General features: G+C 39.6%; 1 protein-coding gene and 2 long non-coding RNA genes across 3 annotated transcripts; 2 read left to right on the forward strand and 1 right to left on the reverse strand.

Annotated features, from left to right (window-relative positions):
- Positions 1-41,873: 41,873 nt before the first annotated feature.
- LOC145806686 (uncharacterized) lies at positions 41,874-42,570 on the reverse strand. The gene is made up of 3 exons (XR_014350112.1): positions 42,346-42,570; positions 42,091-42,230; positions 41,874-42,010 (listed from the first exon to the last, which is right to left on the reverse strand). It is a non-coding gene; the product is annotated as an uncharacterized LOC145806686 (long non-coding RNA).
- A 16,233-nt stretch (positions 42,571-58,803) lies between these two features.
- Positions 58,804-61,616, forward strand: LOC145807374 (uncharacterized). The gene is made up of 4 exons (XR_014350413.1): positions 58,804-59,260; positions 60,817-60,930; positions 61,348-61,413; positions 61,509-61,616. It is a non-coding gene; the product is annotated as an uncharacterized LOC145807374 (long non-coding RNA).
- Positions 61,617-61,749: 133 nt separating this feature from the next.
- On the forward strand, positions 61,750-64,733 carry LOC145806841 (ATP phosphoribosyltransferase 2, chloroplastic-like). The gene is made up of 6 exons (XM_082904677.1): positions 61,750-61,827; positions 62,933-63,034; positions 63,150-63,263; positions 63,337-63,417; positions 63,622-63,741; positions 64,719-64,733. Exons 1-6 carry the CDS (start codon positions 61,759-61,761, stop codon positions 64,731-64,733), a joined length of 501 nt encoding a protein of 166 aa, XP_082760803.1. The 5' UTR covers positions 61,750-61,758.
- Positions 64,734-72,089: the final 7,356 nt, after the last annotated feature.

Raw genomic sequence — 72,089 nt, forward strand, 5'->3', positions numbered from 1 at the left:
TGGACAGCAGAATTCGAAAAGGCTTTTTAGCAGTTGAAGCAGTGCACGGCCAACCCCCTCTACTTTCTCAGGCAATCACGGGTGAACCCCTTTTTCTCTACTTAACCGTATCAAACACCGTAGTCAGTGCAGCACTCATCAGGGAAGACAGCTCTATCCAATGGCCGGTCTACTACATCAGTTGGGCTCTCAGGGGAGCAGAACAAAACTACCCCTTGCTTGAAAAAATGGCCTTAGCCTTGGTCATAGCCTCAAGGCGACTCCAACCTTACTTCCAAGCCCACCCCATTGTCGTCCTCACTAACCAACTGTTGAAGAAAATAATGCAACAACCAGAGTTGTTCGGCCGACTTATGCAATGGTCAGTCGAGCTCAGCCAGTTTCACATCTCTTACAAACCTCGAACGGTGATCAAAGGGCAGGCTATCACCAATTTTATCCTAGAATTCACTAATCCCACTCCGGCCATGGCCCCACCACCTTCGCGCCCCCCAGATTGAGGCCGACGACCTCCACTCTTAGACCCTCAACATCGACGGATCATCCCGCAAAGAAGGCAGTGGGGCTGGTCTTATCCTCACCGCCCCCGAGGGTGGTTACTTCCAATGTGCTCTCCGTTTCTTGTTCGATGCAAGCAATAATGAGGCCGAATATGAGGCATTAATAGCAGGTGTTAGCCATATCCAAGTGTGGGAGCCGAATAAAGGGCAGAGTCAGAAGCGTACGCTTCGAAGGATGGACATTTGTTCGGCTCTAATCTGCACGGTTAGAAGGCCGATTACAATTAACAGGCCGAATAAACAAGCGGTTTGAGAGCAAAAAGTGGACCAGGCCCTGAGGCCTTGTAAACGAGTATAAATAGAGAAACAACAGTCAAAGAACGGTACGTGAGAACTATGGATCTTAACTTAGAACATAAGTAATCTTGAGTGTAGAGACTGACTTGCCTCCTTTTCAGGTGACCAGAAGAGGATCAATAGTGTCTCCCAAGATTAGAAGAGTATTTCCAAACCATATCCCCATAATTGGTGCCGTCTGTAGGAACACTCAAACACATCCATGGCGGGCGTAACGGAAGACCCTCCGATAGTCACTAATAAAAACACGCAGAGAGACGACCTCACTCCAACAAACATGCTTGGACCGAAGACTATCCCTGCAACACGTGCTTTGAACTTCGCCTCACCCTCGACCCCAGAGCATGAGGCAATGCAGGCGATCATGGAACAAGCAAAGCAAAATGAACAAAGGTTGGAGAACAAGATTGCAAAGAACGAACGTCTCCGTCAGGATTTGGCCTTGGAAGTGGCAAAGTCCAAACAAGCTATACGCCAAGATTCGGAACGAGCGGTGAGGGCAGGTGGTCGACGATCTCGAGCCCGACAACAAGACACTGATAGCGACTCCGACTCATTATGGCTGGAACCCAAGAAGAAGGGACGATCTGAAATTTCCAATGTGGTTATGTCAAAAACCCAACACCTTCCGTTTTTCAAGTGGCCATCAAAAATGTTAAGACCTCCTGACATGAGAAGACGGGACAGACGGTGTGAGTATCACAAGGACCATGGCCATGATATTGAGAGTCGTTATGCACTGAAGGATCACCTGGAGGAATTCGTACAAGATGGCCGCCTACAACAGTACGTCTGAAAAAGCAACCCAACCAAAGCAATGGCCTTAAGTCAAGATTCACCTCCGCTCGGCATGATTCACATGATATACAGCCTACCAATGTCATCGGCGGTGCATACGATTTAGTCGAAGCCCGTCCTTCAAAGTCAACTCACTCCGGCTAAACGGCCCCATAAAGCTGCAAGCATTTCTTTTGATGATTCAGATTTGGCTAGAGTGACGCTCCCTCACATCGATCCCTTGGTAATTGAGTTACGCATAAACCAATTCACCGTTGAGCGCATACTCATTGATTCGGGGAGCACATCAGAGGTTATGTATTACAAGACATTCACCAAACTCGGCATCTCAGAATCAGATCTCTCTCCGGCTCCTTATCCATTATTCGGCTTTAACGCCAATCCAGAATACCCGTTGGGGAAAATCACACTACCAGTCTGAGCCGGCTCCAGAACAATAGACATGGAATTCTTGGTGGTCAAGCTGCCATTGTCGTACGATCTCATTATGGGGCGAACTTGGTTGCACACTATGCAAGCTGTACCGAGTACACATCATCAACTGTTACGCTTCCTGATGAAGCGCGACATTGAGCAAATCTATGGCTCCCAGAAATCGACACAAGCATGTTATCTCCTTACTGAAAAAACACCAAAGGAGCTACAGGTGAATTCTATTGAGGTGCCAGATCGAGGGAGCCTCGATGATTTTGGGCAGCTCCCAAATGAAAAGGCCACGGAAGACTTAGACCGAGTTGAAATCGATGGCAGCCCAGACAAATTCTTCATGGTCGACGCATCCCTGAATCAGGTCGACAGACAGCAGCTAATCTCTTTCCTGCTCAGCAATATCGATATATTTACGTGGACTCCATATGAGATGCCAGGTATAGATTCGTCCATTTCACAGCACCATTTGAATGTTGTCCCTAAGTGCAAGCCGATCATTCAGCAAAGCCAACGGTCATCCGCAGAGCACACTGTCGCCGTCGTTGAAGAGGTTAACAAGCTGCTTAAAGCCGGGGCAATCAGGGAAGTGACCTACCCTACATGGCTCTCTAATACAGTGGTGGTGAAGAAGAAAAATGGGACTTGGCGAGTGTGCGTCGATTTTACGGACCTGAACGAAGCCTGTCCCAAGGATTGTTTTCCCTCTACCCATAATTGACCAACTTGTAGATGTGACGGCACGCCATTAGCGTATGAGCTTCCTTGATGCTTATAGAGGCTACTATCAGATCGTCATGCATATTGAGAACCAAGAAAAAACTGCATTCCTCACCCCAAGAGGAACATACTACTATAAGGTTATGCCTTTTGGGCTCAAGAATGCAGGGGGAACTTACCAGAGACTGGTCACGGCTATGTTCAAGGAGCAACTCGGCCGCACTATGGAAGTGTACATTGATGACATGGTGGTCAAGTCCAGAGAAGAGCAAACCCATCTAGCCGATCTAGAAGAGACGTTCGGCATCTTACGCAAGTACAAAATGAAGCTGAATGCTTCCAAATGTGCGTTTGGGATCGGCTTTGGCAAATTCTTGGGGTACATTGTCAACCACCGAGGAATTGAAGCCAACCCAAGGCAAATCATAGCAATCCTAGAACTCAGCTCCCCTCGATCGGTTAAGGAAGTTTAGAAGTTAATGGGAATGGCCGCCACACTCAACAGGTTCATCAGTCGGTCCACAGATCGCTGTCAACAATTCTTTCATACACTACGGCAGGGCAAGGCTTTTGAATGGACCGCCGAATGCGAAGCCGCTTTCAACGGCCTCAAGACCTACCTCCGCTCAGAACCACTCTTGACAACACCTGCTGCTGGTGACCTACTCATTTTGTATCTAACAGTTTCAGACCTAGCCGTCAGCGCCATACTAATAAAGAAAGAGCTGGGGAAGTAGTGGCCAGTGTATTATGTGAGCAAGGCAATGGTGGACGCCGAAACACGCTACCTTTCGCTGGAAAAACTCATCCTAGCCCTAGTCATGGCGGCAAGAAAACGGATGCATTACTTCCAGGGACATAGCATTAGGGTGCTAACAAATTATCCTCTTCGATCAGTACTACGAAGTGCATAAGCATTAGGACGTGTTTCAAAGTGGGCACTTGAACTTGGCCAATACGACATTCAGTTTCTACCTAGAACCTCAATCAAGGGACAGGTGTTTGCCGACTTCGTTGCGGAATTCACTCGGGGTCTTGTCGATTTCAAGTCCGATGAGATTCGACCGAAGTCGAATTGGAGAATTTATGTTGGGGACATTTGGTAGTTATACTGTGATGGATCATCCAATCAGCGGGGCAGCAGAGCCGGAGTTGTAATCATGGCCCCCAACGGCGCAATAATTGAGCAGGCCGTCAAGCTCGGTTTCGAAGCATCAAATAATGAGGCCGAATACGAAACCCTTCTAGCCAGTTTACAGAATGCACATCTTCTTGGTGCTCGGCCTTTTGCTTGTATTTTGCGATTCAAAACTGGTGATCAATCAGCTCAAGGAGGAGTACGCGGCAAGAAATGACCGTATGGCGGCTTACATGAAAACAGCCAACACATTGCTGGCAAAATTTGAGCATCATGAATTGAACCAAATAACGCATGATCAAAACACACATGCAGATGCCCTTGCTTTCCTAGCCTCCGCCATTAATTCAGAGATTAAACGGACCATCGAAGTAGGTTTCATCCCGGAACCGAGCATCGGCCCTTCGGAGGAAGTTCAGGTCAATGTTATAGAATCTGGACCGATTTGGATGGATCCCATTGCTGTATTTATGTCTTCTGAACAGCTCCTAGAGGACAAGAAAGAAACGCACAAGCTGCGAAACAAAGCCCTGCGATACTACTTGGATCCGCAAGAAAGGCTTTATAAAAAATCCCTCTCTAGTCCATATTTGGAATGTGTGCACCCTGATAAAGACGAAGAGCTTCTTGCTGAAATACATGAGGGCAGTTGTGGTGCCCATTCTGGCGGGCGCTCTTTGGCCCATAAAGCTATAACACAGAAGTATTATTGGCCGACAATGAGATCTGATGCCGAATGCTATGTGAAAAAATGTGAACAGTGGCAGAAATTCTCCCTGTTAACCCATCTTCCTGCTGAAGAGTTGAGCTCTATCACCAGCCCCTGGCCGTTTGCCCAGTGGGGGCTTGATATCGTAGGACCGTTGCCGAGGGCCCCAGGGAACAAGCGATACTTGATCGTTGCCACAGACTACTTCACAAAATCGGTCGAAGCGGAGGCATTAACGCATATTCGAGATTCTGATGTCAAGCGCTTTGTGTGGAGAAATATCATAACGCGATTCGGCATTCCAAGAGCCCATATCTCAGATAACGGCACCCAGTTTGATTGTGGTGTCTACCGAGGGCTGTGCAGCAAATATGGTATCAGGCCTTACTTTTCCACGCCGGCTTACCCACAAAGCAATGGTCAAGCCGAAGCGTCTAATAAATCTATCTTGGACAGCATCAAGAAGAGGCTGGAGAAAGCTAAAGGCAAATGGGTCGAAGAATTGCCATGTATATTGTGGGCTCATCGAACTACGCCGAGGCGATCTACTGGAGAAACGTCGTTCGCTCTGTGCTTTGGAACCCAGGCGATCATACCCTTAGAGATCGGCCACCCAACCCTGAAATCTCAAGTTTTTGATATGGGCCGAAACGACATGATGCTGGCACTGGATTTGATTCTAATCGAAGAACAAAGAGACCGTGCACTTGCGTCAATGGCACGGTACCAGCAGCAGCTCGCCAAGTCATATAATCAACGTGTTCAGCTGCGCCAGTACACACCAGGAGAGTTAGTCCTGAAGAAGGTACTTCCAGCTGACAAGAAACCGGCTGATAGAAAATTGGGTCCTAACTGGGACGGCCCCTATTAGATTGATTCGATCGTAGGAGTAGGGGCATATCGGCTCAGAGATATGTCAGGGAGGAGTCTGCTACAGCCTTGGAATTCCACACATTTACACAAATTTTATCATTGACCCGACTTGTGGGGCATGACACTTGTTCTGAACGGTTCGCCATGTACATCTCATTTTCTGTAATACAAAGATCGCTACTTACTCACTTCAAAATCGAGTTCAAGGGTGTTCCAATAAAAGCCTCCGGATTCGGAGCGCTTCGTGGATATCACAATTGGCCAAAAAAACATCCGGATTCGGAGCCCCATCGGTGCACGACGTCCTTGGGCCGAAAAGCCTCTGGATTCGGAGCGCCCTTTGTGGATATCACGATTGGCCGAAAAAAGCCTCCAGATTCGGAGCGCCCTTCGTGGATATCATGATTGGCCAAAAAAGCCTCCGGATTCGGAGCGCCCTTCGTGGATATCACGATTGGCCAAATAAGTCTCCAGATTCGGAGCCCCATCGGTGCACGACGTCCTTGGGCCGAAAAGCCTCCAGATTCGGAGCGCCCTTCGTGGATATCACGATTGGCCGAAAAAAGCCTCCGGATTTAAAGCGCCCTTCGTGGATATCACGATTGGCCAAAGAAGTCTCCGGATTCGGAGCGCCCTTCGTGGATATCACGATTGGCCAAATAAGTCTCCGGATTCGGAGCCCCATCGGCGCACGACATCCTTGGGCCGAAAAGCCTCCGTATTCGGAGCGCCCTTCGTGGATATCACGCTTGGCCAAAAAAAGCCTCCAGATTTGGAGCACCCTTCATGGATCTCATGATTCGCCAAAGAAGCCTCCGGATTCGGAGCGCCCTTCGGCCAAATAAGTCTCTGGATTCAAAGCCTCATCGGCATACGACGCCCTTGGGCCGAAAAGCCTCCCGATTCGGAGCCCCATCGGCGCATAACGTCTTTGGGCCGATTAAGCCTCTAGATTCAGAGCGCCCTTCATGGATATCACGATTAGCCAAAAAAGCCTCCAGATTCAGAGCGCCCTTTGTGGATGTCACTATTGGCCAAAAAAGCCTCCGGATTCGGAGCCCCATCGGCGCATGACATCTTTGGGCTGATTAAGCCTCCGGATTCGGAGCGGCCTTCGTGGATATCACGATTGGCCAAATAAGTCTCCGGATTCGGGGCCCCATTGGTGCACGACGTCCTTGGGCCGAACAAGTCTCCGGAATCGGAGCCCCACCGGCCAAATAAGCCACCGGATTCGGAGCGCCCTTCGTGGATTTTCGATCCGTGCGTAACATAATGATGCCCATTAAATGCTTAATGTAGAATGCTCTCATTTCGATCTGGCTAAACCCGTTTATACTTCGAAACATATAAACGTTCGAAATGATGTTTGTACAATAAAACACGTGTGTGCCGAATAAAAGTCATGAAAGTTACAATAAAACACGTGCAAACACATACAAACATTTTATTCAATCAGGCAATGATTACATGATTTTGAACGCGATTTTTGTTTAAGGATTACAATGAGTATTTTTATACGACGTCGCCCTCATCCTCACTCTGCTCAACCTCAAAGGCAGAAAACTGAAAATGCTTTCGTCGGTAGAGTGGCGATGCTGAATCAATGCCCGACGCTCAGAGAATACCCACGGTTTCAGATGCCTTGATCCAACTGTGCTTAAAACCACGATTTTGACATCGACAAACCTCTTCGGCGAGTTTCTCCTTGGTCTTCTGAATTCCAATCTTTCGGCCGTCATGAAAACCTTTTTCATAGGCCGCGGCCCTCGCAGTCCCAATCGCGAACATACTAGCTGTGTTTCGATCGGCAATAGCATCACTTATCAGCCTTTGAGTCACCCTCTCTTCCACAACTAGGTTGGGTTGGCTGGCTGATTGAGACTCGGCAAACTTGATTTTCCTTAGCTCATGCTCGACCTTCTCCATACGAGCTTCTAACTTCCGAATGCGTTCTTATCTTTGCTCTATATCGCGCCGAGCGGCGCGGAGACGCATGCCGATTTCATAAGCTATGTATAGCCCCATCACCGCCCTGTGAACGCCTTTGCGAAACACATCAAAGTCTTGCCGACCTGCCATCGACTGCTGGACTTCGGGTGGAAAAATCTGTCGGGCGAACTCGACTGCCACGTTTGGATCTCGAACGATCGAGTCTGCCTCTGTCATTGGTCTATTCCCCACGAAGACTGCAAAACTCAATGGGCACGGAGTCGCGTCAGATTTCCTTCCGGAACTGGTTGAGGAGCTTTGCCTTAAGGCTGCTTATCCCTCCTGGGCTACCTACTTCGACAACGAGGAGATTGGTGTCTCTCCCGATCCCTCAAAGTCCTACTTCCTGTGTGTGACGGATCACCACCTCGATTCATGGCTCCTCCCAGCTCAGCTAGTGTCTTCGTTTTGCCTCTACTGTTGAAGAAAAGTCTTTGTGACATTTGCACTTGTTTAATCTTCCTCAAAGGGCTGGACTGAGTTACTGACTGAGCATATAAATAGGACCCTCGTTCACAAAGTACACGCCCATTTATTCCCTACGTGGGCAGCACCTCCGAGGCAATCTCATTAATATTGAAATGTCAACAGCCCGGTGTCGACTGGGTCATATGCCCCGATCACCCTGTCAGCCGCTGTCATTCGACATTTAATGTTCGTGAACCAGCTGGGGCAAGGGCAGATTCATAAATCTATTCGACTTGAGTGCCCCAGCCGTTCCACGAATCGATTCATCACGACAAGATTCATAACGTGTTATTCGGCATTTAAAGTTCGTGAACCAGCTGGGGCAAGGGCAGATTCATTAATCTATTCGGCTTGAGTGCGCTAGCCGCTCCACGAATCGATTCATCAGTACAAAATTCATAAGTTCATGTTGTTTGGCGTTTAGTGTTCTTGAACCAGCTGGGGCAAGGGCAGATTCATCAATCTAGTCGGCTTGAGTGCCCCAGCCGTTCCACGAATCGATTCATCACTATGAGATTCATAACGTGTTATTCGGCGTTTAAAGTTCGTGAACCAGCTGGGGCAAGGGCAGATTCATCAATCTATTCGGCTTGAGTGCCCCAGCCGTTCCACGAATCGATTCATCAGTACAAAATTCATAAGTTCATGTTGTTCGGCGTTTAATGTTCTTGAACCAGCTAGGGCAAGGGCAGATTCATCAATCTAGTCGGCTTTAGTGCCCTAGCCGTTCCACAAATCGATTTATCACTACGAGATTCATAACGTGCTATTCGGCGTTTAAAGTTCGTAAACCAGGTGGGGCAAGGGCAGATTCATCAATCTATTCGGCTTGAGTGCCCCAGCCATTCCACGAATCGATTCATCAGTACAAAATTCATAAGTTCATGTTGTTCGGCGTTTAATGTTCGTGAACCAGCTGGTGCAAGGGCAGATTCATCAATCTAGTCAGCTTGAGTGCCCCAGTCGTTCCACGAATCGATTCATCACTACAAAATTCATAAGTTCGTGTTATTCGGCACCTCATGAATTCATTTTGTTGATTAAATCAGACCCATAAATTTAATCGGCTTCTATGTTTGCCGTCTCACGTAATCATGACATTTTGTTCTAATTGCTGATTCTCCTAATTACGTACTCATACAACAAACAATACAAGCAGTAACTTGAGTACAATATTAAATTTTCATTCATAAATTGGGCGCTAGCAGCGAACATTTTACATATGAAAATCCAAAAATGATGAAAATCTACTAGACAAAAACATACATTGAAATTGAAAATATTTAATAAAACTAGTGTCTCCTAAATCAATCCTCAGGATCAGACTCAAGTGGCTCAACGTCCACTTGCTCGTATGGAATTGGCATGGCCAATGTAACTCCAATAGCAGCAAGGGCCTTGAGCCACCCATGTTTGAATCCCCAATTCTCGAATTTGGGGACTTCTTCTACGTAGTCCTTAAGGGCGGCGCTCTTTCTAGCCTTGAGTGCCGTAGAAGCGTCAGAGTCGGCTTTTTCCATGGCCTTCCTCAACTCTTCCAACTTGGCCTCCACCTTAGCAAGCGCCTCCTTGGCTAACTTGAGCGATTCCTCGCTCGCGTTCGCTCTCTCTTCGGCATCGAATCTAAGCCGGTTAGCAATCTGAGCCCTCTGTTTCTCAGCTTCGGCTCGAGCACTTTCCATCGCGGCTCTCATCACCTCGAACTCGGCCCTGCTCCTCTCACCTTCAGCTTCCAACTTCAGGCGGCCAATTCTTTCAATGGCTTCATGCTGGCGGCGGCCTAGTTCGGCTATCCTTCCAACCGTTTGCAAAGCAAGGAGTCAGGATCATCACATACCAAGAACTATCGTATGCAAACCAAACCAAACAAGGAGTAAAAAAGATCAAGTCGCATACCAAAAGGGCCGATTGGGCAGCTAACGCTATAGCTACCAAATCTGACTCTGCTCGAATGGTGGCCTTGTCAGCCGGCAACGAAGTTGAGGCGGCCAAGCTCAACACTACAGCTGGATCCTTCAAGGCAGACGCGTCAGAGGAGATCGGCGTGTTTTTGATCTTCGATTGAATAACGAAAGGAACAACCACATCCGATTCTTCTAGACGAGGCTGTTTGTCAGCAGGGCTCTCCTCTGAGTCGGCCTCGCCATCGACGGTCCGTTTTTCGCCCCGCTCTTCTTGAATCGGCCTTTCTTTTAGGATCTGCTGTTCGGCCACCTTATTCGACTCGGCCGAAACAACTTCAGTCGTCTCTTTCACTATAGCAGGTTATGAAGATTCAATTGGGGCAGGCCCAGAATGGCTGGCCTCAACTTTCCGTCCCACGGCCATGCGTTCAGCATTTCTCTTTCGTGCCATCTGCATTAGATTTTCCGCAGCCATGCCTTTAGAAAAATCGCCAGGTAGATCTCCCAAATCTGTAAAAATATCTCCGAAGGAAAACTCCGCCCGACCCAAAGTGGATGGTGAGTCAAGCTGGTTAAGACCGGCTGTCTCAAACGCCAAGTTTAGAGCCTCGTCAACCTCTTCAGCCTCCGCAGCAAACTCTCTCGTTTGTCCGGCAACTACCTCGACCACCGTCTCTGCGCCTTGCTCTGAATCATAAGCTTCGAAACCAATTTGTCTGAGGGACTTGAAGCTGGCGAAGATAAGAGCCGTAAGGTGGTGTTCGCCGGATGGGATCGGGATGTCGTCTGCAGCTAAAAATGTGGTATAAGTAGGCTCGTACCGCAGAAGTATATTGGCGGCTCTCCCTTGCTTTTGTACGTTTGGACGGCCAAAATACTTGTGTGCAGTCTTAATCTCCGCAAGGACTGCTTTGTCAGCCGAAGTCTGAATCTTCTTCAACTTATTGCCTGCAAAAACGAAGGATTAGACTTGAAGAGAAAGCCGAGTAAAAGAAAGATCAATAAACATAAGGAGTTACTTGGCCACCTGGTTCACCCCTCTTTCTAGGAACGGGGTCTAGGAGATCTTCGTTCTCGCCGAATTCCCAGTTACCGCGGACATTGACCATGACATCGTCAACTCGTTTGCCATAACTGGCAAGCATGGTTACCAAGTGATGGTCGGTGTCCTTGGCCCTGAGAAAGTAGCGCTCAAGCCGACCGGAGGATTTGGCCAGAGCGTAGCAGTGCCGAATTGCCGGAATGCCAAGGTTGATCCTAAGGCGCCGATTCAGTTCTACGATTCCTATTATGATTCGAAAGAAATTCACATTGGGTTGAGAAGGAATCAGACCCCAATGGCGAAGGACGACCCTAAGAAATGGGTGCAAGGGAAAGCGAACCCCGCCCTCCGCAATGGATTGGAGAGGAAAGATGATGGTATTTTGGTCCCCTCTCTCCATATCAAGGGTATTGTCCATCACTAGAGATATATGGACATCATCAGGGATAGAGAAATGTTTCCGAAACCCAGAGATACAACCCTTGGAAAGGTGGTCTTTCAAATGCTTAGCCATTCTAGTAAGGATTCGGGTATTCTAAATAAAAAATGAACACGGAAAATAGGATTACAAAGAGGAGAAGAAAACTTACGAGAGGTAAAGGAGACACAGAGAGGCGGGAAGAAGTTGCAGAAGACGCGAGATAGAGGAGGAATTTCAACTGGCAATCCAGGAGGCCCTAATATTCAAAAAGTGTGCATTCGAAGAGATTAGAGTTTCAAATCGTAATAAATGCAAAAGATGCACGAATGAGGCGGGAACGTATAATGATTACCAAAAGGCCTGTGTTCTGACATACACATTGGGATAGGTGAAGCTACCTAATTTATGTTTCACTTGACTTTTCGAATTCGAAACCAAACACACCAATTAACTGCCGTCAATGGGGAGTTTGGGGGGTAATTGTGGGAGCCGAATAAAGGGCAGAGTCAAAAGCGTACGCTTCGAAGGATGGACATTTGTTCAGCTCTAATCTGCACGGTTAGGAAGCCAATTACAATTAACAGGCTGAATAAGCGGTTTGAGAGTGGAAAGTGGACCAGGCCCTGAGGCCCTGTAAACAAGTATAAATAGAGGAACAACAGTTAAAGAAAGGTACGTGAGAACTATGGAGTTTAACTTAGAACATAAATAATCTTGAGTGTAGAGACTGACTTGCCCGTCGGATTGCTAATTCCGGCACCCCCGACCGGAGTGTTTATTCCTTTTCAGGTGACCAGAAGAGGATCAATAGCATCCCCCAGGATCAAAAGAGTATTTTCAAACCACATCCCCACACCAAGTGTTCAGCGATTCCCAGCTCATTGTCGGACAAATCACGGGGCAATTCGATGCCAAGGAAGGCACAATGTGGGCTTACAGGGATATTGCTCTCCCCCTTGCTCGTCTCTTCAACACTTTCCACATTAAGCACATCCCGCGGGAAGAAAACTCCAAGGCAGATGAGATGGCTCAATTAGCTTCTGCCGACCAATCAGCCCTCAGCCACGATGTCCGCCTTGAGAACCTGGCCCACCCCGTCATTTCCCCAAACCAGCAGCAAGTCCACTTCCTCCAAAATGAACCCATTCCATGGGCGGCCGACATCTTTTTATTTCTGACAACGGGGGAACTACCAGACGACAAACAGCAGGCAGCCAAAGTCAGGGCTCGGTCGTCCAACTACATTCTTATCAGTGGTCTTTTGTACAAACGTGGTTTTTCACGCCCATACCTGAGATGCCTCAATCCTGCTCAAGCGACCTACGTGATGAGAGAAGTCCATGAGGGTGTATGTGGTAAGCATTCGGGTGCCAGGTCACTAGCCCACAAAATACTCCGCACCGGTTACTTCTGGCCCACTCTCAACCAAGATGCCGCTGAATTCGTGCTTAAATGTGATAAGTGCCAACGCTTCGCCAACATCCCTCATGCTCCTCCTACAGAGTTGATCACACTCTGCAGCCCTTACCCATTTGCAAATGGGGGAACGACCTAGTTGGCCCATTAACCCACCGGTCGAGGCCAAACCAAATTCGCAATTGTCACCATTGATTACTTCACTAAATGGGTGGAGGCGGAACCCCTTGTTACAATTACCGAGCGAAACACAACCAGATTCATCTGGTAATCGATCGTGTGCCGATTTGGCATCCCTCAAGCGATCGTCTCCGACAACGGAAAACAATTTGACAATGCCAAATTCTGGAAATTCTGTGCAGAACTTCAAATCCCAACCATGTTTCTCTTCCCCAGGTCATCCCCAAGCCAATGGCCAAGTTGAGGTTACCAACTGTTCTCTTCTGAAGATCATTAAAACTAAGCTCGAAGCTGCTAAGGGACTCTGGACGGAGGAATTACCAAATGTACTCTAGGCGTACCGCACTACAGCCCGAACCCCTACTAGGGAGACCCTCTTTCGCTTAACATACGGCGCTGAGGCGGTCATCCCAGTGGAAATCAGTCTGCCTACCCCGAGGATTCTGCACCCAAATCCAGAACTCACTGAAGAACTGCATCGAGCCGACCTAGACCTAATTGAAGAGCTCCGAGAGACCACTGTTGTCAAACAGGCCTCATATCAACAGAAAATGAGAACTCACTACAACTGCAAAGTCCGACCAAGGGAGTTCGCCGTAGAAGACCTTGTTTTGCGCGAAACAACTCTTGCCACCAAAAATTCGGCTGAGGGCAAGTTGGCAGCCAAGTGGGAGGGACCTTACGTCGTTAAGGCCAGACCTCGTCCGGGCACTTACCGACTTCAGAACATGGAAGGTCGAGATCTCCCCCCATCCGTGGAACGCCAAGCACTTGAAGTGTTATTTTCAATGAAGCCCTATTTTGTATTAATCAGTTGCTATATTTTTTCTTTTGACAATCTACGCACTCGAATGTTCTTATTCTCTTCTCATATGCTGTAAATTCATGATCAAATGGGCTACACTTTACATGACAACAATCTTATATCTCAGTTATCTGTGTGGTTTTCCAATAACGCCCTGATTGCAGCCTCAGCTAGACTGAGCACGAAGAGCATAGCCAGACCGAGTTACTTAAAGCCTCAGCCAGACTGAGCACCAACGGCTCAGCCAGACTGAGTTACTCAAAGCCTCAACCAGACTGAGCACAAAGGGCTCAGCCAGACTGAGTTACTTAAACCCTCAGCAAGACTGAACACGAAGGGCTCGGCTAGACTGAGTTACTTAAAGCCTCAACCAGACTGAGCACGAAGAGCTTAGCCAGACTGGGTTACTTAAAGTCTCAGCCAAACTAAGCACGAAGGGCTCAGCCAAACTGAGTTACTTAAAGCCTCAGCCAGACTGAGCACCAAGGGCTTAGCCAGACTGAGTTACTCAAAGCCTCAGCCAAACTGAGCACGAAGGGCTCAGCCAGACTGAGTTACTTAAAGCCTCAGCCAGACTGAGCACGAAGGGCTCAGTCAGACTGAGTTACTTAAAGCCTCAGCCAGACTGAGCACGAAGGGCTCAGTCAGACTGAGTTACTTAAAGCCTCAGCCAGACTAAGCACGAAGGGCTCAGCCAGACTGAGTTACTTAAAGCCTCAGCCAAACTGAGCACGAAGAGCTCAGCCAGACTGAGTTACTCAAAGCCTCAGCCAGTCTGAGCACGAAGAGCTCAGCCAGACTGAGTTAATTACGGCTCAAACGTCCTTACGACTTCATGTTGGTAGCATAGTTGCCATACTTGGTCAAATTCCAGGTCCATGATTTCACACATTTGAACATTCTTTACATTTTTTAACTTTTTTTTCCCAACCTAGTCCTTCATTTCTCAACACTCTTACAATACGCATTAAAACTTCACATTTTAAGACCTTTACATTGCAACGTTCTTATTGATAACGCCCTTTGCATCATAATTTTCTCACAAGCTAACTTGGCTCCCTACTTCTCAATTTTCACTACAATTTATACACCAGCCTTATTTGCACAACCATTCCCATTCTTTTCAAATTTACAAAAATAAAGGCCACAGAGTGACAAACACAACTCAGAATTTTATTTCTTCACAGACTTATACACAAGTTTACCACAGAAGTTACACACCCAACAAAAAAGAGAGAGAAAGAAAAACAACCACAAACAACGAAACAACAAAATTTTTATTTATTTATTTACAAACGAAGTACAAAAATTTTACATTCTTCATTCCTCCTCACTCGAAACAAGATCTTCTTCGTCAACTCCTTCATCTAAGGGGGTCTGGGCCACATCATCTTCCTCTACTCTAACATTGTTGAAGTTCAAGTCTGGGAACAGCTCTTCAGTCTTTTGCTTGAACGTTTTCCAGCCGCTGTCCTAGAACTCTGCCATCTCATGTTTGTAGAAGTCCGACCATTGGAAGCTCTAAATCACTTCTTTTTCACTCCTACTCCCAGCGGTCGCTCCCGATGGGCTAGCCACCCCAGACCCCTCTCTTGCCAAGCTCTGGGCGATTGCGACATCAATAGCCATCTGAAAGTCAGCGGACCCCTTGAACTGTTCTACCGCTGCAACGCACAAGTCAGGGTACGTCGCCCTCTCAAATGCTAGCTTGCTCCTTTCTTCCTCCAAGGCCCTCTCCAGCCTTGCCTTCTCCACCGTCGCCTTGGCGCTCGTCTGCCAACTCCTTCTCTAACCCAGCGATCTTCGAATATGCTTATTCTTTTTCCTTGATCGACTAGGCCCGCAGATCCTCGTTGCAAGTCATGGCCTCATCCCACCATTTGTTGGTGACGGTGCAGGCCTTCTGCGCCTCTTCCAGCTTCTTCTGCTCGCTCCCTAATTGGAACTCGAGCGATTCTGCCTTACGGCATTCTGTCTCCAGCTCTAACTTGGTTACGAGCAGCTCAGCATTGGCTCGGTCGGCTGAATAGCCCTGCACCATCGCCAACACTTCCATCTTTTTGGCTTTTTGGGCCTCTTCCAACCCCCTAGCACACACGCTCCGTGCGGTCCTCCTCCACCCCTCAATTTTCCTCCTCAAACTTTCCAGTTTAGCCTTCGCCTCCTCCAACTTTACCTTCAGTGGCCCCACTTCACCTTTGGCAGCCGCAGCCTTTCTCAGTAGGGCTCCTGTTAGGGCAATTGCCTTTATCTAAGCAGAGCACAACCCCTTTAGCAGTTCGGCCTCAGTGAAACTAGCCATCAAACGCATTGCCGCCTCCTCCACCACGCCCAAGAGCCGGTCGGCAGCAGTCCTGGCTGGGCCTCCTTCTCCCTCCAGTCACCCAGAATCTGCTGGAGCGTGGTAGATAGCAGTTTTCAATTTGACCCCCTCTCCCTCTCCTTGGGGGGTAACCCCTCCCTCTGGCTGTTGCTCTACCCTCTCTTCAGACCCAGCCGCCCTATCTTCAACTTGTTTTTCAGGGCCAATCGCCCCACTCATCATCTCTTTTGATGCCTCCTCCAACCCCACTTCCGGGGCCTTCTCCACCATCACCTCCTTCCTCCTCTTCAAGGCGGGCTCCTCCTCACTCTCCCTCACTCTCTTCTTCTTCTTCTTTAACAACACCTCCATCTCCTTCTTATTTCTCTCATTCAGAGGATCCACTGGCGGCGGTCGTGGCTCAAAGCTGCCCAGATCTTTCTCCCCTAGCGGCTTCGAGCGTGGTCAGATTCGCTCCCTCACGATCGGCTTTGGAGCAGGTCCCAATTGTGTCTCCTTATACTTGTTTGCTCGGGCGAACAGTCTCCTCTCCTCCTCCTCCTCTTCCTTCCTCTGCGCCTCTAGCTCCTCCCTTTCTGGGTCCTTCCCCAACGGTTGCGGCCCCAAGTTCAAGGCAAACAACATTGAAGGCAGGACCAGCTCGTCCCACTTCACCCCTTTCTCTTCCCTCTATTCCCTCACCCTCTTCACTCGGTCTTCGGCTGCCCCGTCCAACTTCGGCTCGACTGATTTGGTAGGGACCTTCCACGTTGTACGCACCCTAGCCCCACCATTCGCCATTACAAAGAACTATCTCGATCTCCATCCCTTCACCGACAATGGAAGACCCACCACCAGACCCCACCCTACCACTGCTTCCAGCGTCACCCAGGTCTCCTGCTGACCGGAGGCCATGTAGTAGGAGAAGAACTCCTCTACTGTCATCGTCGTCCCTCCGATCGCCTGCGGCCAGGTACTCGCGCACGCTATTACTATCTTCCAGGCGTTCAACATCAGTTGCCCTGGTGCCGCTTCTAGCTTGTTTAGCACATCCACCACTACTTGGGGAAGAGGTAGCCTCAAACCCCCTCGCAACGCCTCCTCGTACAAGCTAAATTCACCCGGCCGCACATCTGATGCCCTTTCCTTGGTTACGGGCAATCTTAGCCCTATCTCCGAGGGAATTTGATACTTCTTCCTTATTCCCTCCAACTCCTCTGCTGTCAGTACGGATCTGTCCGGTTTGGTGTGCCAATGGCCCGGCTCCACTTGGCTAATAGGTCTCGCAACCGAGATTATTCTCTTAGGGCAAGCCCACATAGCTTGACTTGCTCCCTCCCCCTCGCTACGCTCCGTACGGTATTGTTCCGCCTAATCTACCGCATCGTCGTTGCCTAATGGATCAACCCTTGCGGTTGTTGCTTCCTCTTGGGCCATCTCTCTCGTGTGTCTGCGAATAGCTTCAGATGCTGGTGCGAGATAGTTCACAAAATGTTTCAACGGTGTATCACTCGACACGAAGGAGTTTACACTTGGAATATTTCGGTTGTTTGCAAAGAGATACGTAAAACAGATAATACCAAAAGCTCAAGGTTTGCCTATATTCTAAGGGTCACAATTAAATTTTACCAGTTTGAAAATTTTAAAAAATCCACCAAAACTGTTTTTTCAACACCCTACATTGACCTATCGTTTCATTTCTTTCTCAATGCCTAACCTTCCCCATCACGAGATTTCGCCACGTGTACGCCCACGATCCACTGCCCCCTTTCCCCTTCCATGTCTTTTCCATTTCACTTCACCACACGACTTGCCGCCCCTCGAGCCCCACACCACACCACCTACCATTCGTGGTCGGTCCTCCTCATGGTCGATTCCACCACTCAGTCACCCTTCGCGGTCGGCCTTCCTCATGGTCGGTACCACCACTCGGCCACCCTTCGCGGTCGGCCCTCCTCATGGTCGATCCCACCACTCGGCCACCCTTCGCGGTCAGCCCTCCTCATGGTCGGTCCCACCACTCGGCCACCCTTCGCAATCGGTCCTCCTCATGGTCGGTTCCACCACTCGGTCACCCTTAGCGGTAGGCCCTTCTCATGGTCGGTACCACCACTCGGCCACCCTTCGCAGTTGATCCTCCTCATGGTCGGTCCCACCACTCGGTCACCCTTCGCGGTTGGCCCTCCTCATGGTCGGTCCCACCACTTGGCTACCCTTCGCAATCGGCCCTCCTCAGGGTCGACCCCTCACCTGGCCCTCCTCCGCGGCCACACCGCCTTCGACCCACCTCTCGGTCGGTCCTCACCCCGCCAGTCTTTCACAACCATCGTCTTCTTTCTTATTTCCTTCGTTGGACTAAAGCTGCACTCGGGAATGGGAAGACTACTGACATGGGTAAGCCCATCACTTAGGCCCCAATACATAATTCAACTAATGAGGCCCAACATGGCTGGAACTCAACATGGCATTAAGAACCATTGACACTTAGACACGTGGCAGGTGAAGGACAAGCCACATAAGCAGGCAAAGATCCTGCAAAGTTATTACACTACACATCAGCCATTAATGAAGCCCCTTACAGCATTTATTGCAATAATCCCTCCCCGTCGACACAGAACGGCCTCACCATGAACAAGGCAAGCTAGAGCATAAACTTTCGGCCAAGATGGCAGGTCGGAAGGGACAACGAAATGATTACCAAAGGATATAAGCAGACGTCGAAGACAAGAAGAAGGTTAAGCTTTCTATCTCTAATCTATCTCTACGCTCCACTTCTCTTTCTAACTTGCTCGTCGGAGGGTTCGCTGGGGGACTCCCCGTTCCTCGTTGAACTCTTGTTCAGGACCTCTGGTGGGCTTGGTCATTCGGACACTAGTTTGAGGAGCGTGGATCAGTCCGACCCGTTCCACCTGGAACACGCTGTATCATCAGGGACAATGATAGGTTTTCTAAGTATAAATGAAAAAACCATAAGGCGCCTCATTATACAAAAATTCTAATTCTATATTATTATTCTACTTTTGTTTTTAAAAAAACATGGAAGGCCATAGCGTGAGGAGAGAAAAATCTTACATGAGACAATACTCAAATTCTTAACCTCTTATATGTAATAAGATATAGAGATTTTGATTATCTGATTAACAAAACTAGCTAGTTCGCTTTTGTGGATAAAATTCTCATCATACCAATCTAAGCAAGATATGATCTTTGATTAACATAGCTAGGACTTAAAAGAATTTATTTTCTTACATCTAATTTTTTTCAATTGATAGGCGATAATTACAAAGAATCTAAATTCTCACCCGTTGGATACGTGGGCTAACTAGAGTTCATGCTCTGATGATTATGTTGTCAAATTGGGCTGAGCTATTTGGAAACCGTCTTCAAGAGTTGGGCCGCGTAGTGGGCCAAGCTATGTCTTGGAGATAGCATGGTTGTGGGCTGAGCAGAGGACAGGCCAGTCAAAGATGTTTGACCGGACTATCAAAAGCCCACATCATTGGACCTAGCTACTTCCTAATAGTGGTCAACACTTTGACCTAGCTACAACGGAAGGCGGTCAAACAGACTGAGAATAGAGGTGTGGCCGAGCTAGGAAAAGAGTTGCGCAATGTTAGCATGGTGGCGCGCCATGCAATCTTGGCACGGTACTGCATGTTGCACAGTTAGGGCAATGACAGATAGAGCAAAGTTGGCTTAGCTGATTGATAGGAAGCTGAGTAAAGAGTTGTACCATCTTACTTGGCTTACAGTGTGGGGGGTGTTTATCCTTTAGGAATGTAATTCCTAGGAGGACTCTACAAAAAAGAGTTCGAATCCTACTAGGATTATGCCATGCAGAACCTATAAAAGCTCAAACCAAACCATATCTCAAGTATTGCAATTTCGACTCTCGAATTCACAGAGCTTTGGCTTCCTTAGTCTACTTGCTGACTTTGGCATCGGAGGAGTTTCCGGCACACACCCATTGGCTAGCTCACATTTGTGATTTTAGGTGTTACGACAATGTTTGGAGGAGTGTAAGTGTCACAACCCAAACCCACCCCTATAGGTTTAATTTTGTAACCGGCCAGTAATCTTGAGATAAGCCAAGGCCTCTGAACAGAATAAACAAAATACAGGGTCTAGCGGAAGCAAATACAAACATACAACGTCTATAGAGTTGTGTAGACATACATGGGACAGAAAAATTAAAAATTATATTTACAACATATGTGACACCATTAAAGTGTCAGTCCTATATCACCATAAATACAGATAAACCCAAAGAAACTAACCCAAAAAAAAAACTTAAACTTGTATTATGCTCACAAGACTTGATCACAAAACATTTCGGAACCTCCTCGGGAGACACACCGGTTGGCTGACTCAAAGGATCTCCAGGTGAACCTCACTAAGCCTGGTCCTGAGCCTGATCACCTACATACATAAATAATACAGCGAGCTGGAGCCCAATGAATAACAACCGAGTAAAGGGTTATGAATGATGTCCAATACAGAATCAGAAATCAAAGTTCATATCAAAAACAGATTCAGATTCACATACTTATACAAATTTCATAAGCAGTTATATGTGGTACATCCATTGGCTATCAGATCAAATTAGTCATAAGACCCACATGCATAGTCGGTACCGACGACCATAAAGGTCAATATCTTGTGCACAAATAGTTGTGGTATTGTTACCCCCAAGCGAGGGTCCCATGGACATAGGCCTCGGTATTGTTACCCCAAGGCAAGGATCACATGAACATAAGCCACGATATTGTTACCTCCCGGCAAGGGCCACGTGCACATTGACCATGGTATTGTTACACTTGGGCGAGGGCCACGTGAACAAAGGATGCCAAAAGTATATTTCAGAAAAAAATGGACATTCATTAATAATTCACAAAATAGCATTTCATAAAACAATTCATATTTTATCCTTCGGAAAACACTTATAATCAACATATCTTTACAAAACTATTACTCACAGATAGCTCCAATAGTAGAAGAGTCAAAACAAGCAAATCAACGATCTATGGCGCGTGACCTACACAAACACATAACGAATACACATTGAAACACAAGCTCGCAAAACACTTAACTTATTTAATTTTTATCTTGATTTTTTCGCTCGACGGGCTCTCGACTGTCACTTGAGCATAAGACAGGGTAAACAGGGCCTTCACTCAAGCACAACTTCCCATGCTCAAGCGGTCTACAAAAGTCTATAAAACTTCTAGAAGCTCTCATTTTACGCTCGAGCGCAACTTCTGTCGCTAGAGTGGAGGTTCGAAAACAAGAGTGGTCGCTCGAGCGCAAGTTTTGCCGCTCAAGCTAACCCTCAAACTCTACAAAAGTACTGGGAGCTCACATTATCCACTTGAGCGTAGACTCCACCGCTCAAATGGAGAGCGCAAATTCTGAAATTTCTAGATTGGTGATACAAGTTAAAAATCCATTTTCAAAGCATCAAAACACATCCTTTTGGGCCAAAAACTTGAGAAAACATATGTAAACTTTTAAAACTTTGTGAATTCAAAATCATTTCACAAAATCATGCCCCAAAAGCAAGTGAATTATAGTAAATTCAAGCTCAATACTCATGATACAAACATATATGTAATTTCTTTGAACTTAAACCCTTCAAATCATGCTCAAACAAGGTAAATTGATGGAAAACAAGATGAAGTCTCAAAACTAAGTTGAAAGCATGACATGCATGGAAAAATTACTTGAAATCAACTTTAAAATACTATGAAATGCACATGCATGCTTTAATCTTCTTCTTTCCTACTTCATTAGTTCATTCATGCATTAATCTTTCATTATCTTTTGAATCCACAATTTCAATGAGTCAACTACATAACTTAAGGGTTGGATTTCTTACCTACAAATCTTAATTTCTCAAATTCTAACTAAGTTCAAGCCAATTCCTTCAAATTCTCTAGCAACCTCCCTAGTTGAGCTTGATTTCTTTTTCCTCTCTCTCTCTCTCTCTCTCTCTCTAACGGTTGTAGGCTCAAAGATGAGGGACTGAAGAAGTCTAAAATGAACTAGTGGAGTCCAATTATCCTTATATAGGCTAGTTAAATCAAATATTATTAAAGATAGATAATTAAGCTTAAGTCTAATTGAATATATTCTAATTATTTCGTTCTGAATCGAATTCTAATTCAACATACCATAAAATTCTAAAAATGTTGATTAACATGTATTCTCAATCAATTTCACATTTTGTGGTTGATAAAGCCTTCAATTCGCAAAAAGAAACAGAAACACAGACAGATCTTTCTACGACAAACAAATATAAATGCAAATAACATATAACACATGCAATTAACGTTAAGTTTTCATCTTAATTACGTATTAGCAGTCTTAATCAAGAATCATGGGCTAATCACATATCAAGGTTGTTACAACAAGCTTGATCAACAGGATTATACGAGTAAAGATTATTTTGTGCTCGTATAATTGGCGCCATCTGTGGAAAAATCTCAGAGAACTTACCTTTTGATCAAGTTTTCCTTCAGTAAGCCTTAATGGCGCACAATGAAGATCTACTGCATTCTGCCATCGATGGCCAAACGCTGGAAACAAACAGGTGGCGGGAGGATTTGCGTCTTGCTCTGCGCATGGTGGACTTAGACCCTCAACGACGGAACCCTCACAAGGGTACATGAGAAAAGCGGGGTTTGAGCCCTCGCCACTCCTGAAGCCCAGACAAGGGAACGAACAGATACCCAAGTTCTGGAGGATCACATGAGGGAACATGATGAGTAGATAAGAAGGATAGCGGTAGACATGGAGGCTTTGAAGCACCAAGTAAGAGGTAAAGGTATGGCTAGGGTAGAAATCCATGAAAATCGGACGTGATCTCATCATTCTGGAGATCATGATAAATACGCCGCACCTACACACTCTGGGAGTAGAAGCCTCAAGACAGGCAGCTCCTAGTCAAGGACTTCCAAAACTCGTTACTCCAAGTCTGAAAGGACGAGGTCTGAAAGATCATACACCGAGGGAAGCATCGACCGTCGCACTCTCATCAGACATCTTGGCGATACACAGAGATGCCCAGATAAGAAGATTTATACATTGTCTTGGAGGAAAGGGCATGAAGGAGAGAAGTTGCCTAAGCGCAGGACCACCAAAGGGTATCTGCTTTGCATCAATTGGCTCTGAGGACACATGGAAGTGTCGAGATTACCATACCAATATCGCACTTTGCTTATAAGCTAGTGGGCAGAGCGCTGGCCAGATTGCAGAGTTCGTCGTTCATACCAACAATTGAGAACGCGTGTGAGAACTTGTAGTTTTGCATATTAAATCATTTTGGTAATTATATTTAGCAATTTAAATTTTGTAATCAACATCTATAATCCAATCTCATAACAATATTTTGTGACCAAATTCTGTAATTAACTTTTAATTATATTATTATTGTTGTTGTCGTCGTCGTTGTCATCGTCGTCGTCGTTGTCGTTGTCGTTGTCGTCGTCACTTTTATGACTGTACAAATCTAATTCTTAATATATATTATTATGTATAAAGTTTTGCATTAATAATTTGTGCACATAAAAATTAACCGATAGAGATTAATTAGTTTAAACTCATGTCTTTTAGTTACATAAAATAATATTATAATATTAAAGTGACTCAAAATCATATATACACACACACACACAAAAGGAAATTGAGAGAATGGCCGGTTGCCTCTTCCCAAGGTCTTTCCTTGGGCTTTGTTGTGCATGCCTATGCAAGAGCATGCTTCTCCAACAGCACACACAACCTCATTAGGTGGACAAGCATGCCTATAGATGGCAATTCAAACCAATAAGAAATTTTGCTAAAGATAAAATAAAGTAAAATAAAAAAATAAACAAATACAATTTAAACACACATTTCTCTTCCACAATGCCTACATAAGGACCCCATCTTCAGCCACCTTCAGATGTACACGACTGAGCAAAGAGAAAAAGAGAGAGAAAGAGTAGAAAAGAAAAGAAAAAAGAGAGGAAGAGGAGAGGGTGCTTGGTGGTCACCATTTCAAAACTAATCTTGAGGATAGTTTGTAAAAACTCTTGAGGTAGGAATACTCAACCTCTATCCTCCCTTAGATATATATTTTTTTTAACTAAATCTATATATTAAAAATATGCAAGAGTGTGCATTGTTAATACACACATAGCAAGAATAGCTCAATGCATGTTTATATTTTGATAGAATAATAATTTCATGATTATATGATTTCTATTCCTTCTTGCAAGCATAGATTAGATGGTTTAGCTACTAATTTTATCTTCTTATGTGTTCAAATATTCTCCATTGTTTGAAATAATCTTGCATGGGGTTAAAATGAGATAAGGTTGGTTCACTTTTACTCGAAACTTATACTTTCTTCACTGTTTCAGATTTTATCGGAGGTAAAATGCTTTAATAAATTGAAAATAAATTGTGTCAAAAATCTGTTGGCACTGGGAGTATATATAGGTGCTTTATACACATGTAAATTTTTATAAAATCATTGGACACCATTTTCTTACCGAAATAAATATTTTTCATAAGTGTTGTTCACAACACAGCAGAAACAGTGACTTCAAACAGGTCCCATTTTCTCTTCAAATGGTATTTTTCTGCACGACCACTTGGGATAGTTAGATATAAGAGTTATCTTTCATTTTCCGTTGATTTCACAAAAAATTAATAAGCCCAAGAGGAGAAATTTCAATTTTACTAAAATGCGACAGAATCTATCCAAGTTTCTTAGTAAAATTATTTGACCATCTTCCATTGGTTTTCAGTCTTCAAGATCTTCTATAAATATGTTCTAAACTCAAATATATAGCAAAAATTCTAATCTTACCTTTTTTTAGCATCGTTTGAGGCCCTTTTTTATTTTCCAAACACAGAACACTTGTGCTGGAAGTTGCTGTAACTCACTGTCCCAGAAACCAGTTTTCTTTCAAATTTTATTTCTCCACTTTAAAATCATTCGTAGCCCTAGTGTTCTTCTCAAAATATTTTCTTAACTCAATGAACTAGTACCAGTTAAAATATCGTAATAATTGAATTCGTTTGGTATAGGTTTCAATATTTTTAGTCTGACCCTACATTGCTGAAAAGAAGAAGTGTGAGAAATTCGTTGAAATTTTGTGATGACTCCTAAGACATTCTATAATATTTATTTTGGTTGCCATACATGATTATGTGCTTATGTCACTGGGGTTTGCAAACTAAAACTCGTACATGCATCAAAATGTGAATTCGATGAAGTAAAAAAACATGAAATTGAACCGATGCATTAAAGTTTAAAAGTGATGGGGTGAGCCTGATTTAAAGTCTCACACAAGTGAGTTAAGAACCCTAACATGGCACGAGAAGGTATTTTGGTTCTTATCGGTATAGGCAATATAAGGTTGGTGGTGTGGGTGTCACAACATAGACCGTTCCCTTGGGGCAGACCGTGATGTCATGACTCGGGTACGTAACCCTGGTGCGTGGGCATCATTGGCAGTTACCGCAAGTAACATTTGAATATTTGACCAAGGGGGAGTCAGAATTGCCCGTGGCCATTGCTTAGCGGTTGAGTGGAAATAGTGCTCCACAAAGAGTTACTTAAACTTATCTAATAAACTAAATATATGTGAATTTAAAAGAAAAGTTGGCATTTTGCTTATGATGAAATACTGCTTCCACTTGCCATTGTTCTTATTATCTATTATTATTATCTCAACTAATAGTATTCATATTATGCTTATTAAATGCTGCTTGTTATTCTGTTACTACAAAGTATTCATTAATTGTGAGTATTACTATCGGGGTGGGTATTTTCGAGGTTGTAGTATCTTATTGAGCTCGTCTCTCATTAGTATTCCCATTGTCCTGGCATTTTATGGCAGGTACTGAAGAAACCAAAGGAAACACCGAGGTCTTCGGAGGCAACGTTCAGCCTTGGTTAACTTGAAGTGTGCCTAAGTCCCATGAACCCTTTTTCTAATTTTTCTAGTTTTTCTCTAGTTTGTTTTTATATTTGTGTTTTTCTTTCATGAATGTACTAAGACTAAGCTTTAAGTTTGATTGAAGTTGTAATTTAAGAACTTTTAAATTTTTGATTTGTTAATTAATGGATGATGGCAAACTTTGTGGCAACAATGATTAGAAGTTCTTAATTAAGAAAATTAATTTTAAGTTTTAAACCCTATTATGATGTCCTCAAATTTTGGGGCGTCACAATGCGTCTTTGCTGGTGGGCTTTAACCAGCCCAAGTTCACAATCTACGACGGGAAATCGGTTCCTTACAAGCACCTTAACCACTTTCAACAAGAGATGGCTATACATAGGCGGAATGAGGCCTTGATGTGCATAATGTTTTCGTCAAGCCTTAGCAACCTAGGCTTGACTTGGTTTGAGAGATTACCAGAGGGCAGCATTGCCTCCTGGACACAACTCACAGAGGTGTTTAACAAACACCAAGACACCTATAAAGATTGACCAATTGCTCGCCATTGACATGAGCGAGAATGAGACACTAAAGTATTACAACAACAGGTATTGAGAGACATTCAACCAAATAAAAGAGTGTCCCACCAACCTAGTTATTGCCCAATACAAGTGCAGACTTCCAGTTGGGCACAGATTGAGAGATTCCATGACCAAGACTCCACCCTTACCATAGAAGCTTTGATGGAAAGAGTGCAACAACACAGCAAGGTGAAGGAGGATGACACCCGCGCAAAGGCAAAGTCTAGCACAACAGTGATGTCAGACAAAAAAACTTCGGCCAAAGTTAACACGATTGGAAAGAAAGGAAGGTTAAACTATGGTAATCATAGTGACTCTCCCTAGAATAGCAAAGAAAACAAGGCCAGAAAGCTGAAAGTCAGCACGATTATTATGACGGTTTTCAAGAAGCCCATCTACCGCATCCTTAACGAGATACACGATGAACCCTTTGTTTAGTGGCCAGCCAAATTAGGTGAAGCGCAATTTTGGCATTGAATTGAAGATTGCACGCCGTTGAAACAGCATCTGGAGGAACTAGTGATGGCAAGCCACCTAGACCGTTATATTGAAGAGAGAGCTCGGTCAGCCCCTCAAAACAGAAATATACCAAACGGAGTGCCAGTAGATGGTTTACCTCAAGGTGAGATCAACGTGATCCATAGGATCATTGAGCATAAACAAGTCTACGAGCTTCGTGGGATAATAAAAAAGGCGGAACACATGAGGGAAGTACTAAGTATTCAGCCAACCTTGAAGAAAGGGAAGATAGAAATAATGTAATCTCTTTCTCTGACAGAGACTTAACAAGGTTGCAAAACCCCTATAATGACGCGCTAGTGGTTACTTTGTGCATCAAGAATTTTGATATCAAGAGGATATTGATTGATTGAGGGAGTTCGTGTGAGATTATGTTCTACAAGACCTTCAAGCAATTGAGGTTGGATGATATGGACTTGGTGCTAGCCACGTCACCTTTGATGGGTTGTAATTCAATACATGAATGGCCGATTAGCAAGATAATTCTTCCGAACAAAGTAGGCTCAATGGTCAAACAAGTGGAGTTTTGGGTTTTGAAAGTCCCTTCCACTTACAACTTCATCCTTAGGAGAGCTGGTTACATGCCATGCAAGTGGTAGCATCAACCTACCATCAAGTAATCTGGTTCCCAAATGAAGCCGAGGTAATTGAAGACGTTTTGGGAGACCAAATCATGTCTAAGCAATGCTTCGTGACAGTGAATGGCAGCCGCACTTTCTAGCTCAGCTCAGCTTAGCTTTATCCAGCATTAAGAGAAAGGAGATCAGTTATTTTTTTATCTTCAATCTCGAACTGTTTACCTGGACGCCATATGACATGCTTAGCATTGATTCAAACTTTATCTGCCACCAACTCAATGTCAAGCTTACTACCAGACTGGTCATACAAAGAACTCGCAGATCAGCTTTACACCACGTCGATGTAATGGCCGAAGAAGTGGGGAACCTGCTAGAAACAGGTGCAATCAAAAAAGTGTATCATCCTAACTGGATTTCAAACATAGTGGTCATGCCAAAAAAGAACGGCAAGTGGCACGTTTATGTCGACTATAAGACAATCAACAAGGCGTGCCTAAAGGACAGTTTTTCTTTGCCAAGGATTGATCAATTAATGGACCTAATAGCAGGCCACAACTAACTCAACTTCCTGGATGCATATCGTGGATATCACCAAATCGCTATGTACAAGCCATACTAAGAGATCACTTCCTTCACAACCCCAAGGGGGTTGTATTACTACAAGGTCATGCCCTTTAGCTTGAAAAATACAGGGACAATATTTCAATGAATGGTCACCGAGATGTTTGTGCCACTGTTAGGAAGAACAATAGAGGCTTACATCGATGATATAGTAATCAAGAGAAAGGATGAGTCAAACCATCTCAGCGACCTAGCAGAGATGCTCCAGATTTTGAAGACTCACAAGCTACAGCTAAATGCATCCAAGTGTGCATTTGGCATGAGATTGGGCAAATTTCTGGGCTTTTTGGTGGCCAACCATGGAATAGAGGCAGATCCTTCCCAAATCAACCCCATTCAAGAACTTGAAAGGCCAAACACTATTAAGGAATTATAACATCTAACGGGGTTAGCTGCAACACTAAACAGGTTCATAAGTCGGTTGTTAGACCGATGCAGACCATTCTTTCTAGTGCTTAAGTCGATGTTCGAGTGGGACTGAGCTCTGGAAAGGTTGAGGGAGTACTTGTCTTTTCCACTACTTTTAGTGACCCCAGTACCTAGAAAAGAGTTATACCTATACCTTGCAATCTCTCAACACACCGTTAATGTAGTGTTGGTGCGCATAGAAGGAATACAACATTTGTCCATCTTCTATGTGAGCAAGACAATGCTACTTGCCGCTAGAGAAGCTTGCCTTAGCTCTAATGATGACATCAAGGAATTTTCTGCACTACTCCCACAAGCACACTATTGTGGTGTTGATCACATTTCCTTTAAAGGCCCTATTTGAAAAGGCGAATTTTTCTAAAAGGATATTAAAGTGGCAGTGGAGTTAGGACAGCTCGACATCAAGCTTCAACCTAGAACGGAAATAAAGGCCAAAGCATTGGCAGGCTTTTTGATGGAGTTTGCTCCAAGAAGTCATTCCATTTGCCCAGTTGACATAACTGAGGAAACTAAACAAATGAGGGGGAGTGTCGCGGGAATAGCGTAAACTCCTACAACCCAGCAACAAGTTGAATTACCACTTCAAGCAAAGGAACTGCACAATGTGCCATTGAACCTGGCAGTGGTTGCACCACCTACTAAGGTCAATGATACATTACTAGGGGGTGATGAGGTAAGTCGTGCAACGACAAGTGCGATTTCCTATGACGTGCCTAAAAAGGAAATGGTAAGGCAATCGAGCAAAGAGATTGACGAACAAACGGTGGACAAAGACTTGGAAGAAATAATTGAAGTACCAAACCCCAAAACATCTTTAGACCCTTCTAATTGTTGGAAGTTGTTCACAGGAAAGATATGGAATTCTTTCATGGATAGAGTTCTAATAGGCATGGAGCTAAACTAGGAATAGTCCTCATCTCACCAAACGGCCTGACTATTAAACAGGCAATCAAACTTGGATTTCCAGCATCCAATATGAAACAAAGTACGAAGCACTTTTGGCCGATTTGAAGTCTACCTTCTAGATGAAGGCTACCGAGCTAATGATGTACAACGACTCCTAATTGGTGGTTAACCAAATATCCGGTGAGTACGAAACAAAGGACAACAAGATGGCTATGTATCAGGAGTTGGTCAGAACAGAAATCAAGAAATTTGAAGTTGTCAAGATAAAAACAAATCGGCCGGGATAAAACAAATCGACCGAGATAAAAATAGTAAGGCGGACAAGTTGGTCAGCTTCGCATCTATATCAGACACTTCTATTCCAAACCCTTTGCTAATTGACTTCCTGCCAAGGCCAAGCATTGAAGAACTTGAAACAACAGAGGTATTGTGCGCCGAGCTAGGTCATTCTTGTATAGGCCCATCATTAGCTTCTTAAAGGATAGGATTTTTCCAGAAGACAAGAAGGAGGCGAACAAAATTCAAGCAAAGTCACAGCGGTTTTGGCTTTTTCCATCTCTGGCACTGTATAAAAAAGTCTTTCACCGGGCCATACTAGAAATGTGTCCACCCTAGCAAGTTTGAGGCCTTTTTGTTTGAAATTCGTGAAGGAATACGTGGAAGTCATCAAGGAGGGAGGCCATTAGCTTACTGAGCTATCTCACAAGGATATTGGTGGCCATGCATGCAAGCAGACGTAGAGAAATATGTCAAGAAGTGTGAAAAGTACCAAAAGTTCGTGCATCAAATCCACCAATTGGAAAGAGAACTCTTACCTTTGGCCAGCCCTTAGCCTTTTGCAATGTGGGGTTTAAACATAGTGGGACCACTCCCAATCGCGCCGGGCAATAGGAAGTTCTTTATTGCAGTGACTGATTACTTCACAAAGTGGGTAGAAGCAGAAGCGCTTGCTTCCATCAAGGGGAAACAGGTCAAAAAGTTTGTCAAACAGAACATCATAACTCGGTTTAGAATTCCCAAGGCTTTGATATCAGACAATAGCACTCAATTTAACGAAAGAATCTTCAGAGGATTTTGTGAAGAGCACAAGATAGAGTTCTACAACTCCACACCGTCATACCCTCAAGCCAATGGCCAACCCGAAGCCTTGAACAAAGTGATCTTGGACGGCTTAAAGAAACGATTGGAGAAAACAAAAGGAAAGTAGGTTGATGAGTCCCCCCATGTCTTGTGGGCCTATCGAACTATCCCTAGGCGGTCAACCAGGGAAAGCCCTTTGCCTTGGCCTACGGTATGGAAGCGGTCATCCCATTAGAAGTTGGCCTTCCCACTATCAGAAGCAAGAACTGTGACCCAAATTTGAATGGAGAAGAAATAACCTTGGAACTCAACCTTGCAAAAGAGTAAAGAGAGACGGCACTAATTCCCATTGCATCATTTCAGCAAGAATTATCTAGAAAGTATAACAATGCAATGCATCCAAGGCAATTCAAGATGGAAGATTGGGTTTTACGCAAAGTCATGGAGAACACTTTGGTGTATGGTGATGGCAAATTGGGACCCAACTAGGAAGGATCATATAAAGTAGTGGAGCTAGAAGAAAAATAAGCTTACCACTTGGAAGATATGGATTGCTGAGCTATTCTAAGACCATGGAACAAAGCCAACTTGAAGTTATTTTATTTTTGGCTTCAACACTTGTGACTTTTTCATTCATTTTGCTCAACATTAATAAAATAAGTAGACAGTTTTCTTTTCAGACTTTGCCTTGTTGTCGTTCACTATATGCTTATATTAAACTTTGAAAAATCTCTGCCTGACCAGTTAGCTCGGCAAAGTAAGTTAGCAGGATTGACCAACTTTTTGAAATCTTTGACCAAGCTAATAACTCGGCAAAGTGGGTTAGCAAGATTGACCAACTCTGGAAAATCTTTGCCCAACTGGTTAGCTCGGCAAAGGAGGTTGGCAAGATTGACCAACTTTTCAAAATCTTTAACCGAGCTGTAAAATGGGTTGGCAAGATTGACCAACTTTGAAAAATCTTTGCCTAACTAGTTAACTTGGCAAAGTAGGTTGGGAGGATTGACTAACTTTTGCAAAATCTTTGTCCAGCAGGTTAGCTTGACAAAGTAGATTGGCAAGATTGACCAACTTTTTTGAAAAATCTTTGCCCAGCTGGCTAGCTCGACAAAGTAGGTCAGCAGGATTGACTAACTTTTTGAAAAATCTTTGCCGAACTGGTTAGCTCGGCAAAGTATGTTGGCAGGATTTACCAAGTTTTCGGAAATCTTTGTCGAGCTGTATAGCGCAATGAAGTATGCATTGAAACTTGATTAAAACATCAAAACAAATTGGGCGAGAAAAAAGTTAGAGAATTTTCATTGATGCAAAAGCTAGTTACAAAAAAAAGGACAAACAGTACAAAAAGAACAAAGCGAAAAAACAAAAAAAAAAACAAAAAAGCTAAAGTCATATCACAAGATCTTCATGTTCAGTCGAGTCATCAGGTTTGCCTTGAGTCAGCACGACACTAACACCATCTTCAACAATCCAATCAGCGATATCCTCTTTAGTAGCGGTGCTCTGCTAAGTCTGGTTGGCATTGCCGAGCTGAAACATCAGGCTGCCGCGCTGGGACAATGGTTGGCAAGGCTGGAGCGGCGTTAGTCATCGGGCTATCCTCTTCATCCACCTCAAGTAATTTTTGTTGCACAGCGTTAGCATACACCGCTATATAACTTGGAATAAATAGAAAGGGGGATTTAGAAAGACCTTTGAATCAGTGGCCTAGCCAAGCTTTTCTGTCACTGCCTTCCAACCACATTTGAAGAAGATATCCTTGGCAGTCTCGCATTGCTGGGCGTAAGCCTTCTCGCCATCCGCATAACCTCGATCCTCAGCATCCTCCATTTTTTTCTCTAGTGCCTTGATCTCATCATCTTTGAGCTTCTTCAGCTCACACAAGTATCTGTTCTTTTTATTAACTAAGGCATTCTCTTTGTCCGCAACAACCATACGAACTTGTTTGGCCAACTGGTCCCGCTCAATACTTATCTCGGCCAGCTGCACTCTCAGTTCCCTTAACTCAACATCCTTTCCATTGTTATCCGCAATGGTCGTTTTGGTAGTCTTTCTCAACTCCAGTATACGCTGATACACCACTTGACTTTTTTGCATGGCCTGTGAAACACATTGGATGTTAAATAACCGAGAAAATAATTAAAAGAATAAAGGACAACAACTAAAGACTTATAACTCACCAGAACCAAACATTTCATGGCCGACCTGATGGCTCTTCAGGTTTGTGAGTTCTCATGCCTTTCCACGTCAGCAAGAAGGCAGAGACTCTTGGCCATGTTGAAGGCCAATTGGTGGTCCTTGTCAGCGTAGATAGAGTCTGATGTGGTCATAGTTCGGCCCTTGTAAGTCAAGACTGGTGCCCATACTGAGGAGGGGAGGGGCTAGCCTGCTCAATTTGGCTACCCTCCAGCGGAGTGTCCAAATCAAATAACTCGGCAGTTCGCTGTTCGGTCTCTTCTTCGTCCACCAAGTGCTACTCGGGGGGTGCAGTTTAGGCCCTTTTACTAGGCCGAGATAAAGAAGCCTTGGCCATTGAAAGGGCAACAAAGACTACATTTATTTGCTTGGTGGGACGCTACTTGGTTTGGGCATCAGCAGGCGTTGAAGAAGTTTGTTCGGTGATGAAGGCCTGGAGTGCTCTCTTCTTAGCCATATCTTGTTCTTTGGTTAAAGGAATAAGGTTGATTTCAGGCAAAGTTAGAACAAGTTCTCCCGGAGGCTCTAAGAGGAAGTTTGTAACCTTATTTTTTCGTTTGCTGATGTATTAATAGGTCAGCTTGAAGTTGAGTAGATCGGTCTAATCTCTTTGTTTGTATCTCAACACGGAGCGGAGAGCATCCTGGTTTGCATAGGCATACGTCTCTTTTAGAGCGTTCAAATATGTCAAGGAAAATGCAAGTGTCAGCTCGGTGCATTCAATATAAGTTATGTGCATAAGGAAAGAAAATCGCGCTATCAAGCAAAGAGAAGACCGTGTTATGCATACCGACTGATCCCTTCTTACGGTTTATATTCCAACCCAGTACTGGAGTCTCAACATCTTTATAGTTGCCAGAGACCTACAATAAGTCGTCATCATGCAAGTCTTTGTTCGGTTTTCTTTTGACCATCTTCTCACAGCTTCTTTTTATTTTTAAGTAATAGCACCTGCCATTGTCTTTCTGGCCAAGTGTGTATTGATGGAATAGCTCGGCTAAGCCTAAATTGAGGCCTAGGCAATAGTTTAGCTCAGCTATACTGTTTATTATTTTGTATGTATTTGTGGGCAATTGTGTTGGGCAAAGTCTGGTTTTCCTTAGGAATTTATATAGCAAGGGTTAGACCGAGAAGTGTTGTCTGCCCTCAACTATGGATATCAAGGTAAAGAGGCAAAACCCTATTTGGTCCCAAGGCAGTATGTCTTGTTTGGCCAATTCGAATTGAACATCGTCTGGAATATTGTAATCCTCGCGGAATTCAACTATGGCACTTAGGGAGCTCACCATGCAGCAGTACTTGCCTATGGGAATAGTTCTTAAGTTAATAACTTAACAGGTTTGCTCGGTTTCACAGCGCGGCCGCAAATTGGTGTCTGTTTGCTCGATCGAATGGCGTCGCCAAGGGGCAATTGTGAAGGTGTGCGTAACAAAGCCTAGTTGAGTCTGCATAGTCGAAAATGAATTGTGTTATGCTCAAATGATTGACCAAGCTAAAACAACAGTGTAGATTAAGTATAGAGTGTAACGAAGCGTCAAGCAGGTTGCTTGGCTAAGAGAATGTGCGAACATTGTTTTTAGCTCGGTCATTGAGATGTGTATGTTGAGCTATGGTAGCTTGATTTAGGATATGAATGTATAAGAATTCAATTTGTTTCCAATTTTGAGCAAGGTTTTATCTCGACTCTAAAATACAAGCAAGGACTTAGCTCGGTGAGAAAAAAAACTAGCAAGTTTTTAGCTTGGCTAGTCTAAGGAGCAAGGTCTTAGCCCAGTTCAGGCTTTAGGCAATGTTTTTAGCCTAGTTACACCACAGTTAGCTCAGTTAGCTATCTGGTGATACAACAAACATGAAGCTCGCTCGGTTCTAGTGTGATTTTGGATCAAATTCATGGTTATTAACTGATTTTCCCTAGATCAGTGTGTTCATTACAGAGAATAGAAACTGAGGGTCGTTTGAAGGCCGAGTTTAATCCCAAGACTAATTTTACTGAGATTCTAGTAATTATGAATGTTTTAGCATGCTTTATGGGCATGGGTAGCGAAATAACACTCAAAACATGAAGAACTCAACAGTAAGATACCAAAAAAAGTGAAACTTACTGATTTGGGCTCGAAATCAAATTCCCACCAGTAGAAAAGTGTCTTCATGTGATTGTGAGCTTACAATTGCGGTGGATGTGTTTCAATCTGAGGTAGAAATGCAAGAATATGAAGGGATGGAGCTCTAGTTTTAGGATTAGTGCAATGGAAGAAGATGAACAGTAGTGGGAGCCCATTCAAGTGTATGAAGTATATATACACAAAAGGCAAAAAGGACACAATTATAAATTTTGAGAGATGTGCGTGACGACTAGAACAGGTGTACAAGCACAATGGGGACTAGCCACATGTCCTAGAAAGGACAACGTGTCAAAATGGTTGGTGAATTGTACAACTGATGAGACCATCTTGAACTGAGTGGACTATGCGACCGAGCAATTTTAGTTAGATCGGCATGAATGAGTATTTTTGCTTGGCTATAAAGGGTAATCCCAATCATGCACTGTAGATGGAATTAAGGGGCAATTAAAAGGGTAATTTGTGTAGCCAAATTGGGCTGAGCTAGCTAAAACTGTCTTCAAGAGTTGGGTCGTAGTGGGCCGAGCTATGTCTTGGAGATAACATTGTTTTGGGCTAAGCAGAGGAGAGGTCGGTCAAAGATGTTTGATCGGACTATCAAAAGCCCACATCCTTGGACCTAGCTACTTCCTAATGGCGGTCAACACTTTGACCAAGCTACAAGGAAAGGTGGTCAAACGAACCAAGAATGGAGGTGTAACTGAGCTAGAAAAAGAGTCGAGCATTGTTAGCATGGTGGCACACCGTGCAATCTTGGCACGACGCTACGTGTTGCACAGCTACGACAGTGAGAAAAGTTAGCTCAGTTGATTGGCGAGAAACCTGGTAAAGAGTTATGCCATCTCACTTGACTTGCAATGAGGGGGTATTAAAGGATAAGCATTATTTTTTAGGAATGTGATTCCTAGGAGGACTCTATAAAAGGGAGTTAAAATCATACTAAGATTGTGCCATGCAGAACCTACAAGAGCTCAAACCAAACCCTAATCTCAGATATTACAATTCTAACTCCCGAATTCACAGAGCTATGGCTTCTTTAGTCTACTTACTGACTTAGGCATTGAATGGGGTTTTTAGCACACACTCGCTAGCCAACTCATGTTTGTGATTTCAAGTTTTACGATGATGTTTGAAGGAGTGCAAGCTTGATTAACAGGATTATACGAGTGAAAATTATTTCATGCTCGTACAATCATCCATAAATAAAATCATGTTATTCTAATAATCATATCTGTGAGTTCATCATATTTGTCTTTTAATTTAAAATTAATAAGTATTATATTTCTATTTAAATAAAAATAGACGTATTGTTTTGAAATGGTTCATATTTTTCAAGATAAATATGATAAAATTATATGGATATAATTATAAGAACAATATGCTTTTTTTTTTTTTTTTTTTTAGATAATCTACTCATAGAGGCTTACATGATGGACAACTTAAATAATCGACGTGTGTGGTAAGGCACACGAGCCAACCGGATAAAACCAGACCTCTTTATAAATATTATGAAAATTATATTAAACTATTGAAAAAAAATCCAACACATTGTAATGAGCATACAATATATCCAATAAACACTAGCCCAAGAAAAATTGGAAACAAGTAGAAACCGAAAAGACCACCTTTGAAATCCATCTATTTTATAAAAGAATTAAAAATTTTGATCATTGTGTTTGAATTTTGTATTTGTTAATGAAAAGTAAAATGTGAAAGAAATGATTAAACAATAGAATTGGATATTTTTTGACCAATATCTATTTTTTTTTGTTATTTTTCTAACCAATAATAATAAGGGAAAATTGGCCTAAGGTCCCTCCTCTACTTTTGATAGGAGAAGAGGTCCTTTATAATATGTTTTGATGGCTAAGGTCCCTCAAATTTATTTTAGGTTATAAAGTACCTAAATTACCCTTCCTTTAAAACATAAATTTGTTTGAATATTATATTGTTGACTTAACTGATAGATTTTGGAAACCGAATTTGAAGTGGAGATTTTGTCGTAGTTTTCGTCGGAGATTTCAGTGGAGATTTTATGGTGGAGATTTCGTCGGAGATTTCAGTGGAGTTGACGAGAAAGATTGCTACGATCGTGCAGTTTTCGTTGGAGATTTCGTCGGAGATTTCAGTGGTGTTACAGTGTGTTGATCGCGTAGATTTTCAGTGGAGTTGAATCAGGTTTGTTTTCGATGGAGATACCACATGCATTTTGATTTTTGTTTTGAATTTTTGTTTAGAGAGAGAGCAGCTTGATAGAGTTGATTTTTATTTTTGGAATTGATTTTTTATTATTTGTTTTTTAATCAATTTCAAAGAGTGTTGACAGTGTGTTGATCGCGTAGGTTTTTGAGTGGGGTTGAATTAGGTTTGTTTTCAATTTAGATTCCACATGGATTTTGATTTTTGTTTAGAGAGAGGCCAGCTTGATAGAGTTGATTTTTATTTTTTGGAATTAATTTTTCATTCTTTGTTTTTTGATCAATTTCAAATAGTGTTGACAGTGTAGGTGATTTTGATGTTTAGAGTTCATTTTTGGTGCTCTGTTTTTTATCAACATGCTGATCAATGATAAGTTTTGTTCTATGTTTTTTCAAACCAGAGAAATTTCATTTTCTGCACTTTTGTTTGTGTAGTCCAGAGGAAATTATAAGTGCATATGGACATATTATTAGAAGTTTGTAATGGAGATAGAATATGAGAAAGTGAATGTAAGTTCATAAATTTCTCTGGACTTGTATTTGTAGTTCAGAGAAAATTGTAAGTTTGTTACTCACTTTCATTTTGTAGTTCAGAGAAAAGTATTTCTCTGGACTTGTATTCTATGTGATTTTTTTTCTATAATTGTGTTTAATAGTTAGCAGTAAATTTCTCTGTGATTTATTAAGTTTCTGTGATTTTGTTTTTTATCATCTTGAAGGTGAATATCAGTTTGTAGATGTCTTTGGACTTTATTTTAAGTTCAGAGAAAATTATAATTTTTAGAAATTTCTCTGGACTTTTATGTTGTTCTTGTGAAGTGTTTCTATGTTAAACAAATTATTTTTGTTGTTTTTTGTTTCAGTTTCAATGGACAGTGCAGTGTTGTTGCTGTGCAAATATGGGAATAATACTATTGTCATTAATGTTTCATGCGAATTGAATTTTAAGGAATTGGTTGGCATTTTGTGTAAAACATGGGAGAATTTGAAACCTGAGACTATGTGTATTTCATATTCTATTTTGGGTCATCCGAATTGTATGGTTCGAAATAATATTGATTTTGTGAATATGTTGAGGGTTGTTTGTGCACGCGGTGTTGATATAGTTGATGTTTCAGTTAGTAAATGTAGTACTTCTGATGAAGAGGATGAAGTGGGGTCTAATTGGGTAGATGTTGTGGATGGTGAGTGTGATAGGCTGGTGGATGTTGAAAGGAATTCACTCTCTAAGTTTTGTTCTCACCAAGAAAAGGTGTTATTGTCGACTAGTTGGCGGAATAATATTATGAGTGTTGGACAAAAGTTTGAGGGTGGTGTGGTTGAGTTCCATACTTTTTTATGCAAGTATGCTATTGAGGTTGGTTTTCAGTTTACGTATGTTAAAAATGACAAGGTAAGGGTTACGACAGAATGTGCATACAAGGAATCAAGGGGATGTATGTGGCATGTACATGCTTCTGTTGAAAAAACAAATGGGTTCTTCTACATAAGGACTTTGAACAATGAACATACGTGTGGTGTGGCGGTTCGTATGAGTAAACATTCGAGGATGACTTCCAGCTTAGTTTCTGGGCTGATACTTGAAGAGGTAAGTACAAAACCTTTAACTCGTCCAGTGGATGTTGTGAAAGAAATGAAAGACAAGTATGGGGTCTCAATCAGTTATAATTGTGGTTGGTTGGGTGTTGAAAAAGCAAAATGTAGTACATATGGGGATTCTTGTTTGTCATTTGATCAATTACGGTGGTATTTTGATGAGGCATTGAAGAACAATCCAATGAGTCGTTTTGAGTTAGATTTTGAATATAACAAGCGTTTCAAAAGAGTGTTTGTGGCTTTTCATGCATGCATTGCTGGTTTCAAATATTGTCGGTCATTGCTTTTTCTTGATGGAACATTTTTGAAAGGACGATACAAAGGCGTTATGCTTGCTGTAACGGGGAAAGATGGGAATGAAGGTAATTGTAAATATATCTAATTTTATCTAAGTATGTGAATTTTCTATACATGTAGGAATTGAGTGAATGTGAATTTTCTCTGGTTTTGGCCACTGTGTGGATTTTCTATTGTTGTGGCCACTGTGAGAATTTTCACTGGATTTTGGTCAGTGTATGAATTTTCTCTAGATGTTGTCATTGTGTGAATTGTATCTGTAGGTGGTCACTAAGTAAATTTTCTCTGTATATTATGATTGTGTGAATTTTCTATGTAGCTGGTCACTAAGTCAATTTTCTCTGGATGTTGCCAATGTGTGAATTTTCTCTGGATGTTGGCAGTGTCAAACTTCTCTGGTTGTTTATTGTTCTATTTTTCTCTGCATGTGTATATCTAATATGATTGTTCCTATTTGTTTTGTAGGTTTTTTTTCCTGTAGCTTTTGCTGTTGTTGATGCTGAGAATAAAGACAATTGGTGTTGGTTTCTTGAACATTTATATGGAGTATTAGGATCAGAAAGGGTGATAAGTTTCATATCAGATCGACATTGTGGAATTGTGGATGGAATTGCTAGGTTTTTCCCTAACTGCTTTCATGGATTTTGTCTGGAACATCTAAAGAGAAATTTGAGGGATAATTTGTCATGTGGAAACACAAATTTGGTTAGGGAGACGATTGTGTCTAAGTTTTCAGAATGTGCATATGCTCCAACAAAGGCATCATTTCATTTCAAGTTAAATGAATTAAAAAGTGAGGGAGGAGACATTGTGAGTGTTTTCTTAAGAAGTTTACCATATGAAAATTGGAGTGATGCATATTTTGCGGGGAAACGTTATGGTGAGATGTATTCAAATGTTGCTGAGTCATTCAATTCATGGATACGAGAAGCTCGGCACTTGCCAATAACAAATTTGGTGGACATGATACGGTTGCAAATCATGAATATGAGGTCTGATAGAAGGCTGCTCTCTAGTAAATGGAATAAAATTTTGTGTCCTCGTATGGATAGTGTGTTGGAGAAGTCTTTTTTGGACGGGAGGACATGGAATGTGAGTTTATCATCTGATAATGTCTTTGAAGTGCATTGTTTTCCTTCGGTTATGGTTGATCTTGGGTTGAGAACTTGTTCATGTCGAATATGGGAAATAAATGGGTATCCATGTCAACATGCTGTTGCTGCAATTTTTAGGAGTGGAAAGAATTTGAATTCATTTGTTGAACCATTTTTTCATGCTGATATGTATCGTCAAGCATACTCATTTTCGATTGGCCCAGTTCCAACTGTTGAAAAACCTGTGTGTAGCATTGAAGATGTTATGATTTTACCTCCATTGAGCAAGAGACCTGCTGGGAGGCCGAAGAAGAACAGAATTGCTTCTACTGGAGAGTTTAAAAGGGTGATTAAGTGTAGTCGTTGTGAGAGTATTGGTCACCATAATAAGAGGACATGCAAGGAACCTTTGTTAAATAGTTGAGGATTATACATTTTATTGATTGAATAATACATTTGATGATTACTTTGTTTATTTTGTTTTGTGAAATGTATTTTTTAGACAATTTATATAATAATATCAATCAAATTCATCCAGAGAAATTTTCCAATATCAGTTAAAATGTGTTTGTTGATATATACTATAGGCAGTGGGTTTGTAGTACCTGTCAAATTCATCCAGAGAAATTTTCCTATGGCAAACAAAATTCTGTGTGTTGTGTTTTGAAGCTTCATATTCATCCACATAAATTTGACAATGGCAGACTAAAGTACTGTGTGGATTGTGTTTTTTGAATTTGATAATTGTTTTGTACTAAGACAGTGCATTAGAGATTAAATGATCATATAAGCAGCTTCTTTGGCGAGATATGAGTTAAATTTATCTGTAAATTTCTGGTAGCTTCATATCAGTCATTTCAAGAAGTGTGCACACCAGACAGAGCATACAAAAAATTATTGTACAACCAAGAAACAAAATCAAGCTCTTTTGAAATTTCTCTGAGTTGAGAATTTCTCTGGACCAAAGAAGAATTTCTCTGGACTCACTTCAACTAAGAAATTTGTGTCAAAGCCAGATAAATTTTCCTCACCAACTCGGAGAAATTCCTCCTCTCCAAATCACTCAACCCAGAGAAATTCATAACTCAGAAATTCCATTTTTTGTCAAATTCATCCAGAGAAATTTTTCACCATCAGAGAAAACTATCTGGGCATTGTGTTCTGAAATTTGAAATTCATGCAATGAAATTTTCCAGTGGCAGATAAAATTACTGTGTGCTTTGTGTTTTGTTGAGTTTGATGATTGTTTTGTACCAACACAAAGTATTACAGATTACATGATCATATAGGCATCCCCTTGGGACGATACAAGTTAAATTTCTCTGTGAATTTCTGGTAGTTCATACCAGAGAAATTTCTGCAGACAATTTTCTCTGGCAGACAATTTTCTCTGTGAATGACAATAAATATATATATATATATATATATTTAACCATCGATAAGTATGAAATTTACATTAGTCGAAATAAAAAAAAAATAAAATTTAGATTAGTCAAGAAAGGATATATACATATATGTCAAGGATCATCATTCCTTCAATGTATCAATAAGAAAGGATATATACATATATGTGAGACAATTTTCTCTGTGTGGATATGTACATTGTCTTCCTTTCACTACTTTCACTATTACATTTGTGGTTCTTCTGCAGGTATTTCAATTGGTTCAGTCCATGATCGGCCAACTTCGGTCACAAATCTCTCTATGAGTTCTGCCCTCATCAATCTTATCTCTTGTGTGGACAATTTGGAGCTGATAGGTTCATGCTTGCTATATTGTTTCATTATATAGCAGACAAAGAGGCCACAATCCAGACTGCATACAAATTATAGGTATGGTTAGTTTTAAGAAGCATGCAATTCAGATTATCTTATTTATAGATGTATGAAACTTACGAATCGCTTTCTTGTTGTGGAGCATTGTTGACATACTCAAAGTCGTAACTTGTGTTTTGTGAGTTTATTAATTTGAAAGAGGGTTGTGATTGAGCGTCTCTTTCAAGGCAAGCTTTCAAAAAATTCTCCACGTAATCTTGCTGCAAAAAAATAATTTTTATATAACAGAGAAATTTATGGACAAGTCAATGGGATTCTATGAAAATTATCATCACATAAAGATGATGATGGATCAGAGAAATTTGCACTCGTTACCAATTGTTTTGCATCTTTGACATATTTGTCTTCTGCATCATCCCTCCTTGGCCTCAGTGAGTTGTAGAACCTCCATAAATTGTCTTGTTTGTCCAGGACAAGCAAGGTCCAGTGATTTCCATGTGTGGACTTCTCATTACCTCCAGTATTTATTGGGAAATGGAGGAACCTATAGTTCCTCCATGCTGTTTCAATATGCTTGTAAAATAAGGACACTCGAAAAGTTTGATTTTCTGTCATCTTGATGAAATTATGTGCTCAGAGAAAATCAAAAAATGGTTTTGTTATGACTAGTGACACAACTGACTTCAAGAAGTATATTAAGAAGAGAAAGTAGAAAGTAAATTCCAGAGAAAATCAAATAAAATAGTAGTAACATACTATGCACATGGATGTGAAAAAAAATGAGGTTGGTTGTTGTCTCTCTCTCATTTGGTCAGCCAAAAGGATCTCTCCATAGCCATCAATGACCTGAAAAATATGATTTATAATTGTAATATTGTTTTATAAAGGCTGATGGAACATTGTAGAGAAATTTTGATGAAAGGGAAAGACTTACATTGTTGGCAATTTCTTTTTGCTTTATTAGGTTTCCAATGTCTTCAAAGGTAATGAGATTCAACTCACTTGTCCAAATTAAAGCTCTACAAGATGACAAAAAAGGGATTGAATTGTTGTTAATGCAACATAAGTTTGTAATTTGTTGTTTGTTATGTTCTATTTTGTTTGTTGTACTTACTTAAGCCCAGACACATTTGATATGTGCTGCAAGATGTCTTTTATATGATCTTTTATCAATCTTGAAATTGGAAGAGTTTGTGGAAAGACCCAAGATTTTCTGATGTTTATAGGTTGAGGCAAGACGTACGCATCAGCATCAAGCACTTCTTTGTCCTTCGTGCTTTGCTCAACTTGCTTTGCAGCTTGTTTTGAAGCTCTAGTCACTTTCGCAACTTTAGGATATTGGAATTCTGGATCATGCTGCTTTTCCTTCCTTTCTTTTGCCTTTAAATTTTTTATCATTGACGTCGGATCTTTTTTGACTGTAGACAGTGAAAATATTAGGAAAAGTGAAATTTCTCTGAAGCAACAGATGATATTTCAATATGTAAATTTATTTAATTCAATATTTTGCAGTTACTGTAACAACCCTCACCTTACTCTTGTCATACTTGCATACATTCGTGCACGATCTTGCCTTGTTATGCTGTTTTGAAGGTTTTGCCTTGCCTTGATTTGTTTATGTATTGCTTGCGTGATTTTGTTCCTTGTTCGGTATGGGTGTGTGTGGCCGAGGTCACCTTGAGCTTAGTTCGCCTTTGAACCTTTGAACTTAGAACTGTTTGAGACCTTGGTCGACCCCCACCTTCACCTCGGGCTTATTGCCGAGATGTTTTGCACTTAGTGAACCTCGTCCGCAGGTAGGTATGGCCTAGGCTGAGATGTGGCACACCTCGGCCAAGGTGTGGCACAGCTTAGTCAAGTGTCGTCCTCCCTAGCCGATGTCTTTGTTATCCTGTTGCCAGATCCTTGATTTGAGCCGATGTCATTTTTTGCCGATGTGTCTTACCCAGCTTGTTGCATACGCTTTGTCAGAGACTTGTCTTATCTATCAATCACCTTTTTGAGTTGAGCCAACCCGGTAGCGCCACGTGTCCGAGCTGATTGTTAAGACAGCCGGCAGACCTAGAAACAAATCATTTTGTCTCAAATCTTTGCCTTTAGAGAGAGAAGCTCTAGAGAAAAGGAAGAGAAGTTCTTGAGTGAGAGTGAGCCTTCCAAGCTTGATCTTCGTAGTTGGATCCGTTGGATTCGAGTTTTAAGGTTAGAATCTTGATCTACTTTGGTTGTTGATATTGATCATCTAGCTGCACTGCATGATCGGACTTGTTTTGCATGTCATGCATCGATTTGAAGTTGGTTTTGGAAAGAGAAAATGGTTTTCATGTGTTCTTGCAGAAAACCTCATTTTGATCTGAAAGTTTGGAATAAGAATCATGTTTTTGTGTTTGCTCTTGCATGACTTTCTTGTGTGAGTACCCAGGTCCATGTTTTGAACTCTTGGCATGAAACCTCAGATTTTTGTAACGAGTTTTGGACTTGCATTCATCTTTCTCTCGACCATGTTCATCATGTTCTTCATGTGCTTCAAAGGGGAAGCCAGGTTTCCCCGACTTTGCTTTTGGTTAAGGCCAGCGGGACCACACCTCGGCAAGGATGTGTGGGACCTCGGCCAAGATCTGGTTGGTACCCAGTGTGTTTTCATGAGACGGGAGCAGTATTTAAACTCCCAGCATGTTTTGCTTTGTTATTGACTTGGACCTGGTAAGAATGCCGAGGTCATTCGCATGCACGTAAGCTTGTTTTGAGAATGTGATTACCATGTGTTTGTAGGACCTTGATCCTTGCTTTGAGCCTACACCTGAAGAACTAGGTGAGTGGTATTTCTAATAAAGCTATGTTACACTTGTTTTGATAAATCTTGCTTTGTTTTGTTTTGACAAAAGTATTTGCCAAGCATGAATGAATAGCCTTGTTTTGATGTCATCCTTGAAAAGTCCCTTGTACTGGAGGACTCTAAACTTTCGCAGTAGCAAGTACAAAAGTCCCTTGTACTGGAGGACTCTAAACTTTCCCAGTACCAAGTGCAAAAGTCCCTTGTGCTGGAGGACTCTAAACTTTCGCAGCACTGAGTATAAAAGGATACGGTCCTTTCTTGGAAAGACGATATTATTAAACCGGGCTACGGGCCTAAGTAACACAAGTTCCAAAATGTTAAATCGGGCTACGGGCCTAAGTAACACAAGTCCCTTGTGCTGGAGGACTATAAACTTTCGCAGTACCTTTGACTAAACGATTACGGATCGTACAGTCCTTGTTTTGGAAAGCTTGATGTGTTTTGCCGATGTCAGTAAGCATCCCTTGAGACTTGTATGACTTGACAGATGAATACGGTTCATCCTTTGTTTATTCGAAAAGCTTGATGTGTTTTGCCGATGTCAATAAGCATCCCTTGAGACTTGTATGACTTGACAGATGAATACGGTTCATCCTTTGTTCGATAAAGTTTTGATGTGTTTTGTTTTGAAAGACTCCGACTATATTCATGCAAACCTTTATTATTAGTACCATTCACTGAGTATCCAAGCTCACCCTCTCTATATATATGTAGGTGATGAGCAGGACGTCGGCGACGCCTAGACTATTTTTGAAAGCTTGTTTGGATTCTTGATTATGTCGGCTTTGTTTTTGTATTCACGTCGGCGGCGCCATTTATTTCATGTCGGCGAATCTTGAAAATCATGCTTCTTGGCTTGTATTTGCTGTATTTTGTATATGTCGGCTCGAGAAGCCTTTTGATCAAGATGTAACACATATTTTGTTTTGTTGTATTCAAGTTGTAAGATGAATGACATTGCATTTGATCTATGCACAGCTCTTATGGACCACTTGTTTTTTTTTATTATTGCTTCCGCGTTTGTGAGCCCCGTTTATCATACTCTGATTGTGTTAAGTTTTAGAAAGTTGGCCTTCGGTAATTACGGATTACTGGCCATCACGGCACCAAACTACTAGGGGCAGTTTGGGGTCGTGACAGTTACCATAGAGTTTCTTCTTTTGTTTCGGTTGTTGTTTGTGTGGCATTTGTTCTTGTTGGGTTGTTGGTTGTTGTTCCACTTGCATTCCAACTATACACGGTGAAAATCAAACAAGCCCCAAAAATGGAATAAGAAAATATACAGAGAAATGAAATGAGCATTAGAAATATAACTAATGTGTTCAGAGAGATATAACTTCCAAGGAAAATTACCAATGACAGAAAAAATTATAATAAATAGAAATTTCTCTGAGTTATGTTGGCACAAGGACATAACTTTTTGTGGCTTAAGATTTTCACTGACCTTGTGGTTGAAGTTGTGTTGGTGTTCGGTATGGTTGTGTTGCTAGTTGGACGAATAGTTCTTGAACTTGTTCATGCAATTTAGCATTTTCAGTTTCAAGCTCCGAATTTGAACACCTCAACTGTTGAATTGTTTTTGTATCGTCTGCTTTTTCAACCTCCAACATCCTTAGTTTCATTCGGATTGTGCTTTCTTTTTCTTGAAGTTCTGAGTTATGTGATGTTAGGATTCTTATTGCAATATCCTTTTCAGCAAGTAATTCAATCCAATTTCTGTCTTCTTCTTTTTTAGATTGAGACAGTGCCTTCAGTCTTTGATGTAGATCAGCAATTTGGGCATCCTTTGATTCCTCAAATTCTTCAAGCTGATGCATTGTTGAGCCACAAATGCCATCATGTTGTTGGTCCATCGGCTTATTATTTTCTTCTTCATCACTTTCATCCTTGTTCTCTTCTTGTTGTTCATCTTCTTCTTCATCTTCTTGTTCACTGTCTTCTTCTTTCTGTTCATTTTGTTCTTTGTCTTCTGGTTCTATTTCTTCACTTTCTTCGCTGGTTTCTTCTTCTGTGCTGCTTGCTTGATGTTCTTGTCCATTGTTGGCATCGTATTCTTCTGTGTTGCCTTCTTCTTGTTCATTCCCTCCATCTTCAGATGGATCTTGTAATGTCTCCTTGAATATGACAATTGCCTTTTTTAATTCTTTCTTCGTCTTTTTGCCAAGACAGAACTCCTCTGATGGGTTTTTGACTAGCTGCTTGTTATCAATCTGTAACAGGAGACTCTTTTATTAGAGAAATGTTACAAAATTCAATGAGAGAAAAAATTCAAATAAGGAAAATAAAATTCATCTAAATGATACTAATGGGAAACAAACTTCAGAGAAAATTGTATGGGCCAGACAAAATTGGAGACATGGAGTTAATTTTATGGGGCAAAGAAAATTATGAAACAAGCAACATAATTTAGATATCAGAGAAAATCAATCAAGGCATATAAGTTAATGTTTTACTATAATTGTGTCAGAGAAATTTGAATTCCAGTGAAAATTCATTAGAAGGGTAGAAATAAACAGTGTTTATCAAAGATGCAAGGCACATAAGTTATGGGCAGAGAAAATTACACACAAGGAGATAAAATTTGATGGGCCAGAGAAAATTATGAAACAACCAACATAATTCAAATATTAGAGAAAATCAATCAGGGCATATAAGTTAATGTGTTACAATTGTGGTCAGAGAAATTTGGATGGCAGAGAAAATTGATTACAATGGCAGAAATAGACCAGTGGTAAGCAAAGAAGAAAACATAAATTGATATTTCAGAGAAAATTAATCTTAATCAATCAATGCACAAGGAGGGAAACAAAGCAGTGGTCAGAGAAATTTTGGAATTTCACTGAGATTTCAGTAGCAATAGGAATCTAACCTGTCGAGGTGCAAGAGAGTGGACTGGTGTCTTCTGCAGCTGTTTCGCCAAGGTTTGCAGGTTCCACTTGGCACATCTTGGGAAGTCAGTTGTGTTACTGTCTTCCGAGTCAATGATAGTTGCATGTTCACATAGCCAATACTGTGATGAAAATGAAAGTAAATAAAATTTTGTAAACGCACAAATTTGTAAGTATGATAACTGCAAATTTGAATGGATATTATACTTACCAGCAATGCAATGACACACCCCGTAACTTTTTCTGGAGTTTTGTGCAATGCCATGATAGAATCAATCAATGTTGATGTGATTGCTTCCGGCCAATCATACTGTTTCATTGATTCAAGAGGTTCCACATACTTTATAAAAACCCAACCTATTGAATTCCCACTTGTTGCAAAAAATAGGGTGAGACACAAGTACAATGTAACAATGATTGCTACATCTTTGAAGTTAGTTGGTTGCTTGCCTTTCATTGCTTTGACCAAGGCATTTTTAAGAACAGGACCAGTGAGCCTTGTGTCCTTTTGGAATCTTCTCCTGAGGAATGCAGATTTTGGCTTTTTAGAGTATCTTAATGACATGGCTCATTTACCTCCTTCCAAACCAAAAATCAAGGTCATGTCATTTGTTGTAAAGGTCAGGTTCTTCTTCCCAACTGTGAATGCTTTTGTTTTTTCATTGTAACATTGGATTATGGCAACTACATCATCATCGAATTTCCTAGATTTCTTTGGATCCATCCTTCCAGTGGTTAGAGCTTGGATCAAATACCAGAATGGGGTCTTTTGAAGCTCTAGAAGATGTTTTGAACTGAATTTAAGTGTTTGAAAGAAGGAGACGACAGATGAGATGTTGGATCGGAATTGAATGCTGTAGTGAGCTCTCTTTCTGTGGAGTTTAACAGGTTTTTTCCCCCTTGAGCTTGAGTCTTTTGAAGTTGGGGTACTCATCTGGATGCTAGTTGCTTCATCAGCTTGGACTTGTGTGTTTTGGGAAGGAGTTTGTGGTGTTTTAGTGCTGGTTTTTTATCTTAGATGATAAGAGGACTGAGAGAGTTGTTCTTTCTTACTTGGTGTTTCTAGTGTTTTGCTGCTGGTTTTTTATCCTAGTCCATAAGAAGACTGAGAGAGTTTCTGTTTTTTGCTTGGTGTTTCCAGTGTTTCGCTGCTTTTACGTTTTTCCATTTCTAGACAATGATTAAAACATAGAGATGTCAACATTAAATCTCAGAGAAAAATGGACATGTCAGAGAAAATTACAGATAAGGGAGAAAATTACAAAAAAAAAGAGAAAATTGGAGATGCCAGAGAAAATTACAGATAAGGGAAAATTACAGAAAATTGGACATGCCAGAGAAAATTGGACATTAAAAATTAAATGTCAGAGAAAATCAACACAGTATCATAAACATGGAAGAGAAATTTTCAATAATTGTTTAAATTACATATAGAAGTAAACATACCAGAAAAAATGAATGATAGAAAAAAATAAACATGGCAAGCGAAAGAAAATTTCCATTCCACAATTAGCAAAGATAAAATAAACAAAGTAATGTAAACATACCACTGAGAATTACACCATATTGAAATCAAGAATTGAACAAAATAAACATACCAGAGAAAAATGCACATTCTGGAGAAAATTACACATTCTTGAGGAAATTTCCATTCCAGAGAAAATTTCAATTCATAATATTAAAATGCAAGAGAAATTTACATACACAACCAGAGAAAATTAACCATGATAGAGACACTCAAGGGAGGAAAATGGTGCGATGTGGTCAGAGAAAATTATAAATACCAGAGAAACTTAGACAGGGGCAAGAGTGTAATAGACATTGCAGAGAAAGATACATATTCCAGAGAAATTTACAAAGCAGAGAAATTCATAGACAAAATGACAGAAACATGTTCAAGAATAAGATCAAAATTCAGAGAAATAACTTTTTCTCAAAGTACACATGGCAGAGAAAATTCAAAGAAAAAACATTCATTCCAGTCCATAATATTAAAATTCCAGAGAAAATTAAAAATGACAAAGACACAAGGGAGGAAAGTGATGTGATGTGGTTAGAGAAAATTATAAATACCACCCTGTAGACAGAGGCAAGAAAGTAATAGACATTGGAACCCCAATTAAAAATACCAGAGAAACTTAAGACATTGGAACCAAAAAATTCCAATTAAAAATACATATTTAAGAATACATATTACAGAAACACAAAATAAACATGCCAGAGAAAATTGAAAGAAGAAACGTACATTAATCAAAAATCAGAGAAATCCAAATGCTAGAGAAATTTACAGATAAAATCACACAAACATGTTGAAGAATAAGTTCAAAATACACAGAAATAACTTTTTCCAAATTCAGGTAGCTTTTTATTACGAAATTGAAACCCTAATTTATGGAAGGTTATTATAAAATGCTATTAACTGTGTTTCCAGAGAAAATCTAGTTGTATTGTAGAAAAACTGACCAGAGTTAGGATGAAACTTGAATGACGAGCTGATAAGGCCCAAGATGAAGATGCGACGTGACGAAGATGGACTGAGATGATGATGAGCAGTGAAAACGAAGCTTTAACCTAGGTCAGAGAAATTTGTGAGGAAGGAATGGGAATGATTTTTGGAGAAGATAACGAAGCTCTAATGTCGATGGTGCAGATGATGTTGAAACCCTAATTCTGCTGTTCTCCTGTTCGTGAAGATGCTGGATGTTTGGAATGTAACTTAGACGTCGGAATGAGTTTATTTCTGTGTTGATTTTGGCAAGGGTATTTTGGTCCACAAAATAATTAAAAACGCGCGCCAAGTTGTTTCAGGGACGTGATGCATCACTATCTTTTTGGGTGTCCTTTATCCTCTAAATTGTTATTATTAGGGACCTTAAAAAAAATCTCCCTAATAATAATAATTAACTTCTTTTTCTTTATTTTATTTTTCATTTTTTAAAATCTAACATCCAAACACAAAATGAATCTTCACTTTTTTTTGTCAAGAAATTTCATCTGTTTCCAAATTTAAGATTCTATCCATGGACTTGTGTCACACTAGTATACTTTTCAAGCTTCATTATGAAGGTTGCGAGTTCGAGTCCCATGTGAGGGTCGCGAACTTTCTCAGAATGATACTAGGAATTTTAAATAATCTATTAAATTTTTTAATAAATCTCTCACATGGGTGTGGAACTCACTTGTGTGAGTCCCACACTCATGTAAAAGATTTGGTAGAAAATTTAGTAGATTATTTGAGATTCATAGTAGTTTCTTTTCCCCTAGATCTAAGTTACTAACAACTTAAAAAAAATAAAATCAACCAATATTGTAATATTAGATTTACAGTAACATAAAATCCTACCTAAATAATCACTACCATATAACCCTAATTGCGTGGGAAAATTAGTGGTGGTAATAGTGGATTCGGATCCTCACGGGAGAAACTCCCTCCCCCATCTGGTAGAGGTGAGGAGATGATACCACCTCATTAATGAGATATCTTGCAGTTGAAATGGAGTAACTTCCTCTACGCGGAAGAAAATTTAACAAACGGCATTGTTTTGGTTTTTTTTTTATTTATTATTTACTAAAATGATTTTTGTATATGTACTTTAAAAAATTTGAAAATTTTATATGTTTGACCTGAATAATGTTATCAATAAGTTTTGAAAAAAAAAATTATGAATAGTATTTATTATTAAATAGGGAACTTTTTTGATAAATTCACTTTTTAAGAGTTTTATTCCATCCAACCCATATTCTTTTTGACTATTCCATTAGGTCCTATTTTAGATAAGAAGACCAAAATACCCTTTTCATCTACGTATGTTCCATTTAGTTCACATTATTTTCTTATGTTTCAATAAGTCCTATGGGTGACATAATTACCAAAATACCCCTAATGTGAATGTTTACACCGTCAATGTGAATGTTCACATCGTTAATGTGTAGGGGCCCGGCCCATGTCGATCCTCGTGGGTGCCGAAAAAATTTGAGTCGAGCTGGAGCGGGCCCGGCCTGTTAACAATGTGAATATTCACATTGACATGTTAACATTCACATTAATAGGAGTGTAAAATTGGTCCGCGTCCCGTGGCGGCGCGAAACCCGCCCGCGGCCCATGGGCGGCCCGGGCGGACACGGCCCGGCCTGTTGACAATGTGAATATTCACATTGACATGTTAACATTCACATTGATAAGAGTATAAAATTGGCCAGCGGCCTAGGGCGGGCCCGACGTGGCCCGTTGACAATGTGAATATTCACATTGAAATGTTAATATTCACATTGATAAGAGTGTAAAATTGGCCGACAGCCCGTGGGCGGCCCGAAACCCGACCGCAACCCGAGGCGGGCTTGGCCCGACCCGTGACAATGTGAATATTCACATTGACATGTTAACATTAACATTGATAGGAGTGTAAAATTTGCCCGCTGCCCGAAGCTTGCCCGCGGCCCGGGGTAGGCCCGGTCCGACCCGTTGACAATGTGAATATTCACATTGACATGTTAACATGCACATTGATAGGAATGTTAAATTGGCTCGCGGCCCATGGGTTGTCCGAAGCCTGCCCACGGCCCGAGGCAGGCTCGTTTGGGTCCGGGCCCAAGCATGTCCGAGACCCTACGCTAGGGCCTAGGCTATCATTTTGAAGCCCGGCCCGACCCATCAGCCCGCTTAAGACCCATTCAAGACTCAGTCCGAAGGCCAGCCCGCCCGAGACGCAATGTTTTTTTTTGTGGAAAATAATAAAATTTTGGTAGAAAAAATTAAAAAGAATTAAAAAAAAATGGCCAGGCCCGCCCAAGATAGACCTAAGCTCAAGGCTAGGCCCAGGCCCACTAGCTGGACCCGAGGCTCGATCCATCGGCTCGTCCAAAGCCTGAATACCCTTCTGCCAAGGCTAGGGCCTGGGCCTAATTTTTTGGCCCATGGTCGGGCCAGGCCGGCCCGAATTTTTCGGACACCCATGAGGCTCGATATGGGCCGGCCCAGGCCTCTACACATTGATGATATGAACATTCACATTGAGGATGTGAACATTCACATTATGGATATTTTGGTAATTATGTCTCCCATATGACTTATTGAAACAAAAGAAAATAATGTAGACTAAATAGAATATAAGTAAATGAAAATGGTATTTTGGTCTTTTTACTTCAAATAGGGCTTAATGGAATAGTTAAAAAGAATGTAGATTGCCTGAAGCCCGCCCGTGGCTCGGGAAAGGATCGTTTGGGCCCGAGCTCGAGCCTAGTCCGAGACCCTAGGCTAGGGCCTGGGCCATCACTTTGGAGCCCGACCCGGCCCATCGGCCCGGTTAAGGCCCATTCAAGGCTCGGTTCGAGGTCTGGCCTGCGTCGAGGCCTAGTGTCTTTTTTTATGAAAAATAATAAAATTTTGGTAGAAAAAATTAAAAAGAATTAAAAAAATATGGCCAGGCCCGCCCAAGCCCATCGGCCCAACCCGAGGCTCGACCCACCGGCTCGGGCCCGGACCCAAATGAGCCTGTCCCAGGCTGTGGGCAGGCTTCGGGCAGTCCACGGGCCGCGGGCCAATTCTACATTCTTATCAATGTGCATGTTAACATGTCAATGTGAATATTCACATTGTCAACGGGCCGGGCCGAGCCTACCCCGGGCAGCGGGCAAATTTTACACTCCTATCAATGTTAATGTTAACATGTCAATGTGAATATTCACAATGTCACGGGTCGGGCCTCGGGCCGCCCACGGGCTGCAGGCCAATTTTACACTCTTATCAATGTGAATGTTAACATGTCAATGTGAATATTCACATTGTGAACGGGTCAGGTCGGGCCCGCCCTGGGCCGCTGGCCAATTTTATACTCTTATTAATGTGAATGTTAACATATCAATGTGAATATTCACATTGTTAACAGGCTGCGTCGAGCCCGCCCCGGGCCGCCCACAGGCCGTGGGCAGGTTTCGGGCAGCCACGGGGCGCGGGCTAATTTTACACTCCTATCAATGTGAATATTCATGTCACGCCCCAAAATTTGGACAATTAAATATTAAATTAGGACTAAACCCCAATTAATATTCCATCATCCAAATCCTAGGGGTGAAACAAAAAAAAACTAAACAAAAACTAAACCATCCACCATAAATTTATAACTAACAAATACCTCAACATTAAAGTAACAATACAAAGTCAAAATAACTTAAATAAAGTATGGTTACAAACCATGCCAAATTATTCCAATACTAAAGTCATAAAATAAATAAATACATAAACTATTACAACCTTAAGCTCAAGAAAACAAAAGAAATCTAAGAGATATGCCCAACAACTATAGTTACTTCTCGTCACCGCCGTAGCCTTAACTAATCCTGCAAAGGAAGCTCAGCTGCGCTCAACAGAACGCACCCGAGTTGTCAAGAGACAAAACGGGTCAGTATACAGGTATACTGGTATGAGTACAAGAATTGACACCCACGTGTCCACCAGACACAAACAAAAATACATTAAATTCTTATTACAGGACAAGACAAGTAGTTCCAACCGCACCGAGACGAATGGGTAGTTTCTCGAGACACGGTGGCATTTAGTTTCTTGTCCGTACACAACGAAATATAAATATATTATAAAATAAACAAAATAGAAATAGAAATATGGTGGGTCAGCCCTGCATAAAAAGTTAGTAAGACCCACCATCCTGCAAAACAAATAAAGTTAGTATAATTTAATCATAAGTAACTTGTTGAAACAAATATAAAATTACACCGTTTCATACTTAAATAATTCGAATTGATCAAAACTCAAAGAACGAAAGTTGTACAGAATCAAATTTCCTATAAGACAGCGCGAACGAATTTAACAGAAACTGAACAGGTTAAGAGAAAAACTTGATATAAAAATCTAGACAGAATTCAATCGAAAAATCTGAAGCGGAAAACGAACCAAAACTGCCCCAAAATGATTTTTTTCGAAACATTTCAAAACACGAAAAGTGTGCAGAATGATGTTTTACTTCAGTTTACGCGAAACCAATAAAAATGAGCTCGTTTCATGGGTTAAAACAGCCTATAAAATCTGCATTACCAAAATGAATCAAACCGACAATAACCAAGGTCATCCGATTATAAGTTCTAATCGATCTTTTTAATAAAAAGCTACAACACAAAAGTTGTCCAAAACCACGTATACATGCCTCTCCTCAAATTTCATAATTTATTGAGGTCGATTACTATTTTTCAAGATGTACAAATCAATAAACTCATAATTAAATTTTTGTACCTTAACTCCACCACTTCGGCCCTCCCCTTCCGGCCTACACATATATCCCATGTGCCTCCCGTATATCTAACACCGGTCCGAAGCCAAACTTGCACGGGGATATCGTCCCGAGTTTGACTCACACTCCCCGGATGGTTAGCATATACGTACGCGCGTAAATCAAAGCACTCGTCTACTCATGAGAACGAGGCAACAATATAAATAACATCTCATCAACATCATGAGACAAATATAACAATGCCGGGCATAAGGCATTAAACAACTCTCATAATCCTCACTTTTTTATACACTCTTTCTCCCCATCACTCAAATAAAATAACAATTCATGGAGTCATGGTGGAGTATAAGGAATTTATCTATAGGTTCATAATTAATTTTAATTTCATAAGACCATGAGTGTAATTACAACCATAAAATAAATCCATATAAAAATCATAAACATGGCATACACAACTAATCCAAATAAGTAAAATCAATCCTTCATTTACACGCAAATATAAAATCAATCCAACATCAAATAAAAATAAATAAATAAAAACAATGAATCAATCCATCCTCTAACCAATATCTATGGATTCTAGGTTTATTTTAATTTTATATAATCATGAGTGTGATTACAATCATAAAATCAATCCATATAAAAAATCCTAAATCTTGCATATACAATTAATCAAAATAATTAAAATCATTCAATCATTTAAAAACCCTAAACCTTATAGAAACAACTAATCAAAATAATTAAAATTAATCAATCATCTATAAACCCTAAACCTTGCATACATAACTAAACAAAATAATTAAAATTAATCAATCATCTAAAAAAAACTAAACTTTACCTACACAACTAATCAAAATAATTAAAATCAATCTATCATCTTTATGTAAATATAAAATCAAACTAATATTAAATAAATAAATAAAAACAAAGAATTAAAGATAAATCAAGGGAAGTGGATTTTGTACTCACAATATTATTTTGAAGATCAAAGAAATATTTAGAGAACTAAAAGAGCCACCAAAACAAAACCCTAATCCTTTTTATTTTTTTCCTCTCTTCCTCTCTCTTTCCCGTCTCTCACCCTCGGCTTCCGTGCTTGGCTTATGTGATTAAGCCCTCAGATGATAAAGCTCGCACACACTCTCTCTCTCTCTCTCTCTCTCTCTCTTCGTGGCTGCCTTCACCTTGCAACTTCACTTTTCTTTTCTTTGATTTCCTGATCCATAATCTAACCTAATTCACTTTATAATATTATACTAAAACCTAATCCTATTAGAACTTAATCAATTATTATAATATATTATATTATATAATACAACATAATTATAATATATATAAATATAAATATAAGATAAAGTATATATATATATACCTATATATATAACACCTCTTTTTTTTTAACAAAAATAAATATAAATATATAAATATTTGGATTAAATATATATAATTAAATAACAAATTAAATTAATTAATCACCACCTTAAATTCATTAAATATCACATTAAATATTCATGTGACCACACAATTAATAAAGTCAAAAATAAAATAAGATAATAATAATCATAATAATAAATAAATGACTTAAGAAAATTAGGATCGTTACAATTCACATTGTTAACGGGCCGGTCGTGCCTGCCCTGGGCCGCGGGTGGGCTTTTGGCCGCCCATGGACCGCGGGCCAATTTTATACTCTTATCAATGTGAATGTTAATATGTCAATGTGAATATTCACATTATCAACGGGCCGGACCGGAGCCGCCCATGGGCCGCCGGCGGGTTTCACGCCGCCACAGGACGCAGGCCAATTTTACACTCCTATTAATGTGAATGTTAACATGTGAATATTTACATTGTCAACGGGCCGGGCCCACCCCGACTCGCGGGCGAGTGTGAGTTTTAAAATATGAATGCTCACATCATAAAATTACTAACCGTTCAAAAAATATTTATAAGGGTATCAAAATTAAATATAAGGGCATAAGTGTCCAAGAAAATAGTGTAAATCAAGAAAAAAGACTTTATGGAATAAAACTATACATACATGGGACTAAATGGGTTAAAAAATTCCTTCATGAACTTCTTGGATTAAAACACTTCTAAATGGGATTTATCAATAAAAATCCCTATTAAGTATGGTTATATTATGGATGTTGTAATTAGGTGCATAAAGTGCACACTCCTTATAAAAATTTTTGGATAAATTACAAATATATCTTCTGAGATTTGTTTAAAATATGATTTGTCCCACGTAGTTCAATAAATTACATCACATCCCTCGAAATTTCTAATTTTATAACAAATTACTCATGTTATTAATAAATTATCATGTCAATTAGCAGTTTCTAATGATGTTACAAATTTATTTCAATTAATAATTCAGGTAATTTTATCATTGCATTGGAAAACAGTTAGGAGTTTCATTTTTTCAATCAGTGCCGTTAAATAAAAAATTTCTAACAAGGGTTATTTATAATTTCTTGAATCGTAAGGGGCAGTGCCTGTTTTAAGCAAATCTCAAAGAGTATATTTTTATTTTATCTAAATTATTTTAAAAAATATGTTTGAGGTAAGGAAAGCGTAAAATATTTTTAGTTATAGAAAGGTAACTTTAATATAAGAGCTGTTAGGTTATGCACTTTTAAAAAGATCACATTTGGGAATTAACTTTTTTTAATAATATTTTAATTTTTAATTAGTCTTTTTTTTTTTTTTGTAAATTGAAATAAGTTAATGTGTTTGGGATTTATTTATTTTTTAGTTGTATTGAAAGCCGTCAAGATTTTGTAAAGAGATCACAACATACATGAGTATAGAGTTCATTTAGGAATTGACTTTTCTTAATAATATTTTGATTTTTGACTTTTTTATAAAGTGAAAAAAAAAAGTTAATGTCTTTAAAAATTATTTATTTTTAGTTGTATTGAAAACCATCAAGGTTTCTTTTTACTTTTTTAAAATTTTAGCTTTTTATAAAGTTATACTTTTTATTTTTATTTTTTGAAGTTCATACAATCATTATATTTCATTACAAACATCACAATAAGTGATAATTTTTTTTTTTTTGGTCAGGCTTCTCTCCACCCCGAAATCGGACTGGAGCATGCTATTCGGTTTATGGGAGCCAACCATGAATCCTGTTTTAATTAGCCGAACCGTTAATATGTAAAACTCGTCGAGTATTTTATTCCTGTAAAAAATCACGTTGATCGAATATCGATAGTTACTTGATCGAATCAAATTCTGTCAACAGTAAATATAATTTTCAAAATAATTTGTTGAGAAAATTCTAACCCGACCAAGTAGCTATCGATATCCGATCAACATGATTTTTTACAGAGATAAAGTAATCTACGAGCTGCACATAGTGCACGGTTCGAATTATCGAAACAGTACTCCTGGTGGGCTCCATAGCCTAACAGTATCGTCCAGTCTACTTTGTGAACTGGAAATAAGCCTGACCCATTTTTTTTTACCAAAAAAATTCATAGTATTTTTCACAACAAATAATACGTATAACTTACATCACATTATTCATAATATAATTAAAGGTATATCACATAAATTTTTATAATTTATATGTACGAAAAATTATTTATAAGTCCTATTATAGAAACTTATTTAGTGTGAAATCCTGTGAAATTTCTTATAGAGTTTAAAATCCTATTTAGATAAGAATGTATTTCTTGAGATCTTATATTGTGTAAATCAATTGTAACAGTGGATTATTATATCCGTACTTTGTTCCATTATTATATATTTTATTCTCTCTCATATATCACGTTTAGTTTAGGATGTTACATAGAGATGGTCATTTCCCCCGCATCCGCATCCGCATCCGCATCCACCACCCCGTCCCACACGGATTCACTACAACAAAAAGCATTTTTGGCGACGTTTTTTAGCAACCAAATTGAATTTTGTTGCCAATTGTATGTTTTTGGCGACAATATATGTGTTGGTCGCCAAAAAATACACTATTAGCAACAAATATCTTAATTCGTCGCCAAAAATGGTTAGCGCCAATTTAATTTTCTGCGCGGGAGCGCTAAAAAAGTTTTGGCGACGAAATTAATATTTGCCGACGAAAATGTTTGTCGCCAATTTGGATTTTTTGGCGACGGAATTAAAATAGTCGCTGAAAAGTGAATGATATTTATGGCAACATAATAATTTTCGTCGCCAATAAATTTCTTGTCAAAACGACGTCGTTTTGAATGTCTTTTTTTTTTTTTTTTTTTTTTTTAATGACCGAATAAACAAGATTGACCTAAAATGTGTCTTCTTCGTCTTCTCATTCCACAACCTGGAGCGGCACAGAAGAGAAACAGGTATGTCTTCTCTCCCTCTTCTTCGTCTCTCTTTCCCTCTCCCTCTCACTCTCTCTCTCACACTGTCTCATCTTCCTCTCTTTCTTCTTTATCATCAATTTCATTCTCTTGTTCGGCACTGCAGAACACAACACAATCAATAGGACTGATTTTTCCCTCACACTCTCTCATCTTCCTCTTTTTCGTCTTTGTCATCAATCTGATTTTTCGGACTGATATAGTGATTTTCAGACTGATATTGTGATTTTCGGACTGATATATTCTAATTTTTGGACTGATTTTGGAACTGATTTTCGGGACTGGTATATTCCGAATTTCGGACTGATTTTGGAACTGATTTTGTATTTTTTAGGGACTGATATTATAATTTTGGGTATGGATCATCTGGTTTAGGAGGGTATAATAGTTTCAGGCTCTGAATCTGAATGTGTAGGAGGATAGGACTTAATTATTTGAAGTTTCAAAACTCCTGCAGGTTCGTTCTTTTATTCTTTAGTACATTTTCATAAATCTATACATATTATTTTACTATTTATTGGAAAAGCAGTAATGAGCAGGATTTCTTGACCATTGCGTATGGGAATTGTTGGGGGAGAGTTTAATATGATGACTAGTCCAAAGTGATATTTGTTATTTTTATGAAGGTTATGTTTGTATGTATATTATTAGCTACCTATATTCCTGTATGTTTTGGCACACATTTTGGGTGCAACTCTAACTAAGCTGTAGCCACAATACTGACTAACATAAATGGCAAAACTGCAATTCGTTCAATAGCACAAATAGCTTATTGTGTCCTTAAGGGTTCAACATGCCATTTTTCAGTAGAGTGACATAGCAGTAGAAGTCACATAAACAAAGATGTTGGGGTGGGTTTGAGCCCTTCTGAAAATGTATATTGGTGTCAAAGAAACCTAGACCCAACCCATCTTGCTAAAAGTTCAGGTTGATGATTGATCATTTTTCATTTCCAAAGAATATATTAGGCTATTTGGAGAAGGTTATTGGTTTTTGTTATTCTGCTTGTAATTGCCCTAAATAATTTTATGTTATTTAAGAATGTGTTATCAAGAGATGTACTTTGTCTGTTAATATGGGCTACAGAGGCAAAATTTCAATCTCATCTGCGAGTTAGCAGATGTGAACTCTGCAAGCCAATGCACTTGCTTACATAAATACTATTATACATTGCATGTTTCACAATGTTATGTTGTGTAAGCTTTCTTCTAGATGGTACTTTGTCCATTTTCAGCATTTGTTGTCATCCTTCCCATCTTCACTGAAAACTATGAGTGTGTGAGTGAATACATTTTCTCTCTCTTGTATTCATCCATTGGTTCAATGAATTTGATCAATAAAACCATGTGTTAGACACTATTGAAATATGGAACATATATATGGGGCAGTGTATTTTTTCTCTAAACAAAAATCTTGTTTTCTGCCACTTAGTTTATGCATTGTTTTTGACCTCTTCATGCTCTACATTTTAGTATTTACAGTTATGCTTAAGTTTATGTCTTATGTAGCTGCATGACTTTTTTTAATGGTTGTTGCAGCTCTCAAACCTGGAAGTTTGGTTTCAGTGGCCAAAAGACATTGTACGGAAATTAGTATCAGGGGATCTAGACCTTGGTATTGTGGGTCTTGATACAGTTAGTGAATATGGGCAGGTATGAATTGTGCAAATGAGTTTTTTTATTCACATAAGGGAGAAGTCACAATTGTGAGAAGTGAATAATTGATTGTATGCTCATGTTTGATACCTGTTGAGCAAGTTTCCTACTATGACTTATAAGTTTTGTTCATTTAACATACGCTTCAGTAATCTTCTCTAATCAGTGATATGAAAAATTCCTTTTGCTTTTGGCTTCGTACACTTGTGACATATAAAGATGGCATCTCCCTCTTGATGCATTGTTTTTCTTAAATAAATTTGATTATCAAAAAAGAAAAAAGATACCATCCTTACTGTTAATGTTGCATTCATCTTGGCACTGCTAATTTTCTTGTGCACTTGTTTTCATTTAGTTTGATTTTGTGGGAAAATATTAACAATTGAAAATTATCATGTGAATTACTTTTCATAGGGGAATGAAGATCTAATTCTTGTTCATGATGCACTTGAGTTTTGAGACTGCCGTTTATCCTTGGCAGTAAGTCATTGTTCTCCTTTAACACAATACAGTGGTATGCTGATTGTCACGCGGTTGTACGGTTGTGGGTATAATACATATTTTCTTTTTGTCAGATACCCAAATATGGGATTTTTGAGAATGCAAACTCAATGAAGGAGCTAGCGCAAATGCGTCAATGGACACCCGAGAAACCTCTGAGAGTTGCCACTGGTTTCACTTATGTATGTTGCATTTCACTTTGTCCTATCATTTTTCTGTTGTATTATTTCTTTCTAAATAATTTTTATTTATAAGTTTTAATTAAGAAGTTTGGTTGGGATTAAGTTTGTAGTCCATTCTTGTGCACAACTGGGTTCTAAATTTATGAAGGAAAATGGAGTGAAGCATGTTACTTTTTCAACTGCTGATGGAGCATTAGAGGCAGCTCCTGCGGTAAGAGTTATTTTTTTCTATAGTTTTATTATTTTTGTCAAGTTATGCTATCTCTCGTGAGTATTGCACGTGATGCTTGCCAGGGAGAGTGGATAGTACATGAAGGCTTGGCCATTAATGTCTCACATGTTCACAAATACTATACTTATTTGTCAAATATTTCTTCTATCTTGTTAGTGGTTATTTTTGATTGTGGGGTGTTTATATTTATCTCCAGTTTCACATATCTGCACCCTTGATTTGATGCAGTCAAGCTATGTTAATTGACTCTTCATATGTGTGTAGTACCCTTTTTCTGGAAACTAGACACTAATGTAAGGGTATGACATATGTATGTGACACTTGTGGTTGGACATTCACCTAGGTAGAAGCATGTCAAATAATTGAAGTTTACAATATAACTATGTAAAAATACCCTCTTTCTTCTTCTTATGATTTTTTTTTTTTGGGGGGAGGGGAGGGTTGGGTAAAAATTTGACCTATTTTCTAATTAAACCAGTGAAGCAAAAATTTGAACCCGAATTCCCTGCATGTTTCAATATCATTTTGAAGTTATACTATATATATGTATACATATAGAGGAGTTGGTACATGTATATATGTGTTTCATTTTCAAGATCTCAATTAGCTTCTTACCTGTTTTTTGATTTATTGTTGCCATTGGCTATGAATGTAATGAACTAACTGAATTTTGCTTTTTGATTTATTGTCGTGACATTTTAGAATTTTGGCAGGCAATTGTGCCTTCGTTTGTTACTTCTGTTTACATTCTTTTTTTTGTTTTTCAGTGATCAGATCACTGAATCTTTAATAAATGAAATTTTTAGAAAAGTTTACCATGCTTGACTTGCTATAAAAATCAGCTTCCTTTTTGTTCTGGATGCTGTTTTGAATAGGTAAAATTCAGAACAGTTCATTTTTTCTAGCTCATTGTTTATAGCATTTTTCTTTTTGAAATTGGTTGCTTAGTATCTATAAAGTTAACTTATTTATTTGGCATTGCATAGTTCCTGCCTCCTAATGCAACTCATTTAATATAAATTGCATTATATATGCTAGTTCCCAATGGTATTAATATTAGCTGCTTGCTTTGTTGTTGAAAAAGATGGGAATAGCTGAAGCTATTGTGGACCTTGTGAGTCGTGGAACCACATTGAGAGAGAACAATTTAAAAGAAATTGAAGGTGGAGTTATATTGCAAAGTCAGGTGCACTCTCTTTGGACTTAACCAAGCATGCCAAACGGTCTTTGATAATTTATTTTAAAGAGGGTCTTCAAGTATTAATTTGAAAGTCTCTCTACTTTATCTTTGTTGTCTTCAGGCTGTCCTTGTTGCTAGCAAGAAGTCCTTGACCCAACGGAAAGGTGTATTAGACATCACACATGAAATTCTTGAAAGATTGGAGGCACATTTGAGGGCAATTGGACAGTTCACGGTGTGCATAATTTATTTTTTATGTTATGGTTGTAGTTGCCTATAATTTCATTGTCTCATGCTATTTATGTTAGGTTACTGCAAACATGAGGGGAAGCAGTCAAGAGGAGGTGGCGGAGCGAATACTGAGCCAAACATCATTATCGGGCTTGCAGGTGAATCAATCTCTCTTTCTTTCAAAGAAATGTGAAAACCAAACCATATATGTTGTTTTATCCTAGTACAAGTTAATTCTAAATGGCGTGTATTGTGGAAGCACTCACTGGAGATACTTTGATATTTTTGAATTATTGATTAAATGTTGAGTTCTTCTCAGTTCCAAGAGCTGCCTTAAATGCTTTTCATGTTTATATATGCAGGGGCCAACTATAAGTCCTATTTTTTGCAAACGTGATGGGAGAGTAGTAGCAGATTACTATGCCATAGTCATATGTGTGCCCAAAAAGTTGCTTTACAAGTCTGTCCAACAGCTGAGAGCAGTGAGACACTTTTTCTTTCTTTACTCAATATATGCCATTAATTATAACAATAGAAACTATTCTTTCCCAAGTTCCCACCCATCCACCCACGACACGCAGAGAGTTAGAGAAAGACCACAAAGTTTAGGGTTTAGTCTTATTTGGGGTAGAGAATGAGAGCTGCCACTTTGTGCAAATAATGCTGTAATTTAATTTTGTATCATGTCTAACTTCCCACTAGCTCACATTTATAGGACCAACTTTGTGTAATTCCTTGCCATGTCAAATATCATATTACATATAGACACTACAACAAAAAGCATATAGGCAGTACTGATGTGAAATTCTACTTCATTTCTTCTCTGTCTCACTCTCTCTTCTTTTTTCTTTTTCAAATCTGAAAGTTATTTGATGGAGCTGTTAGATCATCAATTGTTCGGAAAGCTTAAGTTTTAGGAAATGGCCCAATAATTTATATCAAGCTAACATTCTCCTTCACATGCAATCTCGTCTCAAACCTGGAGAGAACATGCACAATGACAAAGATAACATGAGTGCTAACAAGACTTGATCCAGGACCTCCTAGAACCAAAACCCCAAATCATTGCGACCACCCACAAGCCACAGGTGTGGCCAGCGGGAGTTTAACATAAGAGCTCTTGACTAACAATGGGTCCCAATGACAACCTTTAACCGCCGAGCTACCTTGATGGTTTTGTGATATGGACATTTAGCACTGTATTTTAGTGAGGATTACTTCTTGTGCGTTTTTTTATTTGTTAGATTTTTGCTTATTGCTTTCAAAATTTTAATTTATTTTTTAAAATTAGAATGTATCCTCCAACTCATGATAAGATACAACCATGATATATAAATATAGAGTTTTAGACGCAATACCATAAACCATTCTACAAGAATGGTGGTGTGTAAATCTAGGAGATGATATTTTTTAGGGGTTTGTTTCAAGTTTGATCCTTGGTGTTGTTTCATCTTTATAGTTTGCAGATGCCTAGCTTGGAGAACAATAGAACCCAGGGTTTATATTTCCTACAGTGCTGTGGTGTGAAATTGATTTTAATTTTACCATTTGTCATATATCAGATGAATAGAAATTGTGGGCCATTGACTCGGTGTTATACTCCCTAATATGGTCAAGAAATGCTTTTGAAATGCATTCTCATAGAAATCACTTGTCAGGACCTCTGGGATTTTTAAGAATGTTTAGATGCAATGAAAAGGGGGGTGATTTATTGCAGTGGCAGGATAATTAATCTGTGGTGCTGCTGGCTCACAAGCTATTGTTGTTTTTCTTTTAATCATGCCTTCCATTTATTTTACTAGGAATCTTGAAATAAAATTGTTTGGTGTGGAACAGACGTTGTTTCATTGCAAAAGGGCAAGCAGCTGGGGTCCTGACGGGACATATAGAAGGGATTACTTTTATTGACAATCGTGGAGATGGCCGTTATTTTATCTCGAATGGAAAGGATCAGGCATTCAAACTTTGGGATATTCAGAAAATGTCTTCTAACGTCACTTGGTACGCTTCTTTTGTTGCTTTTGTTTTGCATTCGTGTTTACTAATTCTCAACTGTACTCTAGTGATTGAACTGATTTGATTCTCTGATGAGTAATAGAAATTTATATAATACAGTAATGGAGGAGAAGTGGAGGAACCTAATGTCCTATTGTTAACTTTCAATTCTTTAAGTTATCCAAAACATGCCCAGTTAGAGAGAAAATTTAGAAAAAATAAAATAGCAACTTTGAAAATATGAACTTAAGGTTGTTGGCATGAATTCTGGCACTAACTTGTATGATGCTCAAAGACAAATTTTAAATTTTACTTAAGGATCACTATATGAAAAAATGTCTGCATAATGTTTAATATTTATAATCCATGTTCTTTAGGTGGGATCTCATGTTAGATATCATTCATATTCGCTGCTGGTCAGTCATATGCTAAATCGTTCAAATATGTATATGCTTACTTGACTTGTGCCATTGGGATCTCTTGCTTTTTGGCTCTAGTTCTTCCCTGGGCATTGACCTAGAGGAATTCTTAGGAATGATACATCTTACATACTCTGCTTACTCCAAAACTTGGGTTTCAACAGGCTTCCTTTGCATAATGTTCAAACTTAGATCTTTTTCTTTCTCTAAATTTTTTTGTTGAATTAATACACTAGGATGAGTAACTGGAGAATGCGACCCTTCTTAATTGGTTGCCTTCTCCGTGCAGCATGACATTTTTGTCATTGCAAATGATCAATCATGCTGCAAGAGTGTTTATTTATCAAAAAAAAAAAAAAATCATGCTGCAAGAGTGTAAATAATAAGACACAGGCCACTTTGGTTGGACCTTTTCATTTATTTATGCTTAGTTTGTTGCAGCAGAATACGTTTTCTACATTTTTTGGAGTTTGGTATTATTACAAATGGAAGTCAATGGAAAACAATTCTCATGGTCAATGGAAAAAAACTTATTTGAACAGAAAATGTTTTCTAATGGCCACCAAATGATAAATAATCAGACAGCTTGTTCAAGCCTAAATAGACTTGTAGGAACAAACGGGACTTCAATTGGATCTCCGGTTAGAAAATTAGAAGGAAAATTGTAAAACACAAGACTTAAAAGGCCCGTTCGGGGGCTGAAATTGCGAAATGACCACCGAAACCACTGAAACTTGGCACGGACCGCTTGTTCAAGCCTAAATAGACTTGTAGGAACAAACGGGTCCTCGATTGGATTTCCGGTTAAAAAATTAGAAGGAAAAATGTAAAACACAAGACTTAAAAGGCCCATTCGGGGGCCGAAATTTCAAAATGACCGCTGAAACCACCAAAACTTGGCACGGACAGCCTTTTCAAGCCTAAATAGACTTGTAGGAACAAACGAGACCTCTATTGGATCTCCGGTTAGAAAATAAGAAGGAAAATTGTAATACACATGACTTAAAAGGCTCGTTCAGGAGCCGAAATTGCGAAATGACAACCGAAACCCCCAAAAATTGGCACGAACAGCTTGTTCAAACCTAAATAGACTTGTAGGAACAAATGAGACCTCGATTGGATTTCCGGTTAAAAAATTAGAAGAAAAAATGTAAAACACAAGATTTAAAAGGTCCGTTCGGGGGCTAAAATTGCAAAATGACCACTGAAACCACTGAAACTTGGTACGGGTAACTTGTTCAAGCCTAAATAGAGTTGTATGAGCAAACAGCACCCGATTGGACTTCCCGTTACAAAATTAAAATCAAAATTGTGAAGTTTTTTTTTTTTTTGTCAATCTAATATTGTTTTTTCTTTTTTCATCTGACAGATTGGCAATGGTGGAAAATAGTTTGGGCTGCATCCGAAGATTTGATTTTGTGTTTTTGGAAATATTTTGACATAGGATTTTGGTAAATGATTTATGGATTAAATGTTTAGCATCAAAATATTTAGTGTTGTGTTTTTGCAAATATTTTGACATATGATTTTAGTAAATGACTTGTTGGTTAGATGTTTAACATCAAAATATTTGGTTGTAAGTATGTTTATTGGGATTTTTCATAGCTATTAATTTTGAATTAGTATGAATGTCTTGCACAGGTGTATTATTATTTACATTACATTTGCGTATATATTGTGCACAGGAAAACAGGTGTTTTGGATTATTTTGAACAGGAAAATTATTAAAATCAAAATTTGTGTACTGAATTTTTAGTGACAGGTGGTATTTTGGTCGCTGTTAATATATTTGGCAACAACATATTGTTTTTGTCGCTAAAAGTTAGTGGTTATTCCAAGAACTTTTAGCAACCAAAACTTACTCGTCGTTAAAAACGTGATTTTTAGTGACCAAATTAATTTTGTCGTTAAATAGTGCTTTTGGCGACGCATTTATTTGTCGCTAAAACTACATAGCCTATCCAAATTTTAACCTTTTAGCAACAAATTGTACTTTTATAGCGACAAAATATATGATTTTTGGCGACCAATTTTGCTTGTCGCTAAATGTCTACATACGGTGACAATTTCTGATTTCGTCGCCAATACTTTTAGTGACAGGCCTTTGGCGACAAGTTGTATATTTGTCGTTGATTCTTTTGGCGACGGAATTTGTACTTTTGGCGACAAATTTTTGGGTTGCCAAATGTGTTTTTTGTTGTAGTGATTTTTTCTGCCTCAATTAAGAAATGGGATGGGGACAAATTTTGCTTCTCCCATCCCGTTCCAACTGAACAATGCCCTGATTATATTTATTAAATATATTTATATGTATATAATATATAATTTATTTATTTTTCATTATAATAAAGTTAAAACACTAAAATATTGTATTTAATATTAATTTTTATTCTTTTATTTTCTATCTTATCTAATATAATTTTCATTAAGTATAAATTATTATTTATAATATACTTTATTATCAATCATTTTTATTAATATTTTCATTTTTTTAACTTAAAAAATTAACCCCCTCCTGCCCCGCACATGCCTTGCTTCCATCATCCCCCGATTTATCCTGCCCTCGATAGGATACAAGGCAGGGACGGATTTCTATAAACCCGCCCCAAACCCGACCCATAAGTATCCCTACATGTTGCATTTAGGAGGTTACAATTGTTAATTGAAAATTTAAAATGCGAACAACGGTAGAATATGAGAATGTCACATTGGGTTTGAGATGTTACATGTTACATTTAGGAGGTTATATTATTCATAATTCAACGATAAAGTATTAGAATGTCAAGTTGGATTTGGGATACAGTGGGTTTGAGATGTTACATGTTACATTTACATTGGGTTTAGGATGAAAACATATGAGAATGTCACGTTGGGTTTGGAAATGTCACATTGGATTTGGGATATTACATGTCACATTTATGTTTTGAATATCAAATTCCCAACCATATAGATATGATCACAATCTATAGTAATATTAGATTTCTCATATATGGTATTGCTTTTAATCAAGTTATTTTGAATTTCAGAAGCATATGGAGATGTCACGTTAAGTTTGAGAATGTCACATTAGGTTTGGAATGTTACATGTCACATTCATGCTTTGAATTTCAAATTTCTAACTATATAAATATGATCACAATCTATGATAATATTGAATTTTTTATATATGGTATTGTCATTAATAAAGTTATTTTAAATTTTAAATTTCTAACCATATAAATATAATCATAATCTATGGTAATATTGGATCTTTCGTATATGATATTATCATTAATCAGATTATTAATTAATTAAGATTAAGAGTAGATATACCCATAAAAAAATCACACAACCTATTAAGTTGTAAGTTTTTTAATAAGATCATATCTTATATAAATCTTCCAACTATAGTTTATAAATAATTTATCCTTATATGTATACATGCCAACATTATTTTAATAATTAAAAAAATGTATGAGCTATTTACGTTGGTCCCACCAAATTTTCTTCCGCGCACGGAAGAAACTTCATCTTAGCCTCATGATTCCTTCATTAATGAGGTGTCATCATCTCCTAAGAGAGGTATCTACGGAGAGGATCCAACATTTTAAAATTTTGGGAAAAATTTAAGTTGTTAAAATTTTTGAAGGTTAATTAAATTAATAATTCATTCATACAATTTATTCTGTCTAAATACACATAATTAAGTCTTTAATCTGTAAAATAAATTTTATAAATATTAATAATTAATATTATATTTTTTTTTATGTATTTGAAGTTTTTTTGGTAGGACTTAATTCATAAATTTAAATTTGAATTTTGTTTATCTAAAAGCTCACACTCTAAAATATTTTGTCAATAAGGACATGCTTCTATAAAATGTCTGAACTATCCCAAGTATATATATTGTATACACTTTCCTCAACCCTCATTTTTCCAAATTGACTCCCTCTCTCTCATCATCTCTCTCTCTCTCTCTCTCTCTCTCTCCAAATCGACTCTATCTCTCTCTCTTCATCAGTCACCTCAGCCTCACAAATCTATTACTGATAAAGGATCCACATCGTAGCTGTAGTTGATGTCGACAAAGGTGCGTGAAGGGAATGACTAGAGTTAAAAGGGAAAGTGTGGTGGTTGAGTGGTTCTTGAATGATGTCGTGAGATAGTGGTAGGTCCGAGATGGAAAAGGTTTTGAGAGAAGAAGGGGTGTGTCACTAGTGACAACAACGGTGCTAGAACTGAGTTACGGCGAGAACGACACCTAATCCGAAACAACATCAATGTGCCTCTCTTCTCTTCGATCTTGAAATTGAAGGCGGGAGATTGAGGACAGTGAGCGGCTCCCTAAAATTCTTTCTTTCTCTCTCTCTTTATGAAGTCATTCTGGGATGCCCATTGAACACAGATCCAACACAGATCTACTTTCTTTCTTTCTTTTTTTCTTTTGATATGGCTTGTTGTTGTTGATGATCTGATTATCTTTTTTTTCTTTGTTGTTGTTATGGTGGCGGGTGTTAAGAATTGGAAAATTTAGTTAAAACTCCTCCATTGGAACCTGGTTTGGTGAAAATGACAGCTCAATTTATTTTTCTTCATAAACCTCCTAAGGAGAAAATACATAATTGAATAAGGACAAGGTAAATAAATAAATATATATATATATATATATATATATATTTTCCTTTCTTTGACAATATTGTCAGAATAACATGTTACTGTAAACCAGAGTAACATGTTACTGTAAACCAGAGTAACATGTTACTGTCAAATAGAGTAATTGTCAAACAGAGTAGCATGTTACTGTGAGGCGAAGTAACATGTTACTGTCAAACAGAGTAACATGTTACTGTTACTGTTTACATCAATTTCAACGATAAATATTTTTTTTTAAAAAAAATTTATAGTCAACATGGATTTTATTTGATAAATCTTGATGAGAGAATTCTAAAAATATTAATTTTATTAAAAACTGACATCTAGTCAAAAGTTATATTATTTTAAAGTTTAATATTTTGATAATAGTGATATTTGTTGGACTTTCCAAAGAAAACTTTTTGTGCTTGTTCTTAATGCATTAAAATTTTATTATGAGGGGGTTTTGACTAAATCTCCCTTAAGAATTAGGGTTTTAGATCTACAAGAGGAAGCTCAAATTAGAGAGAGAGACAAAGACAGAGCGAGCGCTTGGTCTTGTATTCTTAATTGTTTAGATAGATTTCAATTTGGTCTTATATTCTCCAATCAATGAACAGGTAAAAAAATATGATAGTGAACAGATAAAAAAAATTGTTGTTGTTGTTGAACAGACTGTTATCTCAGGTAGGCAATCAAGTGGGGGTGAATTGGATTTTTTAAATAAATTGTCAAATTAAAAATATTAGCCCAAATAATAAATAAATAAATGTCAAAAAATATTTTAACTCAACAATATCAAATAGAGTAATCAAATAAAATGAGTAAAGGGAAGAGAAAGCAAACTCAGCAATTTATAGTGGTTCGGCGTACCGGGCTTACGTCCACTCCCTAAGTATCTTCCTTGGGAATTTCTCCACTATTCTTCAAATAGTAATACACCACTACCTTCACGGGTGCCAGTGAACCTTTACAACAAGTGAACAATCCCGATCACTCCGACTACTTTAGAATCTGGTACCTAATCACACCTGACCAAGTAATTTTATCTCAAAAATCACTCACAAAAATATCTCAACTAGTTTAGAATCCAGTGCTTAGTCACACCTAACCCAAGTGATTTTATTCCAAAAAGTCACTCACAAAAACTCTCTCTTTACAAGAATAATAAGAGTAAGTGATAGAAAACCTTTTTACAATTTTGTTCAACTCTTAACAAATTTTCTCACAAAAAATATAATTCAATGAAGCACAATACAATATTTGAGAATATTTCAATATAACAAATTTTTCTCTTCTTCTTTTTCTTCAACCAAAATACTCCTTATATATCATAAAATTATATCTATTGGCTTATAGCCATTAGAGGATATAACGATTTCGGTTTAGACCCGACCCGTTTATTGCTTTGGATTCAGGATATCTTGTCTTGTATCACTGTTCATGTCTTTATTTATCTTGTACTTCATTGAGTTTGGTTATTGCAGTATCATTGTCATGTTTGGAACTGGTTGGCAGCTTATTTTTCAAAAGAATTTCTATCCAGATTTTGGCCTCTTCACTCAAGCGATCCTTTTGTCACTTGAGTGGTCTTTATGAACGGCTTTTCTTTGGACCTCTTCTCACAATTTCAGTGTGATTAAAGTGTCCCTTTCCTCACACGATTTCAGCGTGTTTGGACTTTATTTTAGGTTGCGTGGAACGTATCCCTGAGTAGTTGTGTTAAGACCTCTTCTCACGATTTCAGCGTGGTTTGAGTGTTCCTTTCCTCTCACGATTTTAGTGTGTTTGGGATTTGTTCTTCC

This window comes from Camellia sinensis, chromosome 14, assembly GCF_055761805.1.
Source record: "Camellia sinensis isolate YWXY chromosome 14, ASM5576180v1, whole genome shotgun sequence".
Taxonomy (NCBI): Eukaryota; Viridiplantae; Streptophyta; class Magnoliopsida; order Ericales; family Theaceae; genus Camellia; species Camellia sinensis.

What these genes read in the sequence shown, in the direction of transcription:
- LOC145806841 (XM_082904677.1), top strand. Translation starts at nt 61,759, where the DNA reads ATGAAGGAAAATGGAGTGAAGCATGTTACTTTTTCAACTGCTGATGGA. An exon ending in CATTAGAGGCAGCTCCTGCG is followed by an intron (nt 61,828 to 62,932) that starts GTAAGAGTTATT and finishes TTGTTGAAAAAG; the next exon opens with ATGGGAATAGCTGAAGCTAT. An exon ending in GAGTTATATTGCAAAGTCAG is followed by an intron (nt 63,035 to 63,149) that starts GTGCACTCTCTT and finishes TGTTGTCTTCAG; the next exon opens with GCTGTCCTTGTTGCTAGCAA.